General features: G+C 41.2%; 1 protein-coding gene, 1 long non-coding RNA gene and 1 pseudogene across 3 annotated transcripts; all 3 read right to left on the reverse strand.

Moving 5' to 3' along the window:
- LOC134807007 (olfactory receptor 7E24-like) overlaps positions 1 to 4,096 on the reverse strand; it is a 6,639-nt pseudogene extending 2,543 nt beyond the window's left edge.
- Positions 4,097 to 20,289: 16,193 nt separating this feature from the next.
- LONRF1 (LON peptidase N-terminal domain and ring finger 1) lies at positions 20,290 to 53,912 on the reverse strand. Of its 2 annotated transcripts, none has more exons than XM_519609.8 (12): positions 53,085 to 53,912; positions 41,550 to 41,668; positions 39,250 to 39,372; positions 36,383 to 36,532; positions 35,288 to 35,528; positions 35,089 to 35,152; positions 33,673 to 33,787; positions 30,128 to 30,249; positions 27,569 to 27,727; positions 27,296 to 27,458; positions 24,118 to 24,270; positions 20,290 to 21,645 (listed from the first exon to the last, which is right to left on the reverse strand). In XM_519609.8, exons 1-12 carry the CDS (start codon positions 53,803 to 53,805, stop codon positions 21,487 to 21,489), a joined length of 2,289 nt encoding a protein of 762 aa, XP_519609.2. In that variant the 5' UTR covers positions 53,806 to 53,912; the 3' UTR covers positions 20,290 to 21,486. The 2 variants fall into 2 exon arrangements, with proteins under 2 accessions (XP_519609.2, XP_003311659.1); XM_003311611.6 differs by having other exon boundaries at positions 35,089 to 35,185.
- Positions 49,666 to 53,077, reverse strand: LOC134810823 (uncharacterized). The gene is made up of 2 exons (XR_010159422.1): positions 50,102 to 53,077; positions 49,666 to 49,993 (listed from the first exon to the last, which is right to left on the reverse strand). It is a non-coding gene; the product is annotated as an uncharacterized LOC134810823 (long non-coding RNA).
- Positions 53,913 to 61,946: the final 8,034 nt, after the last annotated feature.

Consider the following 61,946-nt stretch of genomic DNA (forward strand, 5'->3'; position numbering starts at 1 on the left):
CTGCAGTGGAGAGGATTTCATTCCTTTTTAGGCTGAATAATACTTCATTGTGTGTGTATACCACAGTTTCTAAATTGAAACAAATTCCTAAAAAGGAAATATTTTTAACATGTCTCGGAATGTGAAACTTCAGGGATACTGTGCCCATTTTATTCTTTTCTATTTCCCATCTTATGTATATGTGAGTGTATAACAAAGCAGCAATCAATGTGTGTATAAATCTCCAACTTCAAGAAATGTAAAATGAAAATGCAAAGTGGTGGCTGGGCGTGGTCACTCACGCCTGTAATCCCAGCACTTTGGGAGGCTGAAGCGGGTGGATCACCTGAAGTCGGGAGTTGAAGACCAGCATCACCAATATGGAGAAACACTGTCTCCACTAAAAATACAAACATAAATAAAATAAATAAAAAATTAGCAAGGCATGGTAGCGCATGCCTGTAATCCCAGCTACTTGGAAGGCTGAGACAGGAGAATTGCTTGAATATGGGAGGCAGAGTCTGCAGTGAGCCGAGATCATGCCATTGCACTCCAGCATGGGCAACAAGAGTGAAACTCTGCCTCAACAAAAAAAAAGAAAAAGAAAAGAAATAGAAAATGCTAAATGGTCAGAAAAAACAGCATAATAAACATTTGTATGGTGTTGATGGACAATGCATTTGAAGATCATAGTTGAAGAAATCAGATTACAATTAACTTCTGTTCTTACTCATTGGAGCTTCATGCCTCTAAAAACTTCTTCATTGGAACAACCTCTGGTGCTTAAAAAAAAAAAAAAAAAAAAAAAAAAAAAAAAAAAACCACATACTCACACAGGTGCAAGTAAATCAGAATCTCAGGTATTGAGACCCAGGCCTCATCATTTGTAAGCTCCCCAGTTCATATGACTCAAAACCAAGATTGAGGACCAGTGACATCGATCTCTACACACAAACTGCCTAAATAGATTCTCTAGAAGCAGTTTACAAAGAAATTCCACATAAACTCTGGAAGAGGATATGAATTTCATGTACAGTATATCCTCACTTAACATCTTTGCAAGTCTCTTGGAAACCTCAACTTTAGGCAAAATTCTGTATAGTGAAACCACGGATTCCTCACCAATATTATAACCAAACAACTTTGAACACACCAATGGTGTCGGAGGACCTGCTGCACATTGTCTCCATAAAGTCAATTTTCAGGGAATTCCAAAATGAAGTGAGGACTTCGTGTGTATAAAAAGATGGTTGTGATTCCACCTGGATGACAGTGTTATTGCGCAGAAACTAAAGGAGGCTGCCTAGATATAGAGGATTCAGTCATGAGGTTTCTGCTCAACAAAGGATCCCAGAATCCTCACCCATTGCAGTTAAAGACATAACAAGAAAGCAATATTTGCATAGGAAATGTGGAAAGGAATAAAAGCCATCAAGCCACAAAAATAATGTGACTAAGGGGCAGGATTTGCAGATGTAGAGATTTAATGTGGTTGCCCTTTCTCACCCACACAAGAAAAAGGATGGAACAGATCATGAGATTCGACTGTTCTGCTGCGCAGCCTCCGCAGGGCACTTTGTATGTCCCTGTTTCTCAGGCTGTAGATGAAAAAGTTCAGCATGGGGGTGACCACAGCCTATATCACTGATGCCACGACACAATTCCTGAGGGGTAGTGCCACGGCTGAAGTCAGGTACATGCCAATGCCTGTTCCATAAAATCAGCAAAGAGCTGCCAGTTGAGAGCCATAGGTGGAGAAGGCTTTATACTTCCCATCTGATGATGACATCCTTAGAATGGAGGGGACAATTTTATAGTAAGATAAAAGGATCCCTGAAATGGGAAGAAAACCAAACATAGTACTATCAAAATATATGAATATGCTATTGATGACGCTGTCAGAACAGGCAAGGTTGAGAAGTTGAGAGGGGTCACAGACAAAATTAGAGTTTTCGACATTCTTGAATAAGGTGAATTGTAACACAGTCCAACTGTGCAGCTGGGAATCCAACAGGCTAAGGAAAAAGGACAGCAAAACTAAGAAGACAGGAAGGTGAGGATTCATGATGACCGGATAGTGCAGGGGGTGACAGATGGCCACAACTCTGTCACAGGCCATCACAGGAGCATGTCTTCTATACATGCAAAAAGGACCAAGAAAGACATCTGTGTCAGGCAGCCCGCATAAGAGATGACTCTGCTATGTGACTGCATGTCCACAGTCATCTTGGGAACCGTGGCCGAGGTGAAACCGATGTCAGCCCAGCACAGGCTGGAGAGGAAGAAGTACATGGGGGTGTGGAGGTGGGAGTCAGAGCTGACAGCCAGGATGATGAGCACGTTCCTCAGCACCGTGACCAGATACATGGACAGGGACAGCCCAGCGAGGACGGGCTGCAGTTCTTGATCCTCTCAGAGAGAGTCCCAGGAGGAGTTTTTAGACACCTGTGAGATTCCGTGGCTCTGTGTGACTTGGACACCTTGAGAAGAAAAGAGGATTGGAAAAATGAAAAGATAAAAACCAGCCTTAATGCTGTGTGCACATTTTGGATGCCAGCAATTCACAAGGAATATTTTCACACTTGAGGACCATACACCGTCAGCAATATTTCTCAGTTGTGACAAACCCCAAAATCTCAGAATTATGACTTGATTTACTTTTTTCCTCTTCAACTCTTTCTGTACATACTACTTTAGAGAAAATCCACTGAAGAATGTTAGAAGACCAAAAGGTAATACATAAGAAATCCCTGATCTCAGTAAAATACGGCCTACTCTTTTCAGAAAAAACAAAATGCAACACAAATGTTCTTCTCTCTTTAAGAAAAAGATCTCAGACTAATTGAAAGAAATTAAGAAGCAGGGAAATACACTCTATTTTATTCTGATACCGTGCTACCAATTCCTTTGATGTAGAATATCTCAAAGGATGATACAAGAGCTAGGACCGCATTCTCTAAAAACGAAATGGAACCTTAGAGTTCTTAATCGGAAGACCTTTTCCCATGCCAGTTACTTTTCACATTTATTATCATCCTGAGGTTTTCTGACATCGTTTCTGCATAAAAGTACATGCACACTCAAATATGGGAGCTGTCTTTCCAAATTAATTGAATATAGAACTCTTGGCCGAGCGCGATGGCTGACACCTGTAATCCCAGCACTTTGGGCAGCCGAGGCTGATGGATCACCTGATGTCAGGAGTTCCAGACCAGCCTGGCCAACGTGGTGGAACCCCATCTCTAGTGAAAATAAAAAAACATTAGCGGGGCGTGGTGGCAGGTAACCCTGGCTACTCGGGAGACTGAAGCAGGAGAATCCCTCAAGATATTGCTCCTGACATCAGAGTGGTCGTACACCCTGTGATATTATTTGTAATCACCCAGGGAAATACGATCCCTAATATTACAGTGGGTGCACACTCTGTGATGTTATTTGTAATGTCCTAGGAACATATTATTCCTAATATCAAAGTGGATGTACACCATGTGTGTACACTCTGTGATCTAATTCGTAATATCCCAGAGAGATATTTCTCCTCATATCACAGTGGGTGTACACTCTGTGATATTATTCGTACTATCCTAGAGAGATATTGCTCCCAGTATGACAGTGGGTGTACACCCTGTGATATGATTCATAATATCCTAGAGAGATATTACCTCTAATATCACAGTTTCTGTACACCCTGTGGTGTTATTTGTAATATCCTAGGGAGATATTATTCCAAACATCACAGTGCATGTACACCATGGGTGGACACCCTGTGATGTTATTCATAATATCCTAGGCGGATATTACCCTTAATGTCACAGTGCGTGTACACCAGGTGTATACACACTGAGATGTTACTCGTAATATCCTAGGGAGAAATTACGCCTAATGTTACAGTGGGTGTACACCATGTGTTTCTATTCTGTGATGCTATTCATAATATCTTAGAAAGTTACTAGTCCTAGTGCCACAGTGGGTGTGTACCATGTGTGTACACTCTGTGATGTTATTCGTATTATCCTAAGGAGATAGTTATAATATCACCGTGGGTGTACATCATGTCTGTACTCCCTGTGGTGTTATTGGTTACATCCTGGGTTGATATTACTCCTAATATCACCATGGGTGCACAGCATGGGTGTACATTCTGTGATGTTATTTATAATATCCTAGGGAGATATCACTCCTTATGTCATAGTGGGTGTACAGCCTTGTGATATTATTGGTAGTATACTTGGGACGTATTACTCCTGTTATCACAGTGGGTGTACACCCTGTGATAGTATTTGTAATATCCTAGGGAGATATTACTCTATACCCTGTGATATTATTTGTGACCTTTTAGGGAGCTATTTCTCCTAAAGTCAAAGTGGGTGTACACCCTGTAATATTCTTCCTAATTTCACTGTGGGTGTACACCATGAGTGATATTTTTTCTAATATCCAGTGGGGGAGAGGATGATATTGGTTCCAATATCACAGAAGGTGTACACCCCTCTGTGATATTGTTCCTAATATACAGGGAAGGAGAGGATGATATTATTCCCAATATCACTGGGGTTGTACCACCTCCCGCCGGGATATTGTTCTTAATATCCGGAGGTGGAGAGAATGATGTTACTTCCAATATCACAGGGGGTGTATACCACCCCTGTTTGTAAACACCCCCTGTGATATTGCTCCAAATGGCCTGTGAAAGAGTAAATATTACTCCCATTATCGCAGGGGGTGTTCAGCCCTGCTGATATTGTTTTCTAACATCCAGGGAAGGAGAGTATGATATTACTCCCAATATGGCAGGGGTTGTACACCTTTTTGTGTTATTGTGCCCAATATCCAGGAAAATAGAGGATGATATTACTCCCAATATCGAAGTAATTCTACAGCACCCCTGTGATATTCTTCCTTATATCCAGAAAGGAAAAGAATGATATTACTCCCAACAGCGTAGGAAATGTACACCTGCGCTATGATATCTTTCCCAGTATCCAGGAGGGGAGAGGTTCATACTGCTTCCAATATCGCAGGGTGTGTACACCCCCTCTGTGATTTGTTGCTAACATCCAGGTTTGGGGAGAACGACATTACTCCCAATATCGCAGGGGGAGTTCACCCCCCGTGACCTTGTTAGTCATTTCCTGGGTGGAGAGGATGATCTTACTCCCAATATCGCAGGGGGAGTACACACCCTTGTGAAAATCACCCTAATATCCAGAGGGAGAGAGGATGATATTACTCCCAGTACTGCAGGGGGTTTACACAGCCCTGTGATACTCTTCCTAATATCCACAGGGAAAGAGGATGATATTACTTCCAATATCACAGGAGGTTTATGCAACCCTGTGATATTGTTCCTAATATCCAGAGTGAAAGAGGATGATACGACTCGCAATATCGCAGGGGGTGTACACCCCTCCTGTACTATTGTCCTGAATACCCTGGGAGGGAGAGGATAAGGTGACATTGAATATCGCAGGGAATGTACACCCTCCCCCTCTGATACCCTTCCTAATGTCCAGGGGAAGAGAGGAAAATTTCACTCCCAATATCGCAGAGGCAGTACACCCCACCTGTGATGTTGTTCCCAATATGCAAGGGGGGACAGGATGATACTACTCTCAATATCACAGGGCTGTTCACATCCCCAGTTTCATTTTTCCTAATATGTAGGGGAGAGAAAATTATATGACAGCAAATGTCACAGAGTCTGTACATCCCTTCCTCGTATTGTTCCTAATATCCACGGGGGAAGAGGATGATATCAAATATCAAAGGGGGTGTACACACCCCGACCCTATATTGTTCTCAATATTCTTGAGGGGAGACGATGATATTACTCCAAATATCGCAGGGGTTGTTCACAAACCCCTGTGATATTGTTTCTAATATCCAGGGGGAGAAAATAATATTACTTCCAATATTGCAGGTGGCTTACCCCACCTGAAATATCGCACCGAATATCCAAAGAGGGAGAGGATGGTATTAATACCAATATCGAAGTGTGTGTACACGCCCCTTGTGATATGGTTTTTAATATCCAGGGGGCGGGAAGATGATATGAGTCCCAACATCCCAGAGGCTGTACACTACCCCTGTGATGTTGTCCCTAACTTCCAGACGGGAGAAGATGATAGCACTCCCAATATCTCAGAAGTTGTACATCCCCCGTGATATTGTTCGTCATATCCAGGGAGGCACAGGATGACATTCCATTGAATGTCGCGACAGACGTACACGCACAGTGTGATATTGTTCCTAATATCCACGAAGGGAGAGGATGATATTACTCCCAGTAAAGCAGTGGGTGTACATTATCCCTGTGTTATTGTCTCTAATATCCGGAGCCGGGGGAGGGGAATAGAGGATAACATTCCCTCAAATTTAGCAGGCGGTTTGACGCCCCTTGTGGTGTTGTTTTAAATATGCAGCGGGGAAGACTTTAATACTATTTTGGATACTCCGATTCACCTGCTCCACCTTTCCGGAACTCTGAGGCCAGGAGGCGGCATGCACTTTCCGCGTGATCCCCAATACCTTTGCCATCTTCTGTACCAAGTCAGCCACAAACGCAGGCCCGTTATCTGAGCCGATCCGTAAGGGCAGTCCAAATGTAGGAATCAGATCTGGAGGAAGCACAGGGGTTACTTTACGAGCTTTCTCAGTTCGTGTTGGATAAGCCTCCACCCACCCAGAGTAGGTACGCCCAAGAACAAGTAAATGCTTGTTACCTCCACACTTTGGCATCTCTGTGAAGTCTACCTGGAGATCTTCAAAGGGGGCTGCTCCATAAGCTTGTATGCCGGGCGGAACGGCTGGACCTTGCCTCGCATTATGCTGTTGGCAGGTAACACACCGCTGCCTCACCGTTTTGACAAGGGCTGACAAATGCGAGATGTAGAAATACCAGGCTACCAACTTTTCCAGTGACTCTTGACCTAGATGGGTGGTTTTCTGCGCAGCCAGTACAACTGCAACTCCTACCAGCTGTGGCACAGCTACTTTGCCATCTGGTAACTGAATCCATCCTTCCGCCATCACTTGTCCTTCCCTCTACCTGGAGAAAGTCCTTTTCTTCCTTAGAATAAGTAGGTCCAAGATCAGGTGCTTGAGGGAGCAGAGGGGCTGTGACTGATGCCTGGAAGGGGGCAGATGCTGCTTGTCGAGGCTCTGAGTCAGCGCGGGAGTTCCCCAAACCCACCAAGGTGGAAGCTCGCTGGTGTCCTCTGCAATGCACTACTGCCACCTTGTGGGGTTTCCATACTGCTTCTGATAATTGCAAGATTTCTTGTGGTTACTTTCTGTCTTTTCCCCCAGAGTTCAATAGGCCCTTTTCTTTCTATCATGCTCCATGCACTTGAAGGGTTAAAAAGGCATACAGAACATCAGTGTAAATGTTGACAGTCTCACCTTCACTGAGTTCTAAGGCCCAAATTAAAACAATGAGTTCAGCTTTCTGAGCTGAAGTGCCCTGGGGCAACGATCTGGCTTCAACAAGTGTCCAGGGTTACCACTGCATACCCTGCATCTCTCTCTCTTTGGGGGTTGAAGAAGCTGTTCCCATCCACCTATAGTTCCAGGTCTACTGATGCCCAAGTCTGGTCCCGGAGGTCAGGTCTGCTAGAGTTAACAGAGTCCATCACTTCTATACAATCATGCTCGACAGGGCTCTCTGATACCGGGAGCAAGGTGGCGGGGCTTAGGGTGTTACAAACTTCAATGGTTATACGGAGATTTTCACAGAGCAAACTTTTGTACTTGGTGAGTCTGGCATTCGTTAGCCAATGATGTCCTTTAGTATTCATTAAAGTCACCACAGCACGGGAGGCCTTTATGTTCAGGTTTTGCCCAAGAGTCAGCTTATGTGCTTCTTGTACTAGCAGGGCAGTTGCTGCCAAGGCCCTCCAACAGGGGGGTCATCCTTTAGAAACCCCGTCTAGTTGTTGAGAGACGTAGGCCACCGGCCTCGGCCAGGGCCCCACAGTTTGGGTTCAAAGTCCAGCTGCCATTTTTTCTCTCTCTGATGCATACAATGGAAAAGGCTTTGTCAGATCAGGTAGCCCCAGGGCTGGGGCTGACATAAGTTTTTTCTTTAACACATGAAAGGCTTGCTGTTGTTGGGATCCCCATTCAAAAAGTTCCTGGTCCCCGCCCCCTTGTGACCTCATACAAAGGTTGGCAAATACTGCAAAATTTGGGATCCACAGTCTACAAAACCCCAGGGCTCCTAAGAATTCTCTCCCTGCCTTCTGCTCTTAGGCTCTGCTAGATTGCAAATGACCTGCATTCTTTCTGATCCCAGGCTGACTTCCCCCTGTTGGATAGTAAATCCCAAGTAATGTACCTGCTGTCAGCAGATCTGAGCTTTCTTCTTGGACACTTTATACCCACAGTCCTCCAGGTGCTGGTGTAGGGCATCTGTTCCCTTGGTGCACCCGACTGCCGTGGGGTGTCCCAGCAGAAGGTCATCAACCTACTGGAGCAACACGCAGCCTAGGTCTCTGCTGGGACACTTCTGGAAGTCTCCAGCCAACACCTCCCCAAAGATGGTGGGGGAGTTCTTGAACCCTTGGGGAAGCCCGGTCCAAGTGTACTAAGTAGTGACACCTGACTCCGGAACTTCCCACTGAAAGGCAAACAGCTTCTGCCTCTCAGGGGCTAATCTGATAGGCAAGAAAGCGTCTTTCAGGTCCAAGCAGGTGAACCAGCTGTTCTCAGCTGTCAGCAACCCCAACAATGTGGACGGGTTAGGTACTGTTGGATGTAAAGTCAGTGTAGCTTGATTAAGCAAGCGCAAATCCTGTACCGGCCTGTAGTTCTTGGTCCGTGGCTTGGGAACAGGCAGGAGGGGAGTGTTCCATGGAGACTGACAAGGAACTCTAATTCCAAAAGTTCTTAGGTGCTTGAGATGGACCTGGATACCTTGAAGGTCTTCTCTGGGGACCGGGTCCTATTTTTGCCTAAACCGCTGGGCCCCAGGCTTCACTTCTATGAGTACAGGGGCTTGGTTGACTGCCAACCCTGGAGGGTTGTCTTCCGCCTGTACTCTTGGCCATCGCTTAGCCAGAGCTGGTCTTATCTCTTGGCCCAGCTCAGTGAAGAAAAGTCTCCATTCCTCCTCTCGGGAGACTGTAAGGGTCATAACGACTCCCGTTCCGGGTAACTTTAGCAGCAAAGAGCCGTGCTCTGTCAAAGAGATAGTGGCTCTCAGCTTGCTAAGCAAGTCCCTTCCCAACAAGCTCAAGGGACAGTTAGGCGTGTACAAAAACTGCTGAATGACAGTACAAGTCCGAGGCAAGCAGAAAGCTTGCTTTGCTGAAACCCCCGTGGCTGCGATGATGTCAATAGTCTTTTTGGATAAGGGGGCGACCGGGGTGGTTACTAGCGAATGTTCAGCACCAGTATCTACAAGAAAATCAGTGTCTCTACCCCCGACTGTCGTTCTGACCAGAGGCTCTTTGAGGACACTTGAGCCCAGTCTCCCTCATTCCAATAACCTTTCTGCCAGGTTGAGCAGGGCCCCTTCCTCCTTGTCCGGGGCCTCCTGCTCTGAGTCACCTTGTTTTCTTTTGAGCTGAGGGCATTTGTTCTTCCAATGTCCTATTTCTGTACAATAAGCACACTGGTTACACTGCAAACTCTGACAGCCAAGCTGAGTTTCTTTCCCAGGGCCCCCCTTCCCTTGCCTCTCTTGGGGGGCCCCTCTGATTGCTGCAGCTAACAAACAGGTCGGTGTTTCCCCGGGCCTGACATTCATTCTCTTTGCAGTTTTCCTCACGGCTACTGCACCCCTGTTTACAAACACCTGGTTAGCTATTTCTAATCATTGCGGTGTATTCATCCCTGCAAGCCCAGCCCGTTTCTGCAGTTTTCTTCTCATGTCTTCTGTGCTTTGACTGACTAAAGCCATGTGAATCATGCGCTGATTATCAGGGCTATTGGGATCAAAGGGAGTATACATACGATAGGCCTCACACAGTCTCTCGTAGAATTGTGCTGGACTTTCTTCTTTTCCCTGAATGACCTCAGAGAGCTTGTTAACGTTTGTGGCCTTCTAGCTCTCCTCTGTAATCCTTCCAAGAGAGCTTCCCTGTCTCAGTTTAGCCTTTGCATATCCCCTCTTTCATGTGGGTCCCACTGGGGGTTGGTTCCTGCTAACTGGGTCCTTAGATAGTCTCGGGGTTTTTGATAATCAGCTGGTGCATGTTCCTCTAGCCATTTAGTTGCTGCTTGGAGCACTCTCTGCCTTTCATCTCCGTGAAAGAGGAACATGATCAACTGGTGGCAATCAGCCCAGGTGAGGTTGTGGGTCTGGATAACAGCTTGGAGCAAATCAATTAGGGCTTGTGGCTTTTCGGTATAGGACAGGGTATTGTTTTTCCAGCTGAGAAGGTTGGCAGAGGTGAAGGACTGGTACACAAAAATGCGCCTCTCCACTACGTGACCATCCTCATCTATCCCAGTATACCGCTGCTCTCTCAGGGGCATTTGGATCCCCGTTTGGGGTTGTAAAGGAGCTGCCAAGGGAGGGGTTTCTCCTAAGTCCTCACTTCCTCTCTTGTCTACTCTCGGTGGCCTAGGGATATGCTTGTCTTGCGGAGGCGCGAGCACTGTGGGCTCAAGAGTGGGGAGCCTCTTTCCCTGGTAAGGGGAGGGCACCACTGGGATCACTGGTGCCATCTCCTGCAGTGCATCTTCTGATGCTTGGTGGAAGAGAACTTCAGGAGTTGATTTCCCTGGGTGGGTGGAGCAGGATCCTTCCTTAGGTATCTGTCCCTTTGCTACTAGTACTGTTGCTGCCTGCCCTCTTAGCCACTGTGGGAGGGTCTAGCACCAGCCGTCACCAAGTGTCTATGTATATGAACTGGTCTAGGTATCCTTTACCAGTTACCTTGTGCCACACCTTAGAAACAAGGGACCTGTCCAGGCTTCCTTCTGATGGCCGACCCACTTCTAATGGTGGGCAATCTATTTCTGACAAGGTTCTGAGTTCCCCTGGTGGTCTAGTGGTTGGGATTTGGCGCTCTCACTGCCGCTGCCCGCGTTCGATTCCTGATCAGGTGAACCATGAAATCAAGTAGGAGGAGCAGGGGACCAAGTCCCTCAGACAGCGGATTCAAGAAGAAAGAGGTTTTTTGTTCAGCCGGGAACGTCGGCAGACTCGCATCTTAAGAGCCCAGCTCCCCGAAGGAAGACAGAGTTCCTGGCCCGTTTAAGGGCTTACAACTCTAAGGGGTTCCACGTGAAAGGGTCGTGATGGATTGAGAGCACATGCGCTTAGAGTGGGGGTGGTTAATCTTTTCACCTCAGGCCGGCTCATCAGTGCCACCGGCTGGTCTGGCCACCGACTTCATTCCTGTTGTTTTTCAACTTTTACTTCCTCCTTCTCTTCAGAGACAGGAGACAGCAGAGAAATGGCTTCTCTCCTCAGGGCGACAGGATGATATTACTCCCAATATCGCAGGGGGCGTACACCACCCTGTGATATTTTTCCTAATATCCAGAGCAAAAGAGGATGATGTGACTCTCCATGTCGCAGGGGGTGTACACCCCTCCTGTAATATTGTTCTTCATACCCTGGGAGGGAGAGCATAAGATGACATTGAATATCGCAGGGAATGTGCACCCTCCGCCTCTGATACACTTCCTAATATCCAGCGGAAGAGAGGATAGTTTTACTCCCAATATCGCAGAGGCAGTACACCACCCCCCGCCCCGTGATATTGTTCCTAATATCCAAGAAGGGAGAGGATGATACTTCTCCCAGTCAAGGAGTGGGTGCACATTACCCCTGTGTTATTGTCTCCAGTATCCGGGGGCGGAGAGGATAACATTCCCTCAAATTTGGCAGGTGGTTTCACGCCCCTTGTGGTATTGTTTTTCATATCCAGCGGGGAAGACAACAATACTACTCTCAATATCACAAGAAATGTGCATCCCCCTATGATATTGCTACTAATATCCAGGGGTAGAGAGAATGATGTTACTCCCAATATCGTCAAAGTGTCCACCCCCTTCTTTGCTATTGTTCTTCATATATGGAAGGCAAGTATGATATGACTCTCAATATGAAAGGAGGAATACACACCCCTGTGATATTGTTGTCAGTAGGCAGTGGAGGAGAGAACGATATTACCCCCAATATCGCAGGAGGTGTACACCCCTCTGTGATCTTGTTCATAAGGTTCAACGGAAAATATGATCTTGCTGGAAATATGGTAAATACGCTGTGTGTCCACAGTGGCTGCTAACATGCAGGGAGGGAAGGGGGTTGATATTACTCTGCGCATCAGCGGAGGGTGTCCACGCCCCTGAGATGTGGCTCCTAATATCCATGGGGAAGGGGGATAGATATTACTCCCCACATCACTGGGGGTGTCTACCCCCCCGCGATGTGGCTCGTCATATCGGGGGTGGGGGGGTGATATTTCTCCCCGCATCGCGGAGGTCGCCCGCCCCCCTGCGATGTGTATTGTAATAGCAAGGGAAGGAGAGGAGGATGACATTACTCCCCGCATCGTGGCAGAGTCTATCACAGATCAGGATACTATCCACCCCCTGGGATATGGGGAGTACACCCGCTGTCATATTGGGAAAAATATCATACTCTTCCCCCCTGAATATTAGGAAAAATATCATGGAGGGGGTGTTCATCCCCTGCCATATTGTGAGTCACGTCATTTTCTCTACCCCTGGACATTAAGAACAATGTCACAGGGGTGGTGTACAACCCCTGCGAAACTGGGAGATATATTTTCCTCTCCACCTTTGGATGTGAGGGACAATATCACAGGGGAGGTCTACACCTTCTGGATTATTGGGATTAATACCGTGCTGTCCCCGCCCGGATATTAGCAACAAGATCACAGATATTAAGTGGAATGGCACGATATTACTTATCGCAATTAATAATATCACTTTTAATATCAATATTACTTATCGCAATTAATATCAATTTCAATATCAATATTACTTATCGCAATTAATAATTAATAATAATAGTAATGCAATTAATAATCTATAATATCCATTTTAATATCAATATTACTTATCGCAATTAATAATATCAATTATTAATCGATACTAATAATTATCAATATTAATAACTGATAATATAATTTTAAAAATCATACCAATAATAATAATTAATATTAGTTATACAAATGATAATAAATGATTCATATTAATGATTAATAATGCCTGATATTAATAACTGATATTGATCTTATTCATTAGAAAACAGTAATATTAGCTCCTAATAATTAATATTAATATTAATAATCTGAACACTTTATTAGCATTTATTAATATTAATATTGGTAATTCATATTCATGTGAATAATAAATGAGGAATGATGAACACGAATCTTACGCCTAATATCTCAGTGGGTGTACACCCACCTATGATATTGTTCCTAATGTCCAGGGAGGGAGAGAGCAGGATATTCCGTTCAATATCGCACTAGGTGTACACCCACCCTGTGATATTGATCCGAATATAATCTCCAGGGGGTGGAGTATGACGTTACTTCCAATATAGCCCTGGGTGTGCATCCACCCGGTGATTTTGCTCCTAATGTTCATGGAAGAAGAGAATGCTATTACTCCCAGTATGGCAGGAAGTGTACACCCCTTCTGTGACATTGTTCCTAATATCCGGAGGGGGAGAGGGTGATATTACTCGCAATATCGCAGGCTGTGTACACCCACCCTCTGATGTTGTTCCTAGTAGCCCGGAAGCGAGAGGACGATATGACTCCCCACACAGCAGGAGGCGTACACCCATCCGGGGATATTATTCCTAATATCCATTGAGAGGAGAGGCATATATTACTCCCAATATCGCAGAGGGTGTACATCCAGTCTTGATACTGTTCTTAATATTCAAAGGCAGAGAAGTTGATATTACTCCCAATATCACAGAAAGTGTACAAACCCGTGTGATATTGTTTCTACTATCCAGAAGAAGAGAAGATGATATCACCCCCCCCCCCCCCATCACAGGAGGTGTACACCCACTCTGTGATATTTTTTCCAATGTGCAGGGCAGGGGAAGATAATATTCTTCTTAATAGCACTGGGTTTGTACAGCCCCACTGTGATATGGTCCTTAATATTCCAAGGCGGAGAGGATGATCTTACTCCCAATACCGCAGAAAGTGAACACCACCCCAGTGATATGGTTCCCATGATCCAGGAGAGAAGAGGACGATATTACTTTCAATATCGCATGGAGTGGACACGCCCCCAATGATATTGTTCCTAATTTCATCGTGGGAGAGGATGATACTACACGGAATGCCCCTAGGGGTAAAAACACTCCTGTGATATTGTTCTTAATATCAAGGGGAAAGAGAATGCTATTACTCCAAAGAGTGCAGAGGATGTGCACCCGTCGGTGATATAGCTGGTAATTTCCAGAGGCGGAGAAGATATTACTGACAATAACGTGAACACGCTGTGTGACCACCGAGGATCGTCATATTCACGGGGGGAGAGGGGGTTGATAGGACTCCCCCCTTTTTCCTGGGATCTTTTGTCTACTGCCCCCCTTGGTTCACACCCTGGAACATTGTTTTCCATATTCTAGCAAGATGCCCCTACTAAAGTCACAGAGGATATACACCCTGCGATATTATTCGTCATATTGTAGGGGAATGTTAATCCTGTTGTAACACGACTCTACACACTGTGATGTTATTCCCAATATCCTAGCGGGTCATTAATAATAATGTCACAATGTGTGTACACCTTTTGATGTTATTCTTGTTCTCCTAAGCGGAGGTTACTTTTATTGTCACACGGGATATATTCCCTTTGATAGTATTCATAACATCCTAGAGGGATGTCACTGCTTATGTCACAGAGTTTGTACACCTTGTCAAATTACTCGTATTATCCTTATAAGGTGTCACTCCTCATATCAGAGAGGTGAGATTCTAGGGAATTCTAGGGGATTCTAGAGGTCGTATTCTAGGGAAATGTTACTTTTCATGTCACGGAGGGTGTACACCTTGTGAAGCTTTTCGTTATAATTTTGTGGGATGTTACCCCTGATGTCACACGGGGTGTACACAGAGTGATGTTACGTGCGATATTCTATAGAAATGTTACTCGTAATTCACAGGTCCTGTACACTCTTTCACAGTCTTCATAATAGTCTAGGAAAACATGACTGCTAATGTCACAGGGCGAGTAGACCCTGTCAGAAAATTCGTAATATCCTAGCGGGAGTTCACTCTAATTTCACAATGCGTGTACACCCTTTGGTATTATTCGTATTTCCTGAAGAGATGTTACTACTGATGTCCCAATGCAGGTACGTTCTCTGATATTATTCGCTATATCCTCGGGGGATGTTACTTCTAATGTCACACGGGGTGTACTCCCTGTGTTCTATTTCGTAATATCCTGGGGCAATTTTACTTTTAATGACACAGGGGGTGTACACATTGTGATATTATTCGTGATATTCTAGAAATACGTTACTCCTAATGTCACAGGGGTGTACACCCTTTGATAGTATTCATAATTTCCCAGGGGTCTATACTCCTATTGGCACAGAAGATAACACCCTGTGACATTCTTCATCATGTTCTAGCGAGATGATTCTCCTAATGTCACAGGGGGTGTACACCCTGTGATATTATTCTTACTATTCTAGGGGGATGTTACTCTTAATGTCACAGGTGTGCTCCTTCTGTGATATTATTGAAAATATGCTAGCAGGATATTACGACTAATGTCACAATGCCTGTACACCTTGTGATATTATTAGTAATATTCAGGGGGGATGTTACTCCTAACGTTACAGGGGTGTACACCGTGTGATATTGTTCCCAGTATTGTAGGGGGGTGTTACTCATAGTGTCACAGGGGGTGTACACCCTTTGATGTTATTTGTAGTCTTATAGAGAGATATTACTTTAAATATCACAGTGGGTGTACACACATGGGGTACACCCACTGGGATATTATTTGTAATATCTTCGAGAGATATCACTCCTAATATCACAGTGGGTGTACCCCATGTGTGTACACCCTGTGATATTATTTGTAATATCCATGGTAAACATTACTTCTAGTAACCCACAGAAGGTACACCCTGTGATAGTTTTCATAATATCATAGGGAGATATTGCTGCTAATAACACAGTGGGTGTACACCATGTGTGTACACTCTGTGACATGAGATAGCTTATATCCTAGGGAGATAGTCCTTCTAATATCAAAGTGAGTTGACACCCTGTGATATCATTCGTAATCTCCTAGAAAGATGTTGCTGCTAATATCACAGAGGGTGTGCCCCCCGTGACATTATTCTTAATATCCCAGGGAGATGTTACTCCTAATGTCACAGGCGGTGTTCACACTGTGATAATATTCGTAATATCCTAAATGGATGTTACTGCTGATGTCACCACACGTGTACATCCTCTGTATTTGTTCGTTATATCCTCGGGCGAGGTTACTCCTACTGTCACATGGGGTGTACTCCCTGTGATATTATTCCTAATATCCTAGGTGGATGTTACTCCTTGTGTCACAGGGGCTGTGCGTTTAGTGATATTATTCACAATATCCTAGAAAGATGTTACTCCTCAGGCCACAGGGGATGTACACCCTGGGATATTATTCGTACTACCCTACGGGACATTACTCCAAATGTCACAGAAGGTGTACACTCTGTGATATTTCTCATAATGTGTCAGGGAAATGTACTCCTAACGTCACAGGTCATGTGCACCATATGTGCACAGCCCTTGTGATGTTATTTGTAATGATCTCAAGGGATGTTAATCCTAATATTCCATATGCTGTTAACCATGTGTGAACACCTTTGTGGTATTCTTCCTAACATACTAGAAGGATGTAACTCCTAACATCATATGGGGTATATGCCATATGAGTTCACATTCTGTGATATTACTCATAACATCGTAGGGAGATGCTACTCCTAATTTCACAAGGTGCGTACATTATGTGTGTACTCCCCCTCTGATGTTATTCGTAATATTCTAGGGGAATGTTGCTGCTAATGTCACAGGGAGGGTACACCATGTGTATGCAACCCTGGTAATATTATTTCTAACAGCTTGAGGAGATGTTCCTCCTAATGTCACCTGGAGTGTACACAATGTGTGTACACCTTCTGTGATATTATTCGGAAATCACAGAAAAAGATTATGCCTAATGCAACAGGATGTGTACACCGTGTGCGTCAACTGCCTTTGATATTATTCGTAATATACCAGGGGGTGTGACTTTTCATGTCACAAAGGGTGTACAAAATGTCACAGGGTGGGTATGGCTTATGATATCATTCCCAATATCCAGAAGGATGTTACTCCTGCGGTCACAGGGGGTGTACACCCTTCGATAATATTTGTAGTCTTATAGGGAGATATTACTGTAAATCTCACAGTGGGTGTACACTATGTACACTGTGTTTACACTCACTGTGATATTATTTGTAATATCTCAGAGATATTACAGAGTTATAACTCTCTCTGTTATATTAGAGAGTTATATCTAAGACAGTACAAATAATACCACAGTGGGTGTACCTCATGTGTGTACACCCTGCGATATTATTGGTAATATCCATGGTAAACATGACATCTAATAGCACAGAGTGTGTACTCCCTTTGGTATTTCTCATACTTTCATAGGGAGATATTGCTTCTAATATCACAGTAGGTGTACACCATGCACATACATTCTGTGATATGATACCTTCTATCCTAGGGAGATATCTCTCCGAATATCACAGTGTGTGTACACCTTGTGATATTATCCATAATGTCCTAGAAGGATGTTACTCCTAATATGACAGAGGGTGTACACCCAGTGGTATTCTTCGTAATATCCTAGGGAGATGTTACTCCTAATGTCACACGGGGTGTACACCCATGATATTCTTCGTAATATTCTAGGGTTGATGTTACTTAAAAAGTCACAGGGGGTATACACCCTGTGATGTTGTTCGTAACATCCTAAGATGTTACCCTTAATGTCACATGGGGTGTACACCCTGTGATATTACTCGGAATATCTTATGGGGATGCTACTCCTAATGTCACAGGCTGTGTACACCCTGTGATATTATTCGGAATATCCACAGAGACGTTACTTTTGATGGCACGACTGGGTCCGCACTTTGATATTTTTTGTCATATCTTAGGGAGGTATTACTTCGAATATCACAGTGGTTGTACACCCACTGTGATGTTATTCGCAATACCCTAGGGAGATATAACTTTTAATATCACCGTAGGTTTACACACTACTACACAGTGGATCCAATAGGGGAGGGAACAGGTGGGAGCCCCACCCCCTACTGAGTTGGCAGGGCAGGAGCCCCACACTCATGGATGCAGTTGCAGCCACCCAGCTATGGCTCCAGACCTCGGCATGCCTGCACTTCTGGAAGCCCCCCTGGCCCCACAGGCTCAGAAGTGCCTGCTCCTGCTTCTCCCCTCTCCTGACACCTGCTCCAATTCTGGAGCAAAGTTGAGGCTGAACCCGGGTGCTATCTCAACCTGGCTGGATGTGTGCATGCTAGGGGTGGTGCTGACACACCAGTCCCACCACCTTGACCCCCTTTGAATTTTGGGCACCAACAAGCAGGGGTGGGAGGCGAAGGGGGCACTGAGGGCGGTTTGGCACAAGCCTGCCGGTGCCTCTTGGTAGGAACAGCCTGGTTGCTGTGGATGGCATGCTGATGGTGGCAGGATGGAAAAGGGTGGGTCCTGGTGAAACCTCACCTTCAAGCCAGGGATGGCCTGAAGCCTGGGGCCTGAGCTGCCAGTTCCAGCTGGAGTCCACTGCCTGGAGTGAGTACATATGGAGCTTTTTCCCCAGCCCACCCATGGCTGCCCATGGACCGATCAGCACACACTTCCCCTCCTGAGCCCATAAAAACCCTAGACTCAGTAAGACTCAAACAGACCCTCAGGACTACCAGCTGCAGGAAGGAGCTATCCACTGTGGGTCTCCTTGACTCTTCTGGATGACCTGCTTGTGGAAAACAGCTACCCACTTCAGGTCTCTTCTCTGCTGAGAACTGGACACTCTATGGGATGACCTGCCTGTGGAAAAGAGCTACCCACTGAGGGTCTTCTCTCCACTGAAAGCTGGACACTCATCAGGAAGACCTGCCTGCAGAAAGGAGCTACCCACTTCGGGTCTCCTGAGAGCTGTTCTATCACTCAGTGAAGCTCCTCTCTGCTTTGCTCACCTTCCAGTTGTCTGTCCACCTCATTCTTCCTGGATGCAGGGAAAGAACTCAGGACTTGCTAAATGGTGAAACTGAAAGAACTATAACACAAACAGGGCTGAAACACGTACCCCCCTTGCCCCCCAACTCACCACATTGTGGGTGACAAGAAGAGCTACAGCTATTTGGGGAGTCTAGACCTAAGGGGTGCCTAAGCCAGGGCTGTGACACCCTCTTTGGAGCTCTGTGGTTCCTGGCATCTCCAAGCTTCTGGGTGCCACAGTGTTCCCCTTGTCCAGATGTGGGTGCCTGCAGTGGAAGCCACGTGGTGCATCTGGTCCAGCTGCAACCTCGCACGAAGGTGCCCACCCCAACACAGCAGCTGGTGTGCCTGGCTGTGTGCAGTGTCTGGACCCTGCATGCACTTGCCCACACACCCCTCGCTGCTCCGTGCCTGGTTCGCTCTTGGCAGGTGGGGGATCTGGGCTGGTAGCAAAAGCCAAGCACAGCCTGCCAGGCTGAGTGGCCAGAACAAGCCCAGTGGGCATGAGCATTACTCAGGCAGAAGGCACCACCGGCCACAGACATTTCTGGCTGGCAAAGTGCCACCCCAAGGATCCTGTGACAGGAAAATCACTTGAGCCCAGGAGTTTGAGGCTGCAGCAAGTTATGATTGTGCTACTGCATTCCAGCCTTGGCCATAGAGCAAGATCCTGTCTCAAAAAAAAAAAAAAAAAGATGATTGACTGACATTTGCAAAATCCTAGCTGAGGAACTGGGGGCAGAAACAGTCCAGTCTGTGTAACCAAGAGAAGTCTCAAATGGTGAGGCATCAAAGAAAGAATTTTAGCCTTACCCTAAAGGGACATGGATTTTTAAAAGGTTGAAAAATAGTGCTTTAGGGATGGTTCCGAGGCCTAAACCCTCAATAAATTGCTTTTTTTTTTCTCAAAAAATAAAAATGGCCAAAGTTTTTGGAAACCATAGCATATATCTAATGCCACCAAACCATAAGCAAAACTCATCTGTTCTTTAACATATGCAGTTTGGTTCTTCTACTGACTTGTTTTTATAACACTGACCTACAATTTAAGAAAAAGTATTAGGAATTTAGCTTTTATTCAAAATTAAATAAGCAAAAGCAAAAATTTTAAGAAACTTTTACAAATTACTTACATAAAAGAAAGTTAATAAGGACAGTCACAAATTTGCAACAAATAATTACAAAAGTTTCTAGGGCAGCATGAATATAAACCATGTTGCAGCATGGTGATCTAACTGTGATATGAATAAGGCATAACTAACATTTGCACCGAGACCAGAATTAAAAACAAAAACAAACTTTAAAAGCTTAGTTCTATATTAAACTTCTTCTCTTTTCCCAGATCCTTAATGGGTTTATACTATGCATTTTTTTTAAAACAAACACATCATGTCAAACTATAAATTACATAAATGGGCAGTTAATGTGAAAAGCCCCCTAAAATGTACAAACTAACTGGTACTGAATTGAGTTCTCCCTTTACCTTTATGTACAATTAAATGTAAACCATATTTTCACAGTTTTGAGTGTTTTATGAATAGATGCACAGTACCATGTCAGGTTTACAATTGTTCCTGAAAACTGGCTCTAGGTTCTGCATCCAATGCCTGTCGGCCACTGTGATGCAAGTATTTACATAAATAAGAAACTGTGTCATAGTCAATGGTCAAGACAGTTCAGCAAGAGCAGTATTTCCAACAAAGAATGATCCTCAACACAATATTTTACATACTTGTGCAAATATAAGCATTAGGACAGATATATCTGAGGCAAATTCAATTTGCAAAAACTTGTATCGCTACTCTTGTAAACTTGGGCAATAAATGACCCTCGGCAAGTTCTGCTCTCTATGGCTTTTTTGTTTGTTTGTTTTAAAATTTTAAAGCCAGAGAAAATGCACACACACTACCCAACCCCCACAAGCACACAAGCACACACGCACGCACACACGCACACGCACTCTCTCACAGACATAAAGAGTTCTTATTTCATTTTAGAGTATGGTACATAGTGCAACTTCACAATGTAGAGGTTCAACACACATTCAGTGCGTGTTTTTCTGTGCAAGTTCTTAGTGGTCTCAATCCTAGTTGAAGGTATTCATTTGCAGAACCACATGATTCAGGAGGTCGAAGGAAAAAGAAAAGTTTCATTAAATTTCTGAAACCAGCACTAGATGTGCAAAGGCAGCAGACAATCTGGCCATCAATGCAGCCAGATTAGGGTAACTTTAAAGGGAGATCCAAAGAGTTAGTTACTTAGATTGGTCTCTAGAAAAATAGGTCAGTATATGCTGTATCTTGGTCAACCGTTCTTTCAAAGACTTCATTGACAAAACCGACAGCTGGTATCGTGGATCTACAGGGAGAACTGCAAGAAGCCACCAACACCATGCAGGTCCATTAGGGGCTGCCTAAAAACAATGGACAGTTTATACCATTAATAAAACAAGGATTTATGTAACAACAGTAGCAAACCACCAAAAAATTACTATTTATTGAGCACTTGTACTATGTGCCAGGTGCTATCTCCAATGTCCTTAACAATTATGCAAAGTATAAAATGGGGGAAACTGAAGCTCAGCAATGTAATGCAAATTGTCCAAGATCTCTTGGCTCATATGTGGCAGAGCCGAGATTCAAATCTAGACCTGACTCTCCACAGTCAACACGCGCTCTTTCCTCCTATTACACTAGCAAGGCTTCTCGACCTCAGGCTACTGACACTTTGAGCCAGATAATTCTTTGTTGCATGTGGCTGTCCTATGCACTAGAGCACATTCAGCAGCATCTCTGATCTCTATCCACCAGATGCCAGTAGCACCTTCCCATCCAGCTGTAACAGCCAAAAATGTCTCCAGGTAATGCCAAATATCCTGTGGGGGCAACATGCCCCTAGTTGACAGCCACTTTCTTGAGCTATAGATTTAAAGCATTAAGAAATGTTAATTGAGATTTAAAATTTCCTCAAAGTATTATGGAACCCTTGGAAAGACAGAAGAAAAAGGCCCCAGCTTCCAATGTTGTTCAAAAAAGAAACATATCTCCAGTGAAAAGGTCCTGGTAATGCTGTGAGGGCTGACTATTGGCTATTGAAACAACTAGAAATTTCCATAGAAGGACTTGTAAGCCACCTTCACTGAACCTTAAATTGCTATTTATCGGACTTAAAATATAAAGCTTCAGAATGACAAAAGGAGCTACAACATCAGTGCTCATCTCAGTAGGCCCCTCTAGAATCAGATTCGGTTTCTGTATTTGTGTATTGTCCGCTGTCAGCTAAGCATTGCTACCTCCTCATCTGCATTCCACAGACATTACAAACTGTCTCCTAAAATCCCCTCCGCCATAGGGTTCCAGGTTAGAGTTGGCCGATGAAAGGCACTCTTGTTGGGTGTGGAAGCTGGAAGAGAAGCCATTATCCCCTGAAGATTGTTGCAAAGTGTGGGCAGGAACTTTCCAGAGAGCTCCTGGAAACCCCTTTCTCCACTGCTGTAGACTGAGATAGTGGTGCGGACTTGCTGGGATTCCTAAGAATTATAGCCACTTCCCCACTAGTTCTTCAGAAGCACGCTGTTGGCTGTTTCTGATGCAGGATCTCTGGTGGCAGATTCCCTGACTTCTGTAGGTGACATCCCTGACCTTCACTCCCACAGCTCTCCCAACTACTATATGAAGTCTACATCCTACATCAAACCCTTCATTCTGGGAAAATGAAGGGTGGTTGCTTTTGCTTTCCTGCCCAAATCCTAACTCACACAACACTGCTAACAGAAAGCAGTGATAGAAGACAGGATAATAAAAGGCAAGGGTGGTGAAGGTGGTGGAAAAGTTATGCTGAATTTTTCTATAAGCTGTTTTGTTATTTAAAATTTCTTATTCAATATTGTTCTTATCAAAGCCCATTTCTATGATGTTTAATCAGATTCAAGTAATCAGTTAAAACAAATAGATGGCAACTGATAATATGCTAAACAGAATGAATACTAAATTTGGAGATGGCCTAATGTTGGTGTTTCAAGTTCAGGTGAAGGATTCAATTGGGATTCTGACAAATGTAGACCAACCCTTGAAAACGGGAATGAGGCAGTGTGCATTACAATGAGATCTATTATCTCTCCATCTTCACATATTTACTGACAGCCATTCCTTTGTAAAATCTATCACCTTCTGATCAAAAACATTTAATTCAATTCAAAATGCTACGATGCCTAAAACATAGTGCTTTAGTAACTCTATGATCAGATTTTCCAGGAGCCAGACCCTTCTTTTATGCCTCCTGCAGTTTTGCTTGCACAGAAAGTAACAGATACACATTCATTAGACTAAGCTTAAGTGTAAACCCTAAGTACCAGCAAGACTAAAAGAATAATAGTTTCATGAGAAGCGAGGTATTAAACATGAAGAGACAAAAATGAATTGAAGTGGTTGGGTCAAATGTTGGGAGATACAAAGAAAGGTGAGAAAAGATGTTTCAAATATATAGAAAATGGTAAGTCTCTCTGCTGTCAAAGAATAACAGCAACAGGCGATGGGCTCAAAGGCATGGTTAGTTGTCCCACAGTCACAGTTTCTAGATAGTAATATCCCGTTTTTAATTCCTTACCCACTCCTAAAAATCCTCTTAAGGACTTGCTCCCTCTCTGGCACTCTCTCCTACAGGCATCTCAGCTGACACGTATTTCCAGCCTCTATCTGTACGGAATGTAGTGGAGACCACTGCTCTAGAGAACTCATGATTGCAAAGATGAGGTGGGGCTGGGGCGGGGGAGGGGACAGTCAAAGAAAAAGTAGTGCAGAAAGGACAATAAGAAAACAAATGTAGAAGTGTGCAAATTTGGGTTTATAAAAAAGTGACTTTTGGAAGAACAGAAAAGCCACCATACCTGAAGGTTTTCCTCCCTCTCGGGCATTGATCCGAAGTGCTGAAGAATTTGGCTTCGAAATCTGTCTCTTAAATTCTGAAACCAGCTGCAGGCTTGAGAGTAAACCAAATCATGAAGCTCTCTGAGATTCTTAATCTCATCTTCATTCTCAACCTAGAAATACAATAGTCAGTAAGACTTCTGTGTCTAATCCCCCGTCCATATGCCATATGCCAACCGACACAAATGGAAAAAGGAATCAGAAGAACAGGGCAATACCTGTTTCAGTGCTGACGTCCCAGAGAGTATTATTCCTATGCTTTTAATACATATTTCTGTCTCATATAGGGCTGACCAGACTAAAGAAAGACAGCAAGGCCTGACCTATGCCTAACCTTGCTGACTTAGCAGTGCAATATTGCAGAACCCTACAACAGCCCCCAAGTGGGAAGAGTAAGATTGAGAGTGAGTTCTGGTTCAGAGGTCTAATTTGGAATTCCATTTGTCTTTATGGATCAATGGTTTTTGAAAGCAGTGGAACAAAAAAGTGGATGATAGTTGCTACAAAAAAAGAAAAGATAAGTAGTTAGGGTGTAGATGACATGACAGAAAGTAGTAACAGGAGGAGTCCAGGCACAGTTACATCTTTTACTAGGGAACTGGGTCAAAACACAAAAACAAACAAAAAGCTACAACAAATAAGTTAGCATATAAAGCCAGTACGTCAGAGAGTCAATTACACAATGATGAGCTTCTGCTGGCAAAGCCCAAGGCTATGGCTACCTCTGGAACCCCTCAGTGTATTCTTTAGACTACTGGGTCACCAAACTGCAAATGTAAAATTAATTGCATCAGGCTTCCAGCCTGAGATAGAAGAGTAGTCTCAGAGAACACAGGTGGGAAGATCTAAGTTTAACTCATCCATCTTATATTGATTTCTTTAATGCACACTTACATCCCACTTGCTACGTGCCAGGTCGTGCTCTGTCTCATATGCACAAACTCATCTGAAAAAATACCAGGCCTGACTCAGCCTTTCATACTTCAAGGATGACTCATTTAAAAACAACAAAGGGACTCGGAAAACATTTCGAAATATAAAAATAAGACTACAGCACACCAGAGACAAAAAAGCAAACTTTTTACTTTTGAAAGATTTGAAATGAAAACTAAAGTTTAAAGAGCATCTGTTTTTTGCATAACAATGTGAATGTACTTAATGCCACTGAAGTGTGCACTCAAAGATGGTTAAAATGGTAAATTCTATGTATATTTTACCACAATAAAAATAAACTTTTAAAAAAGGTAGAGGAGCCACACAATTGAAGAATCTTGGTCCTGAAATGACTATACATGATTCAGGCCCTTGCTAACATACATTGATAGGAGCAAGAAACAAACTTATGCCTTGTTAAATCTTTTTTTTTTTTTTTAAAGCATCTGCTTTGCACCCTCACAAAATTCAAGAAAACAAATGACAGGATCTGGTAAACAAGGAATGATAACAATTATAAGCGTCTGTGATGAAAAACGGAGCTGGCCAAAAAGCAGGCAGAGACGCTTTTAAAGTCTCTGCCTGCTTTTTGGCCAGCTCCATTTTAAAAGCAAGCTTTTAAAGTCAAGGAACTTTACTGTGATAATTTTAACAGAACTTAAAATTTCATTAGAAGTCACAGAAAACAGAATTAATATAAGAAGAGGAAAATTTGCTATATAAAACAAATTTGAGAAGGTTTTCCAGAATGGACAAGAAAATCATTATATAGATGAAGACATTATGATGAGAAAAGATTTCTAGACATTCCGAGGACCAAAGAGGACTCGTTTATAAATATCATATCTGTAATACTTTTAGAATGTGATTCTATTGCCTACATGTTTATAAGTATTAATACATATAGTCATGTAATTTAGCCATATACTCAAGTGATTTTGTCATCAAATCCAATATGTGACGACATAAATTTACACAAAACTGAAATACAGTTATTAACTTTACAAAGAAGAACCTTTAGCAAGTGATTCCATTAACCAAGTATGCCTAAGGCATAGATTATATCAATCAACTCAAAATTTCAACTCACACAATACTTTCGGCCAACTGCACAAGACAAAGTACCCCCATAGCATTTTTATAATAAGATAGGACTGCCAACGTCAGACTAATCAGGTTTACCAACAGAGAGCCAAATGGCATAGTGATAAAGCTCAGAGTCTGAGTCAGAGAGTTTGTTTTAACCATTTTTGTTACATTATCTATAGGCTCTCAGGCAAATTAATTAACACCTCTCAATTGTACTTTCCTCATCTACTATTTCATAGAGTTGTGAAAATTCTATGAGTTAATGTTTGTGAAAATACCTAATGCCAATATCCAATAAATGTTGAGGAAATGAAGGGCCTCAACAGATCAATGAACAAGTGAAGGGATAAGATCTATGTTTTTATAATGCCTTTCCAAAAGAAGTTGCCTTCAATTTGGTATTTGTAGCATCATAAGTCACTTTTCCGGTTCCTAAACTAACTGCAGTAGGTAAACTGGGTATTGCAAACATCAAAAGGGCCACAGTAACCCTATTCTAGAAAGACATCACAAAAACCCTACCCTGTTAAGATATCACCAACATGTACACTGGCAGTGCTTTCTATGTCTGCCCCAGGGTCTTCACACAGCATTCAACTCTATTTTATCATTAAGGTTATCTTAGGCACAAGAACAATCTTAATATATAAAACAATTCTTATAAGATTTGATGTGTTTACATTTACATCAAATTTCAATCTACTAATTCCATCAGCTTCAACTACTAATACATTCAATAAAACAGGGCAGAAATGTAAACCTTTCAAAACTTAGATGGGTTGGAAGTTCAACTTACTCAACCACTATTGTTAAGTACCTATCAGGTGTATACACACATGCACATGTGTACATATACACATACATTCTAGGCACTGGGCTGGTTGTTAAGCCTGCAGAAATAAAGAGAATCTATGTTCTAGTCTTCCAAGTTCTCTTAGAATGTGCAACAGTTTCAGAGCAAGATACGAAAAACGTAACTTGGAGCACATTCTCATCACAGTGGTAAGGCTGTCTGATAAGAACTGGTTCATGCACCTAGACAATAGCCTGCATGCCTGTACCAATCCCTGGAACAGGATATACGAAAGTATGCTGGCAAAGCACATTTTAAAATACCTTAACATCTTCCAGATATTCAATGTCGGCAGTGCAATATCCATCTTTCATTCCTCTTTTTAAAACCCTAAACCGCTTTCCTCCAACTGTATCAACCACAGACCTTCCATCCGGTAAGAAATGCACGTTTCTAATTTGTAACATACAACCATAATCTGCAAAACTAAAAGAAAACCTTGATTAGTAACAAAGTTGAAACATAAACATGCAAGTTCTCATCCATATTGAGAGGTCTAACATAAACACAAATATTTAGGTTCACAAAAAGCATACCTATTTTGTGTATCACTGACACACATGCCAAACTGTTTGGTTCCAGTCTGTATACTTCTTCGAATCATCAATCTATATCTTGGCTCAAATACATGGAGAGGGCAAGGCACAGTGGGGTAGGCCATAGTGCAAACAAATATTGGAACATTCTTGGTCAAGCTAAGGGAAAAACAGTTTAATTATTAGAATTCATACAAGAAAAATATTACCGAACACATACAAAAAATGAGTGAGGTTTATAACAGTAATGAACTAATGTAAAGCAAAAAAAGAATTAGTTCTAAATAAGGTGGTTTTCATTCTTGGCAAGAACAAGAATCAGCACCCCGTTCATTAAGCTCACACTGATGAATTATTAATACTAAAAATCTGCTGTGATCCTCTTATTTATAAGAGTAAACTGAATTTTAAGATACCAGATTATCTTACAGAGCTAAGTATGTTTATGAATCAAGAGAATTTATGATAAGTAATATTTTATATTAAAATCTGTTTTAAATATTTATAACATGACAATAAATACCTTTCATCCAAACACTCATAGTTACTCTTAGATAACAAGAAAAAGTGAACTCCCACAACAAAGAGCAAATAATTAAAAATTCTTAGCCATTATTTTCAAACGCAAGGATAAGAAAACATATTTTGATGAGATAACATTTTTTCCAAGTAATTAAAATGATATAACATTTTTCATTGCCAGATTGGTAGAAAGAAAGAGAAGGATAAAGGCAATGCCCAGTTCTGTCTGAGGTATGGGAAAAATGGCAGCATGGGGGCAGTCTGAAACAGCACAGGCACGCTAAAGAACATGGCTACAGACAGCAGAAACCTTACGTTGTTGGCAGGAAATGTTCATGTTCTTGGAACCAACCAGCTTATTTTCAGACATAAGCAGGCAAGTGCTATATGAATGTTCACTGTAGCAATGTGGATAGTAACCAAATTGTAGAATCATAAAGAGGAGACTAGTAAGATCAATTATGGTACATCCATAAAACGGAATACTATGTTTCCATTAAAAGATGATGTGTATGAACTGAATTAGAAGAAATGCTTATATTAATGAGAGGAGCAGGTTTTAGATACTGATCATGAATAACATGATCCCATCTTTGTTTAAAGCCTATTTATACATACTACATTCAAGTTTGGAAATATGTATGCCAAAATGCCAATAGTTGATTCCCTTTGGGTTGCAGATTATGGCTTTTTTTAAAAGCTCATTTGTATTTTTGAGTTTTTTTCAAAATGACCATCAATTACTTATATAAACATAAGGTGAAACATGTTTAAAATATGTGTTTTAAGAAACAGCCCCATTAGCAAGCAGCTGGACACCCTGTCGCTTCTCTTCTCTCCAATGCGCAGCTCTCTCTGTGTGTCTCCCTCCTCTGTCCTTTGAGTCTACCACTCTTCCGTGGGCGGGCTGGTTGTGTCACCATGTTTAAATTTTCAAAAGTAGAACTGCAGTTTTCTTAAATCTAGATGCTTCAGCACTGATCAGAAAGGTTCATAATTGTCACATCATTTTATAAACCACACAATAAAATATCAATTCTGTGAGAAGACAAATCAATATCTATTTCTATAAAGAGTGGAAATCTTTCTTCTGTGGAAGGCACCTGGCTCACTGAAGACATCTGATGGGCACATGTTGATAAAGGAGTCTACAAGCACAGCTTTTCTTAGAAAGTGACATACAAAATGTTCAATTTATATTTTGAAAATCAATGGAAACAAAAAGTTGTTAAAACAGCATATACAAATTATAATTTTGTTTTTTAGTGTGTTCAATTAAAAGAGAGTAAAAGAAATAAAGAAATTAAAAACCCATTAATAAAATTTAAAGAGACCCAAGTGACTGCACAAGAGGGAAAGACATTTAGGGAAAAGAAAGGGAGAAAAACGGGAAAGAAAAACAGAAAAGGGACAACAAGCAATGCCTGGCCCTGCCTACCCAGCTCCATCAGCTGCTGTGTTCTTTGCAGAGTGGTCTGCCTTACCGAATCCCATAGTTACCTCCGAGATTTTCACCCTCCCGACACCAACTCAGTTGTGCTCCCAGTCAGTATCTTCATTAATTGAGGATTTGGCCCTGAACACCCCTCTTGCAATTTCAGTCTCAGATCTCAAAGTTTGGAAAGCCCCCTTCCGGGCCTCCATGTGACAGAAAATCCCCTGCTAATCTAGGCTACTGACCCTCAACCTTCCTCTTGCCCTACCATGACACATGAGAGCCGCCATCACCACCAATGTCACTGTCACCAGCGCCCCCTCTCTATTTCCCATTCCACTGCCTGATGGCACTGTAGGAAATTCCTCCCCCGCCTAAAATACTGCTTTAGCCCACAGAGCTGAGTCAATAACTCCCTATAAAACATCCGGCTGTTACCAAGTGAAGTTTTATAAGATTCTGTCTGTTGAGGACCACGGAAACAGACCAATACTTCTTGACTAGACTGAGATGAACTAAAGACAGGATCCAGCTTGCGGTGAGGTTTTTCCTTACTATTAAAGGGTAGTAGTTCATAATTTTTTTTATGAGAAGAAACTTACTGTGAGAGTTCAGCAGTTTCTTCATCATATATTTTTTTTCTCTCAGACAGTTCATCAGGCAGATACTTCACTATTAATTCTTCCAACAGCTGTGTGACACAGTACCTCCTATCTGCTAGATACTAAAAGACAATATTATTTTACATTCCAGCAGTGGTTTTCCTACAGTATAAAACAGGCAACACAGTTAACTGATATATTAAAGCCTTTATTACATACTTATACCATCAATTCTGGATTAATTAGTGAGGGGAACATTACAATGGATGATGCTAAGCAAAAAAACCTGTCTGAGGCTTTGCACAAGAGCAGTAAAGATAGTTGGCTGCAACCTGAACCAAGCCCTGTACAGAAGAACTGCTTCCTGCTGTGACCACAGCTTCTCTATTAGCCGCAGAGGGCCCTGCCCCGCCGTCTTCCACAACAGAGGCCCTTTTCCACCTGACAGCTCATGGGCACTAAACTATCATTTTAACTGAGATACAAAAAGGGGATAAGGAATAAATAAAATAACACATTTGCCTTATTTAAGAAAAGCAAAACATCTGTTTTGTTCCCAATTTCAGACACAGTCTCTAGATAAATTTTCTTTCAGATTTTTCTTCCATTGTCACCCACTATTGAGTAGAGGAGCGGACCTCAACTCTGTCCTTGAGTGACCCAAGGAAGGTGCGTTTCTTGGGACACTATCACTCAGACCCTTATCAAGATAGTGCTTTTCCTGTATGATCCATCCACCCCAGCTCTATATAAAATCTTACATTTGCGCTGACCCCCAAATACTCTGAAAAAGTACTATCCTCATGCATTTTTGTGTTATTCTCTATTCCAACTTACAAAAGCCATCTCTCTCACTCCTGCTTATGCAAAACATATCTATCCTTCAAGGTCTGACTCCAATTTTACCTTTTTCACAAACTCTTCCTTAATTATTTTTTTCTCTCCCAAGAACCCATATTTTACTGTTTTTACCACATAGTAGGCATTGTAGCGTGTAGTATATGTACACAGATATATTACATCTCTGTAGTTAAACTAAAAATTGCTTAGGGTAGGGCCAGGGACATGGTCAGGGTGTATGCACAGAACTTTGTACAAAGAAAATGCCCAATACATATTTATTTCATAAAATTAGTGAGGAAAACCTCCTGGGAAACTATCACAAGATGAAGCCATCCTTGGATCTGCAGTCAGTAAAAGCAAGGGTTTTGTCATTATCCAATGAAGAGTAGATAGGGAAATGCGAGAGGTTGGGAAATTGGTGGTGGTTTTCAAAGTTTAGCATGAATCACGGCTTGTTAAAATACAGACTACTGAGCCCTACGCCAGAGTCTCTGAGCATCTGGGGTAGGGTCCAAGAATCTATGTTTCTAACAAGTTGTCAGGAGACAGATGCTGCTGGTCAGGGGAGCATGGGGAGAGGTGGCCTTGGGCAGGTAGTATATACACAGATAATAAGTGTTTATCACAAAATTAATCAAATTAGCTATCATAAAAGCAATTCCATTATCATTTTCTATTAAGTTAATAAAGATGTTTAAACATCTAGGGAAATACAGCCACTCTTACATTACTGATAAAAATCTCAATAATTGTAACATTTCTGGGGATGAGGCAATCCAACAATTGGTTTTAAGGGCTTTATAAATATATGGCTTTTGATCCAATAATTCACCTCCCAAAAATTTAACCTAAGGAAATGGTTATTGCCTTACTTAAGAAAAGCAAAACATCTGTTTTGTTCCCAATTTCAGACACAGTCTGCAGATAATTTTTCTTTCAAATTTTTCTTCCATTGTCACCCACTACTGAGTAGAGGAGCAGACCTCAACTCTGTCCTTGAGTGACAGATATATAATATCTGTCATAATATCTTCGATTACATAAAGATGCATAAAATCATTCATTTTAAATGATGTTGGCAAAAGCATAGTATATTAAAAAGAGAACAAGAAACCTTATATATCCAACAACAAAGCAATGTTAAATCACTGGACTATTATGCTGCTATAAAAACCATGTATCTAAAATAGATGGAAATGGAAAAATGAGCAAAATAAAATGACAAGTAGGAAAAATGTAAAACTGAACAGCATACCAATTTTTTTTTAAAGTATATGTATTTTGAATTTACAAATTATACTATGCAGGGTATCTTCAAAGTTGGAAACAGGATATTGCTAAATAGTATGTTAGTTATACTTTCAAAAAATATGCTTAGTATATATTTTTCAATCTCCAGACATTTTTTAAAGAGGGAATATCCCTAATCAAAGCAATAGATCTAATATTATGCCAAAAACCGCAATTACTTTTGCACCAACCTAACAGTTAATCTGGAAAAACAAGCATCATAGTTATCCTGGGGGGTATTTAAATAAAGTCTGGAAAAATAGCATGTTTACAGTACTTCATCTAAAAACATTGAGCATATTAGCTAAAAATGTAACTAACAAACTCTTTTAATAAATTTATCTGATGTTTCCTGACTTTGAGAAAATTCTAAATATGCTTTTGTTTTACATATCAGCTTGTTATATATGTAAGACACATATCAAATATAATAACACACACGCTATTATGACATCCGTACTGAGTTGTTTTCTATACAGGAAATACTGTATGTATATTCATAACGGTTTTATGAATTTTTCAATTCATATTTGGAAGATACTTTTTTTTAAGCAATCCTGTCAATCATCAGAGACAGAATCACTTTCCCCAATCAATGCTACAAACTGCAATTGCCTCTCAGAATCGTAGGCTTTAGCCTGACAGTAGGTGATCTGCAGTCACTCAAGCATGATTAAGAGGGTGCTCTCTTCTCATCAATTAGAGAAGACATCCACTGAGATCTAGCTACTTTCCTATCACAGGTTATTAGCACTGATCACTGACTCTACAAGAAGGGGAATAGGAAGCTGTACCTCCCTCTCTTCTTTCCAATCTACCACTTTTCTAGAGCTGCATTGCCCAATGTCGCAGCCATTAGTCACATGTGCCTACTTAAATTTAAGTTAATAAAATGTAAATATAGTTCCTCAGTCACACTAGCCATATTTAAAAGCTTAATAGGCAAACATGGCTAATGGCTAATATATCAGACAGCAAAGATATGGAACATTTGCATCAATGCAGAAAATTCTATTGAACAAAGTTGTTCTAGATGTTAAGGAAGCTGAAACAGTCCTCACATCTGGCTTATTATTGAGGGTTGGAGGCAGGGCAATAGGGTTTCCCCAATATAGTCATCACCAAAATTGAACTTATCCCTGACCAGATAACTAACCATACCCACTTTTGTTTAAAAAAAAAAATTAAGTACAAGGGGGATGGTCTTCAGCATCTGTCTTCTCTCCCCCATCCTCTTCAAACTCACTTTTCTCCAGCATTAGCATATGGGTAATAAAACATTATCCTTGTTAGTCACTCAGAATATAGAATGTAATTCTGAACGTGATCATCACTATTTCTATGGCTGAACAGAAACTAAACCATGCTGCCAAACTTAAGACCAACAAACAGACACATATACAAATATTTACCTCTTTTAAGCTTTCTTTGCAAAGAGGACAATATGGTGCATGATCTAAACAACGCTCAAGACAATTCTTACAGAACGAATGTCCGCAAGGGGTTGTTACTGGCTCAAAAAACAACCTGAAATCAACCAAGATACATGTTAGTTTTCACATTAAACTATCCACTGAAAAGGTTGTACTACTTTAGAACCATAACACTAATCTCTATTTAAAGGAGGAAGAAGGAGGGCCCAGCAGGCAGGAGAGGAGGGAAGGGGCAGTGGTAAGTGTAGCCATACCCTCCAGAATGTTTTAAAAGTTCTCCATCAACAAAGGCCTCCTGCCAAAGGCCTAGAGCCAAGGGCCTAGAGCTGTCCTGACTAACGCAACAGCCCCTGGACACTATGGCTACTAATCACTTGAAATGTGGCTAGTACAAGCTGATATGTGCAGTGAATGTAAAATACATACCAGATTTCAAAGACTTTCTGCAAAATAAATAATGTAAAATACATCATTAAAAATCATTAGTTAGCTTTTGTATAGCCTTTAGATTCCCATTTTAATATCAACTTAAAAATGATTCCTTAATAGGTTTATAAGAGCCTTATGATATAAAACTCATAAAAAGAATGATCTAATAAATAATGCAGTTGAATCCTAATGTTAGGCTTAATACTAAATGTATTATTCAAACATTACAGAAGAACTAGTTTTACTTATTTTCTGAAACATGATAGTTTTGAATTTGCTAGAAATAGATTTAGAGGTACTTTAGGGACTGTTTAGTATAATCCCCTCACTTCACAGATGAAGAAACCAAGGCTCAGAATTAAGACTTGCTCAGGAATGTAACTGCTACCAGCCTAGTGTGACCAGCACTAGGCCTCCTGACCCCGTATGAATCTTTTGATCCTACACAATTCATGTAAATGAGAAATGTTATTTCAAAACATTTAGTCTTATAGAATTATAGCATTCTGAATAATGGAAATCCTTATCCTTATGTTACTTTAAAAAGACTTCATGGTTAATATACATTAATAAGATAGGATCATACACATAAAATACTAATTAGAATTCATACCCAAATTTAAAACCATGGAGATAGGTAAGTTTCAATAATAATATCACCTATAACTTTCTTAGTACTTTACAATTTCCCAGATTCCTTTTACACTGAAGCCATGTGATTCTCACAACAATGAGGTGTAGGCCACGCAAAGCTTGACCCCACTTTCTAAATTAGGAAACCTGAGGTTCAGAGATTCAGTTATTTGCCCAAGGCATGAAAGGTAAACCCAGGACTAAAATTCATGTCTTTTGATTTTTATTCCAGCACTGTGTTACTTTACATTGTCTATTATTACCTTTATCTACACGGTATTTTATGTACACTAACATAAAATATTCATCTTCTATAAAGTTTTATATGCTTACCTCATGCAGAGAGAACACTCGAAATCTGAGACATCGATTAATTCTTCTGGAATATCACCATAAGCTAAGGAAAACATACAGACTTCATTGGGAGTTTCTATTAAAACAAAGACATGGGGTTTTCTTCCTTAGGAAAAACTTTAAAGACTATTCTGACTAAATAAATTTATTTTATATAAGTGTAGAGCAAAATTTTTACCTCCTTGTTTTTTCAGCTTATTTCTTCCATCTTCATTTACAATCACATCCTGTTCTAAAAGAGACAACTTTCTTTTCAGCAGAACACCTTTTTCTTGAACTGACAGAACAGGTTCTGAGGACACTCTTTTTAAACAGTCCTCTCTGGCAGGCATTTCTGTTGAATTTATAGACTGTGCTGACTGAGCACGGTTTAAGCTTCCTTTGACAGGCTCTGAAGTGACCTCTGGTATTTCTTCACTCTACAAAAATACAATAAACAAAGGTAACTGTATTTCTTTACTATCCTTTATTCCTCTCACCAAGAATCAAACTGAAATGAAATTTCAATGCCTTATAATGCTCATTTTAATGTTCATTTAATAGCACTAACTTGATTCCAACACTGTGACAAGTAAATGATTTTTGCCAGCACAGTTGGCCCTCCGTATCCACAGGCTCTGCATCCGTGGGTTCATCCAACTGGGGATAGAAAATATTCTAAAAAAAAGCCTGAACATATATCGACTTTTTTCTCGTCATTATTCCCTAGACAATACAGTATAACAACTATTTACATAGTATTTACATTGTATTAGGTATTATAAGTAACCTAGAGATGATTTAAGTATACAGGAGGATGTGCATAAGTTATATGCAAATACTGTGCCATTTTATTAATATATCAGGGACTTGAGCATCCTTGGATTTGGTATCTGTGAGAGGTCCTGGAACCAATCTCCCACAGATACAAGGGATGACTGTACTTACACAGCCCTAGAAATCAAGGTGACTTATGTTAAAATGAGGTTTAAAAGTAGTTATGCTGTAACACAGCTGTTACTACCCTGAGGAAACATAAATGCAATGTTCTATACATATTTTTAAAGAACTAAAAGTTTTCTTTCACGTGACCTAAAATTGTGATTCATTAGCAAATATTTTACATAAAAGATTTTAGTGTAAAATAAAGGCTATGGAAAAAATTCTACTAAGATAACTAACCAGGTTAAAAGTACTTAAGTAGGTGCTAGTACTTGAAACTAGGAAAGTGAAGCTCTTAACTCGTAAAGAAATGGATACGCTAAACTCATGATAACCTTGTCTCACCCCGTACCTGCTTTGGGCTAGGTTCATTGAGAGACTGAGACTCTTCCATCACTGAAGGAAAATCAAAAGGTCTGTTTTTAGTACATGGTAATGAACTCCAGGAAGATTCCTTCAGGCCTTCTTTTAAGTTTTCAGGTAATAATAAATCACATAAAATCTGTAAGAGAAATATTAAAAGTAGTAGAAAATATAAAATATTTGGTTAATTTTGTATAAATTTACCTAATAAAGAATAATTTGAAAGTTTGCAGCAGACATTTTTTTAATGAGCAGGAGGGGAACAAGGTAAGCAACACTGTAAGTTCAAAAGTCTTGCAAAATTAGGTGTGCCTCATGGGGTCAAATCACCCGCAAACAAATGATTCAAAACTTTGAAAGGAAAGCATGCGACTAGTAAGACTCAGGATAAAGGCCGATCTTTCAACACAAAGACTATAAAAAGATCTTAAAAGACATATTAAATATTTATCTCTGAATCTTAGTGAGCCCTATGCTATCAAAATAGTTCATAGTTCACCTCAATGTATATTTACGAAGTTGGCCTTGGGGCACTTATGTGAACTAAACTTGGACTTCTAACTACAAAACTACAAAATTCCCTGTACTTACACTCAATTTAATTTCTCACTGAATAACTAACCTGTGTGGGCAGTTACTGCTGCCCAATACTTGGTTAGGAGCACCCCATGGCAGCTTCCCTATAATAGCGAGGAAATAAGCTGGGAGACAGCTGGAGAATCAAATTTCTGGGTGCTTATCTCAGGAATATGCCTAAAACTCCAACAGAAACAGGTTAAGATAGGGGAAGAACATGGCTAGAATAAAATGAAAGGGATTCTGATATTTTTGGTGGTCAAACAATCTGTATTTATAGGTACAGCACATATTAAAGTCTAAATTGGAGGTTCGGTTTTTCAGCTGTTATCTTTCAAATACACAAAAATCAAAATAAATCACAAATCATTCATGGAAATATAAACAATGTAGATAAAAGCACGTATCTTTGGTAGGTGCTCAAATACTCCATTTAATAAGCAAACATTTAAAAATCTGTATATACACATTTACATTTCCTCTGTTTTAAAAAATACATTAAACACACATCCACCCTAGAACCCAGCAATTCCACTGCTAAGTTTTTGCCAAAGGGATGTAAAAACATATGTCCACAAAATGACTTGTACAAGAATACTCATAGCAGCTTAGTTTATATCAGGAAAAAATACTGGAAACAATCCAAATGAAAATCACTACTAACTGAAAACCACAAATTCCATTATGTTCATATAATGGAATACTTAAAAAACAATAAAAAATGACTAGATGTATCTAAAAAATATGTTCAGCAAAAAAAAAAAAAAAACCCAGACACAAAACAGTATATATTGTATGATTCCATTCCAATGAAGTTCTAGAATAAGCAACACTACTCTACAGTGACAAAAATCTGAACAGTAGTTGCCTCTAGGAGCAGGGGATGGAGGATTTACTGGAAAGGAGATGAAGGTACTTTCTAGGGTGATGGAAATATTCTCTGTTTTGATTGGGATGCTGTTACACAGGTACATACATTTTTCAAAACTCACTGAAGTGTAAAATCCATGCATTTTATTATATGTAAATTATACCACAACTTAGAAAAAGTATATTGGAGAAAAACAAAACATTGTAAAGCATTATTTGTTTTGCATCTACCTGATCCTATTAACCAGCAAACAAATAGTTACAGAAATAGAAGGATGTCTGGCAGCATGCAAAATGCAGAAACACATGCTCTTAAAATTAAAGTTTGCAGTCTTACCAAGAAGATAACACTAATGAACATGGAACAGTCAGAAAACAGACAATAGTAAACATTTTCTTCTTAAATCAGTGGGCTAGAATGTATATGCAAACAAACCTCATAGAGGCTATACCAATGCCAGCTGGATTCTTAAGGGGGCTGAGATCTGAGAATAATCTCAAAGTTCTCATGCTTCAGGGTACAAAAACATCTCCTGGGATGCTTCTTAAATGACTGCTCCAATTTTAGAGATTCTGAATCAAAGACTTGTAGTTGGTGGGCCCAGGACTCTTTAGGTTTAACATGATCCCCACATGACTCTGACAAAAAGCCACACTCTAAGAAACACTGATAAATAATGTGGCATGTTTTGAGTATGTGCAGGAGAGCATCATGACTGGGACCCTGAATTTGTATTAGCACAGATTTTCTCAAAGAATTTTTCGAAGATATTCTGTGAATAAGTCTTGCAAGAGCTGAGTGCTATTTTATTTCATGCTGGCCTATCAAAAGCTATGAAACATTCTGGAGAAACCTAATTAACTTGGCTTAACCCAATGCTTCCCAAAGTCACTTCATCAGACAGCTCCCTTCCTTCCTCCATCTCCTATTTTTAAAAATTAATTACTAACACACCACAAATAGAACAAAGTATGGAAAGTGACATACGGAGTATTGAAAAAAATAAGGCAAAACAAGTGGACTGAGCAATACTATTGGCAATCCTGCGGAGTAAGCAAAGGTTAGACCTGAAGTAAAAGGCAAAAGGCAGGTCAGTAAGGCTTCTGAGCAGGAACATCGTGATAGTAATGCTTAATTAAGGACCATCAGTCTGGCTCAGATTGAACAAACTATTAGAATACTAACCAAAAAAAATGCATTGAAATATCTGTGAATGAAATGTTTCGATTTCACTAAGAACTCAATATAATACGTACATGAAACTGAAAACCACTCAAATTATCATATTTGTTCCTAAGTTAGATTTATTTACTACTTATGTTCCTATTCCAACTTTTATTAGCTTTTTTTTTAAAACCTGTCTGTCTCTTAGCCCTACCATGAACTGTAATTGTTGGTAAACTGATTACCTTTTGTACTTGCAGCTTTGCAGGTGCAAAATCTTCATCAAGGGCTAAGCACTGAAGAAAGAGTTGTAAGGCATCACCTAAAAAACCGGCATCGCAGAGTACTTTTCCTTTCCTGAAGTAGACCTTCAATAAAAGCACATATATCAAACCTTTGTGGTAAGAATTGCTTTTTAAAAAATCATTATCAAGTAAAGAAAAACAATAGTCTGCTCAGCAGTGCTGATTTTGGGCCGGGTGCGGTAGCTCACGCCTGTAATCCCAGCACTTTGGGAGGCTGACAAAGGTGGATCACTTGAGTTCAGGAGTTCGAGACCAGTCTGGTCAACATGGTGAAACCCTGCCTCTACTAAAAATACAAACATTAGCCAGGCGTGGTGGCATGCACCTGTAATACCAGCTACCTGGGAGGCTAAGGCACGAAAATCACTTGAACATGGGAGGTGGAGGTTGCAGTGAGCTGAGATCACACCAATGCACTCCAGCCTGGGTGACGGAGTAAGACTCTGTCTCAAACAAACAAAAAAAGGAAATGCACATTTTGAAATTCTGAATAATTGAGGCCAAAGCATTTTAAAGGCATACCTACACACCACCCTGGAGAAGCACTAACTGGGGAACTGAGGCCCAGACAATGACTTTTTCACCAAAGTTCCACACCAAGTCAGAGCTTGGCAGGATCAGAAATACCATGTCCCCACACTTTAAGGAAATTACTGATTTAAATATTATTGATTTAATAAGAACTGTTTGAGGGAAAAGGAAATTATACGTAAAATTATACTGACTTTAAGAATCCATCAAAATTAAAGAAATATTAAAATGTGAAAAAAATTTTGTCTTAGATTTAGGGCAGTATGGTAAATTTCTTCCAAGTTATTAGGAATGTATAATTGCCCATGCAATTTTTTAAGACAGTACTTATAGACATGACACTTTTCATAAATCCCTTATTTTGTCTTTCACTTTTCTCCTTCATAATGTGAGTTCAGCAAACTCTATGACAAAAATTAGAGTCCTACTAATTATCACTGATAAACCCAAAATTCAGTCTGTGGGTTGGTCCACCAACAAAGTATCAACTGGTAAGCTTTAAACGTTCCTTGCTTATGTGATTAGAATGAAAGAGATTCTTAGTATTAAATAATATCAGAGGAGCCTAAAGAACGTTCTAGCCAAACAGTTTTTTAGCTACCACTTTAATGGCTGAAGAAAACCCTTCTGATTACATCACTTCTGTGGCAAATCCAAAAGATTCCTTTTCAATAGTTTTAAAGCCATGCACACTGACCACTGCCCTCTTATTCTGAATACATTTGCTTTGTACTAACCAGTCATGCCATCATGAGATTTCGTATCATTTCTCTAATTAATTTATACTTTTTAGAGCAGTCTTACTACATTGTCCTCAAAGACACAGTTTTGAATGGAGGGAAAAAGTCACTTAAAAGAGTAACTTATATCTTAAAGAACACATTTGGACTAATTTGCCTTGACAATTTGATAAAAAGGAGAATCTGTAAACTGACTGTATGTTATACACATTCCTAAGTCTTTTTAAAAGCCACATGGGCAAGGCAACTTCCTTTGTCCCTATCTTCTGAATTAAATCACTGCCTAATCATCTAGTTACCATATAATACCTCAAAAAGTTTCCAACTTTAAGAACCTATTCTCTTTCCATTAATAAATCTCATTCAATGAAGTCCAGTTTGTATCCATCTTCACAATATGGCAAGTTGTATTTCTTTGCAGACATTTTGTATAATAAAGTCTTTTTTTTTCCTGTACCATGAATTGTTTGTTCCTTACTTATGAAAGAAAAGTCTCTTATAATTTAAAAAATTGTGAGATGATACTCATCCACTCAAAATATTGAACCTAGATTTTTTTTGAGACAGGGTCTGACACCAAGGCTGGAATGCAGTGGCACTTCAGTGGCACAACCTCAATCTCCAGGGCTCCAGTGACCTTCCCACTTCAGCCTCTCGAGTAGTTGGGACTACAGGAACAAACAACCATGCCAGGCTCATTTTTGTGTTTTTTGTAGAGATGGGGTTTCAACATGTTGCCCAAGCTGGTCTCAAACTCCTGGGCTCAAGCAATCCGTCCAACTCAGCGTCCCAAAGTGCTAGGATTATGGAAATGAGCCATTGCACCTAGGTGAACCTATATTTCTAGAGCACTAGGTATTTTATTTGGAGTCAACCATCTACTTTGTTAAAATTCCTAACTGTGAATGAATGCATGTCCCTTATAGTTAAAATTTTACAATTTATGCAAACATAAAACAGTAATTTTACCTCAGGCCAATCTGGAAGTTGAAAAAGAACTGCATTTAAATCTTCTATGGCTGCTTTAAACTCCTGGAGACCAGCATATGATTCTGCTCTGTAAATTTTTACAATCAAGTCACTGGGCTCTGAAATAAATATTTTATAAGGATATGTTTATTTTAAAAAGATTATTACATAATCTACAAAATATGATCATACCAGATTAAGAAATGACTTAGTGATTCCAGGGTTAATAATCACCAAACTAAAGTCTATAAGCCAAAGGCAGTATAGGCACAACCCATTTTACGTGTTGAATCTTATCTAGAAGTTGTATCAAATCATTGTAAGTGGATCATTTTAGTGGAGGAAACTGTTTTCCAGAATATTGTAAATACTTTTATAATATGAATAATCACTCCTAAGAAAAATTTTTTTAACAAAGGGTAGTCTATAAAGATTTTAAAGACATATTTCTTAGATGTTTAGATTTGCCTTTTTATAGTAAATCTTATATTTTTACCCTACTTTCTAAATCCTCATTTATAAAAATAGCCATACGTGTAACTATTACATATGGAATTCCCACAGTGACAAGGGACTGATAAAGGCTCAATCTTATGAGCATACACAGTAGTCTTGATTCTGGAGGAAATGGGTTAATAAGAGTCAGCTTTTAAGAGATCGAATTTTAATTCCTGCCATTAGCAAAAACAGTACTGGCCCAATTCAAAATATATTTAATTTAAAATACTCCTGAGAAAAAACGCTTTGTGATTCATTTCACTATCATCCACATCTGTACTTAAGAAGCCAAATTATTATCCTATGGCATTCAGAATTTCAGACACTCAGCTGGTTCACTGATATTACTGCAATCAATTACTACAGGTACAAAGATTCTAAAACTGATGTCCAAGCAAGAAATTAATTTATAATATAGCAACAAATGACATTAACTTGACTCTTATTTTAAAGCTATCTTTGAGATCTTTAAAAGCATAAAGTATTCATTGTAAGATGGGCATAAAGGCCTTAATGCCTCTAAATAAAATTTAATAAAATTTATCAATAGCTGCCGGGTTTACTCTAGTTTTTAGATGACTGCTTTTCTATTGAAAACTCTCACTTGAGCAATTAATTTAGGAAGGCCTCTTTCAGTTGCTGGTGCCTGAGAACGGGGATTACAATGTTCCCAGAATTTTATATCAACGAAAACATTTAAAGAATAAAATTAATATTTTATAAAAATATGTTTTACTTGTTAAAAAAAGACATGTCTAGAATATTGTGTCTTGTGCTTCTTAAAGCAATGAAAAATTATCTCTGAACAAAATGCATAAGAATTAAAAGTTCAATATGATTAATCAATCAAGAATTAAGAGTTCCTAGCACAAACCTAGACCCTGTAGGTATTCAAAAATGTTTTACATTATTCCTGTTTTTGAGGAGCTTATAATCTAGCTAGAAAATTTTACTGTCAAACAGCATCATGCAATACTGACTTGTCAAGTACAACTGGAGGTGAGAAAACAGAGCAGCGTATGGCAAAATAGTCTAAGAACAAGTAGTAAAAGCATCAGCATCAAAAACTCCAGGCTATAAAAGACTAGGCTCAGAAAGTGCAGTTTTCCACCCACAGCTGGGGTGCTTCCAATAGCATCCTTGAGACAGACTCCGCTCTAGTACCTCCAGCGAGGAGTTCACTACTGCAATAAGCAGCCCATTCTTGGATTTTTATTTTTTTTAATTTCCATTTTTTCTTATACATCAAGTTCTCACTCCTTTATATTTGATGACATGCACGTTCAGAACTGCTGAATATTTCCCCTTTTATCCATGCCTTCACTGCTCAATCACCTTTATACAGTTTCTTTACAGCAGCAGTGAAAGAAGTGACTCAGAAGACCCGTCTTTGAAAAAACAAACTATAAAATGTATCCACTCTGATCAAAGCAAAAAAAGACATATTCCTTCCCCTCTCCACACAGAAAAATTCAGGATATTGAGATCTCCCTAAAGGAGGTCCTAAAAAGTCAGTATATGTTGGGGTAAGAAGAGAAGATGCATGCCCTAAGTAGAGATAAAAAGAGCCAGATTTTAAAACTCTTTGTTCCCTAACTCCTTGTATGTAATGCTCTTATTGAGAATTTCCAATGTTAACGGATTATTTTGAATGATTATTTTTTTGAAAAAAAAAAAAAAAAAAAAAAAAACCAACCCCATCAGGTGAGTTCAAACTTCCAATACTTTTAAAAAAAGATTAGGACCATCACACTTACTGATCTCAAATTCTTAAGCGCCAAGTGCGCTAAATGAGCCCCTTTGAAAAGCATACACAAGGTCTGCCTTCCACGTAAACTTTCAGGAAAGACAACAAAATGGCTATCAGTCCTGACTGTATCATTAACTTAAGTTTGAAAGAGTCAACAAGTATTTACTGTATGCTCTCTACGTGACCTTGAGGACATTACAGACGAGTCACCTCACTGCACACGCCATCAGGGAAGATGCTGGTGCTCACTCCATTACTGCAGGTATCTGTATTGCCCAGCAAGTGCCTGGCATATTATGTACTTTCCATTTTTGAAATCAACAAAATTTCAAAAGTTGTCAAAATTTTGACAACATTGACAAAATCCAAAGACAACATGGTTTGGGTTAATTGTATTGAATATGACTGTGGTACTTAACTCTGTGACCTTATTCTAAATCACTTAATATCTCTGGTCTTGTACCCGTATCTACCAGAAGCAGGGACAGACGTGCTAGTTGTCATGATTTAATTAACTCCCTGATCTTTATCTTTAGTCCTGATTTTTCACTCTAACTTCAGATTCATCAAATTTCCAACTGCCTGCCATAATTTTTCTAAACTCAGCATTCTTCACCAAAAAAGCATTTTTCATTGTATTCTCTATTATTGACACCACTAACTTCCCAAATCAGAATCAACTTTGTAAATGTCACCTCCTATGATATTCCTCAAATCTCCCCTTTTCCAATCCTATCTCTAGTAACCCTGGGTTAGGCTCCCCAAATCTCTCTCTAATACTATTGCAATAGCTTGCTCACTGCTCTCCCTGCCTTCAGTTCTACTCTACCTACATCCTTACCATTCACAAGGTAAAACAGGTATTATTTAGTACAAGTTCCTCCATGCCTGGCTCCTGCCCATCTCTCCAGCCTTAATTATCATTATGAACCTTCCCACTCACTCAAAGTCCCAACCATACCTAACTACCCACACTGCCCCATGCACACCATTCTATTTCATGCCTCCTTCCTGTGCTGAGCTCCCCCTTATCATACCATTCTTTATCTTGATAACTTTTTATCATCCAGCAAGACAGCTCACCAGTCTCCTCCCAAGATGCTTTGCTTTGGGTCTTCCTCCACAATTTATGATAACCACTAAGAGCACGATCTGGCTCTTCCACTCACTCACTGTGACTTGGGGTAAATTATAAGTAATCTCTGTACTTTAATTTCCTTAGCTTTAATATTCCTGGGCTTTTAAAACATTATTAACACCACTATGTGCTGTTCTAAATGATTTACAATCTTCAGCACAATTCTACATGGATCTAGGATTGTCCACATTTTTATAGAAAACAGTGAAGAGTAATATGCAGCTTGCCCATGATCATACAGCTAGTAATTGGTGGATTCGAGATTCTAACTCAGGAAGCCAGCTCCAGAGTTCTAGCTGTTTACCTCCATGCTATTAATATGTTGGTAACAGTCTCTACCCCAAGGCTTACTCTAGAGAGTAAGTTAATGGGTGCATAGTACTTAGAACAGGGCTTGGTACATTGAAAGCATGGCATGTTTGCTATTATGATTCTGTGCCTTCATCGTATATATACATTATTTATTAAAGTAATTTAATTCAAAGATGTTTGAACTCCCTCCGTTATTTCCTGCCTTTTATCCTCAGATCCTGGCTTTGATAAATGTTTCCTGAATTAGAGAAAATTCATTAAAATTTGATTCCTTAAGCTCAATTCATGTTCCCATTTTCTCCTTTTATACCCAGTATTATTTGTAAGTCATTCGGCAAGTAAAAAGATTTAAATAAGACTCTGCTCCACCATCTGAGGAATCTAGTCTTCGGCTGTCCAAAGCATTTATTTCATGGGTTGAAGAGAGAGTTTTCTATTCTAGAGTCATGGTTTTCTATCTTTGTTCCAATCATTAGAGATCCATGGTTAGTAACAGGTCTTAAAGTTGTTTCTTTAGTTCACCTTCAAGAAAGTTTTTTTCAAATCACAAAAGCTTAAAAAATGTTTACTCATACAATTTGAAAAATATAGAAATAAGAGGTAAAAACTATCTCTTTCCCATCACAAAGAAATAGCCAGTGTTGGTATTAACAAAAGAAAAAATTAGCACAAATTTAAGGTTCGAATTGACTTTTATTTGTGATTCTAGAAATGGGCAACAGCTCATTCTATAAAATGGGTCTTCTAATGAGCTAAGCAGAGGAGGTTAGCCTCCTAGGCAGAAAAGGTTTAAAGAAAGCAGAAATAAGGGACAAAAAGTAGATTGGTTGTTTTAAAGTTGAAAACTTTCTTTACAGGTTAAAACAGAGAGGACTGTCTTATTTCACTAACTCAGGTTGACTGAAATCTCTTTTTTTTTTTTTTAGAAAACTGGCTCATTTCAGTTCAAATTCAAAGTTCAGTTTGATTATGTGGCACTCAGCACAAAGGCCTCCATTCTAATTCTGTCTGGTCTGCTGGTGCCTAGTGCAGGTCAGTCTAAAACAAACGGCCTCCCATACATTTTTGTTCTTTATGTGTAAAGTATATTTTTAACATGTAGTTTTATAAAATATACTATATATGCTGTTTATAATCTGCTTTTTTTTCCATGTAATACTAGTCCACATGATTTTTAATAGTTGCAAAATATCCTACTATATATACAACCTATTTAAAAATTTCCTACTCTGCAATTAAGTTACTTCCAACTTTTGGCAGTATAAAAAGTATAACAAACGTCTATCTTTATGTACCTGCTTGCCTTTTTAGTTATTTGCTATACAGTATGTAGAAAGTTATTTATTGCTTGTACTTTATTTATTTGAGAAAAGATCTAAGATCTCACTCTGTAGCCCAGGCTGGAGTGCAGTGGCATTATCATGGCTCACCGCAGCCTCGACCTCCTATGCTCAATAGATACTCCAGCCTCAGTAGCTGGGACTCCAGGTGCATGTCTCCACACCTGGCTAACTTTTAAATTTTTTGTACAGATACGGTACCACTATGTTGCCCAGGCTGGTCTCAAACTCTTGGGCTCAAGTGGTCCTCCCTCCTTGGCCTCCCAAAGTTTTGGCATTATATGCATGAGCCACCATGCTGGGCCTAGAAAGTTATAAAGATATACAACATTTCCAACACATTCTGCCAACCCTTCTTTTATAAAGACTTTATTTTATACTCCCACAAGCTGTGTTTTTTTCTCTTTGCTAGAAATACATAAATTAAAAATAGCATCGTAATTTTAACAACCTCCATTTCTTCATTAAGTTTGACCTTTAAAACTTTGTGTTTATTCAGTATTTGGGCTGTGTATAAAGTTCTCTATTCATATTCCTTTTCTCATTTTTCTGAGTGTCTTTTTCTGAGATTTATATATCAAGCTATCAAAATTTTCAAAGGCTAACCAGAATATCAATTTTTTTTTTTTTTTTTTTTGCTTCTATTGCTTCATTATGTTCAGTACAGTATGACTTGGTTACCAGGGTTGAGCTCAAAGCTGCCAAGTGATAAGCTGTTGATCACTGATTAAGAATGTTCAGGAGTAGGAGTTTGGGATAGTAAGATCATTAACACTAGATTCAGAAATTGGGTTCAGATCCCCTTTTGGTAGTTTAACTCTTTGAACTCTCCTGACCTATAATATGCTTACCTCTAAAACACCTACATTTTATAACTGCTGTGAGGATTGAATAAGATAATGCATGTTAAACAGTTAACACCAAACCTAAGACATACATGCTCCATCTATAATAATTGTTGATAACATTCCAAAATATCTCAAAACAAAGTGATGAAGATATTAGATTAACCCTTGATACAAGATACAGAAGAGTATTTTCTACCTTGTCTTTTACCCACATAAATGGTAGCCTAGATAAGAAACATCTTTAGGGATCAGGAGAGCAGACTGGACAACAGACAGCACAAAGGTGAGTCAAGGGGATGGGAAGCAAAAGACCTTACCAAAGGGAAAGAAAAAACCAAACAGAAGCTTCCATCTTGCATTTTAGAGTTCCCTGAAGTCATTCAACTTCAATAATAAAACAATTCCAATTTTGAGAAATACCTTTGGAAAGAGGCAGAACACTATACAAATTCATTTAAAATTTTACTCGAGATTTTCCAAGCCTCTTAGAAATATTCCAACAAACAGAAAAATGATTCTGAATAAACAAAAAGTTAATATATAAATAACTAGAAATCTAAGATAATTCAGTTTTGGTAAATTCTGCATTTGATGAATGAAAAACAGTTAAAAAACAAATTATTCATTTGAAATGGGACACTTGAATCAGTTTTTTTATCATTTATATCAATAGCCATTACAGTTGATCTTTTTACTAACCCTGAGGCACTAAGAAAAAAACATCCTTAAAGTACCTTATGAATCAAAGAAAATAATTAGAGATATAGTCTTGGTTAAGTAGAAGCCAATTAAGCAGTAAACCCCATTTTCTAGGGATTTTCAATTTGCTGCAATTACAAAAGAAACAAAAAATACAAACTCTACAAGGACAGGGACTTTATTTTACTCCTTTTTATATTTCTAGCACCTAAAACAATGCCTGGTATATAGTAGCTACTCAATAAAAATTTGTTGAATAGTAAGAATATTTTAGATTTATGTTTTGCGTGCTAATTTTTAAATAAACTTTGTGTTTTGAATCAATATGCACATATTTGGGTTCTGCTTTCAGTTTTAACTTGGTCACTTACTTCCCTTAAGAAAGTCACCTAAAATTCTTGCAACTTTTCTTAAATCTGTGAATTAGGGATATTAATACTTGCCCTCCTATCTCACATGAGTTTGTGTATGGATCAATTACGATAATAGAAATGAAAATAATTGTGAACTATAATCACCATACAGACATCAGTGTTTACTGTTTCAAGTCCTCTGCACAATAAGTAAGGACATAAATAAGTTAACAAGAGCCTCCCTTTACCCGAGGGGGATACGTTCCAAGACCCCCACGGATGCCTGCAACTTCAGATAGTACCAAGCCCTATATATACTGTGATACCTGTGATAAACTTTAATTTATAAATTAGGTGTAGTAAGACATTAGCAACAATAACTGATGATAAAATAGAACAATATAACAATATGCTGTGAAAAAAGGTACATGAAAGTGGTCTCTCAAAATATTTTATCATACTGTACCATGTGGGTAACTGAAACCACAAATAAGGGGAAACTACTGTATTGTTTAAATTCAAATTTCTTCATTTTAACCTAGTTGAGTTACTAAAGATAATAAAAACCCTCTACATTTTCTTTAAGTGTATTCAGTATTTACCTATAATTTGATCTTCTGATAGCTAAAGCTTTTAAGTATCTATAGTTTATTGATGAATGCTAAACTGCTAGTTAACATGTGTAAACTAAAATCGGGATGTAATCGTTACTCTCTACCAAGTGATAGAACAGAACAGGATGTAAAATTGCAAGGTTTAGATTCCACTTTCAGCAAAATCCCCTTCTAGCCGTAACACACTTCTACATTTTAAAAATATTGAATTAATATTTACTGGGCATTTACTCTGTGTCAGGCACTATTTAAAGCACTTAGCATGTTTTGACTCATTTGATTCTCACAACACCCTATGAGGTAGAGACTATTCTCATTTTTCAGATAAGGAAACCAAAACACAGATAGGTTAGGCAACGTGCACAAGGTCGGAGAGAGGCGAGGGCTGCGTCAGGATTGGAACCCAGGTGTCAGCTTCCAGCATGCAGAGCTTTAATCACTAAGCCACACTGCATGTCTATCCATAGGTGCCTCACTTTCCCTCTGAGGATAATATTACAGTACTCCATAGAATTCTCTGTGAAGATCAAATGATATTAATATAAATAATGTAAAAATACTGGGTAACAGTCAAGGATCATATTTTTATTTTTATGTTTTTTTTTTTTTTTTTTTTTTGAGACTGAGTCTTGCTCTGTTGCCCAGGCTGGAGTGCAGTGGTGTGGTCTCAGCTCACTGCAACCTCCACTTTCCGGGTTCAAGCAATTCTGCCTCAGCCTCTGGAGTAGCGGGAACTACAGGCAAGCACCACCACGCCTGGGTAATTTTTTGTATTTCTAGTAGATACGGGGTTCCACCATGTTGGCCAGGCTGGTCTCGAACTCCTGGCCTCACGTGATCCGCCCGCCTCGGTCTCCCAAAGTCCTGGGATTACAGGTTTGAGCCACCATGCCTGGTCAAGGATTACAGAATTAATATTAAAGACAAAATTTTCCTTACCCAAATATTTTAAAACAAAATATCACCCCCCCACCTTACAACCTTTATTTTTCTTTTTAACCTGTACAAACTGTAAATTATACTGTTCTGTTGTCTTCCTCTGGGGGAGAGGTGAACACATGAAGGAGATAAGTCAGTGTAAAAAAACATTAAACACAAAAGGCAGGCAGGATGGCTTAGTGGGATCATTTCAATAGGCTCAAGCACAGAGATTCAGTGCAGGAAAAACTTTACATAATATCCTTGAATACTAAAAAGACAGAAAGTTATGAAACATCTGAGAGTTAATACCAAAAGATCAATGGTTTAAATGTTATCTAAATATATTTCAATTCAACAGAAACTTATGTAATCTAAATGGGAAACTTCTGATTTTGGCAAAGGTTTTCAAGCTTTCTTTTGCTGCTGGCAGAGATAAGTTTGGATGTGTGTGGGCTAACTGCAGACTAGATTTTTTCTAGTTAATAGTATTTACTTGTTTCATTATAAGAATTATACGAAGAAATTATAGTGAAGATCTTTTTTCATTATCAACAATAATGACAAGATCATTAATAACTACAACCGTACAGTTATATAAATACATGTCAAATGCCTAGCTTGCCAATTCCAAAGAAGTTAAAGCCTAAGGATTGTACAAACAGCTTATGACTGTACTAGTTAACATTTTGATTTACACCCATAAATTGTGAGACACTTATAAATCGGCCCTTTACCAACTCTAATTTGTTAGCTCTGAGATTTTTTTCCTGTTACTTCACATTAAGAATTCAAAAGATTAAAAAACTTATCCTCATTAGTGCCATTCAGACATTTTCAAGCATGGAATTAATGATTCTTGAAAGAACTAAAAATGAGGAAAAAATAAGCTAATGCAGTGAAAGTCAGAAGACTTGGGTTCTATTCCTGCAAAAGTAGAATGAAGTTGCTAAGTGGGCAAAATCCTCATGTGCAATCTATGCAACTTGAAAAAAGGAGAGATTACATCTTTCAGAGCCTTTTCCTGTTAAACATAATATCCTCGATCCAAGAACCAGAATCTCTGTTAACTAAAATATTATTGGTCACAGAATGTTAAGCTAGACCTCAATTAGCAAAAGTGCTCACTGTTCTTCCATGGACCAGGACCTGGATTCTTGTGAAACCCCTAATTCAAAGTCAGATCAGTAAATCAGTAGTACTGTCCATAAGGTTCAGCCTCAGTGACCAAAAAAACTTCCTTGGATATGTATACTAAACATGTGCTATAAGGCAGGATGAACCCTAGACCAACGTTTAGGAGAAGCGGAAGATACAGCACTGCCTCTCTACCAGTTAACAGTGTGACGGTGTGCATGTCTTCACTGCCTGGCATCTGCTTCCTCGCTTTAAAAATCACACCATGGTCAGTTACTAGGTGGTCTGTACAACTGAGTCCAGTTTCTCTTCTCTTTATTCACCCAGAGAGGCAGAGTCATGTGTATCAGAATTCCGTATTCCAAATACTTTTCTTTTGTTCTGAGCCTATCTTTCTATTTTATACCTGCCTACTCCTCACTAAGGCACTGAAAGAATACAAAAATCTCCGGGGTTTGTGCTTCGAACTCTAAAGATACTAAACAACGCCAGATCTTGACATTAGTTCAATATGACTAAGCACTTGGGACAAAACATGACCCGAAAGATGATCCTTTCAGTTACACAGTCTATAAATTTACCTGTAATACCTAAAGTCAGTTGCTATTCTAGATGTCTGTTTTCTGGGGGATTATTCCCCTATCATTTCATGCCAATGGATAGACACTAAGATCTTCAAATACGCGTAACACAAGGTTTATCAACAGTGGCACTTGGGGCCTGATAATTCTTTGTTGTGGGAATCCTGCTGTGCCTAGCAGGATGTCTGAGCAGCACCCCAGCCTCTCCCACTAGATGTCGGTACCAGCACCACCCCCACAAGAGGTGGCAACCAAAAATCTCTCCAGATATTGTTCTAAATAATGCCCCGAGAGAGGAGAGATAAAATCCCCCTGGTAGAGAACTACTGATTTATATAGAACAACTCTTCCTTTTACATAAGAGAAGCTTGAAACTGCCCCCTTTCAGCGCCTAAAACCACCTTAAGAAGAAAGTGCTAACCTAGGTTAGGAGGCCGAGGCTGCTTCTTGGAGACTAAAAAATGCACTCAAGACCTACAAGGCCTTTCCCCACAGCCTGATCCTAAGTGGAAAGGTCAGGAGAAGCGTGGCAGAGAACTATGGATCAGGGAGCCCCTCTCATCTTTACCATAAGCTAGGTGCACTGCAAAGTACATAGGAAATAAGCATGATCTGAAACAGGCCAGCTGAAACTTTCAAGAGGAACCAGTTCAGGCATTTCCAGGTAGCAAGGGACCACCCGGGGCAGCTGCGCCCCAAGCCCCAAGCCCGGCGGCCTGCAGGGCCTCCCGGGGCCGGGCGCCCGCGCGGAGCTCCCGCCACGCCCACCGGACGTCACCCGTTACACAACGCCCCCCGCCCCCAGCTTATGCAATTCTGCCCTCCCGCGGTTCCCAATTGTCCCGGTGACTTTTGTGGGTGAGGAAGGGAGACGCCGCCTGCCCGGCCTAGTTGCCCTCGCGGGGGATTCTCTCCCCGCCCCGGCAGTCGTTTCCCCGCGGCGGGCCCGGCCCGAGAGCCAATTCCCGGAAAGCGCGCGGCAGGAAGCGAGCGGCCGCTCGGGATAGCCCAGCTACCACCCATCCCGCGCCGGGGCGGCCTCGGTCCAGGTCACCCACTCCGCGCCGGGAGCGCGCGCCCGACAGCCAGGCCGCGGCCGAGGGAACCCCGCGCCGAGCGCCCCTCCCCGCGCCGCGTCACAGTCGGCTCCCAGGGCGATCCCCATTATGACCGAAGCACCCCGGGGCGCCGCCCCCTCCCACACCCCCCAGCACCCCGAGACCCGACACGCCAGCGGCCCCGGGGAAGCAGAGGAGACTCTCGGGGCGCAGACAAGCTCCGGGTCCCCGGCCCTCGGGGCCAGGAGGGTGCGGTCGGCCCGGCCCCGCCGCATCCCCGGGCGGTCACCTGCTCGCAGCGCCTCGCAGGCGGCGGCCAGGGCCTCCCGGTAGCGCCCCTGGTGCAGTAGCTCCCCGAGCCTGCCGGCCGCCCGGGCCCGCTCGCGCTGGCCCGGAAACCACTTCTCGGCCAGGTGGTTGAGGACGACGCTGGTTCTGAAGTCTGAAGCGGCGATGGCGGCGGCCAGAGGCGGCGGCCGCGGGGCGGTCCCTTCAGCATCAGTGGCACTGGCGGTGGCGGGCGGCAGCCGGTCCCGGCAGAGGCGGCAGCGGGCGCGGAGTTCCCTCCGCAGGCAGCGGCGGCAGTAGCTGTGGCCACAGGGCACGGTCACCGGCTCGCTCAGGAAGCCCCGGCAGCCCAGGCATCTGAGGAGCCCGCCGACGCCGCCGTCAGCGCCTGCAACCGGGGCCGCGCTCCAGCCCAGCCCGTGGCGGAGCCGGTAGTTGAACACCAGGCAGTCCACCAGGGCGCCCAGGCACTCGGGCCTGGCCGGGGCCCCGCGGCGCAGCGCCGCCGCGAACGCCTCCAGCGCGCCCTTCAGGTGGCCGCCCAGCGCCAGCAGCTCCCCGCGGCGGAGCAGCAGCTCCCAGCGCTCCGACTCCGCGGCCGCGCGCTCCAGCCGATGGCCGCTGCCGCCGCCCACTTCCCAGAACCGGCCTCGGCCCTGCGGCGCTGGGGCCATCTCCCGACTCCCTCCTGGGGAGCTCCTCGCCACCGCCGGAGAGGACATGGCCCGCGGAGGGCTGCGCCGCCGCCGCCCGCCGCCACGGTCCCGGAGCCTCCCGGGCGCGCGGCTCCGCACGCGGCCCGCGAGCAGGGGGGCGTGGCGCGCGGACACGGCGGGGATGCGCGCGCCCGGGAAGCCCCGAGGGCGGGGCCTGGCGAGGGCGGGGCCGGGCTCGGCGACGGCGCCCGGGACTCCCCCACGCCGCCCGCGGCCGCGCTCCCGAGGAGCCAAGCGCTGGGCCCCGCCCCTTCCGAGCCCCCTCCGGGTGGGGGACGCAGGTCGGATGATTCCTCCGTCGGAGATCTAATTGGCTTCTCCGGAAAGGAGGGCTCGGCTCGTGACGAAACAAAGCCCGAAGGACCCCGGAGCTTCAGTCCCCGCTTGCCTGTCTGCCAACGCCGCCACCTGCGGTGGCCCTCGCCCCTGCCGGGGGTTGGGGGACGCTCCCCTGCCGCGCGGGTCTCAGGGTCACCACCCCTCCCCCGACGCCCCCGCCCAGGCCGGACCTGCCCCAACTCCTGGCGGGCGGGGGTCTCCCGGCGTGGCCTCGCGCTTGTGCGGGTCTGCATTTTCATAGCTCTACGCCCAGGTTCCAGGTGGGCGCGCCCAAGCAGGGGGCCTGGGAGCGCACCTTCGGCAGATGACTGGGACTCTTCGGTTCTAGAGGACTCAACTTTAAATATGAACAAAACCACGTTCCTGGGGCGACTCCCTCCAGAGGGCAAGGAGTTTTTCCTGGTGCCAGGTGACTGCTTGCCCGTCTTGCTTAAAACTCATCGTGGGCCCACCTCGAGGGAGAAAGCCCACAGCTTCCTCAGGTGTCTCCACACCTCAAGCACTGCCTTACAGCTGGTTAAGGTCTATATTTGGCAGTTTTAAAAGAAAACACCAAGAAACATGTGTTTCACATGGCGGTCACCGTATTACTACAACCCAAGCTGGCTCTGCAGTTTTGCCGACAGAAGAAAATGATCGGGTTGATATATAATGGGTGCTATTTCCCTTAAACTTCACAGCAGCAAGTTTAAAGCTCTCAGCTGAAAATACAGATTTGATGATAGGGTATTAGATAGCTAATGTTGGAAGTCACTTAGGACTTTTAGTCCTTTTTCAAATGATTGGAAACACAGGGAAAGTTATTTGTCAAAAATCACACAGCTAATACAGATTTTAAGATCACGTCTATTCCACTATTACTACGTTAGACTAATATGTAATATTTAATAAAATATGTAATATTTCATAGAAATATATGAGATTTTCAAAGTAAAAGAAGTTGCTAATTGGAAAGTTCACCTGAGCATGCTATGTTTGAAATTGGTAAACGTTTAATATTTCTCTTTATAAGGAACAGGCAATTAAGGCTAAAAAATGTTTTGAGTTCATGTGTTTTCACTACACAATCAACAAGTCGTGTAACGTCAGAAAAGATAGAGTTATATTACCCTAAAGAGAATGAATAAAAAAGAGGTGCCTGAGAAAAAGCCAAGCCTCCTGTTCCAACAGGATGCAGACAGAAACAAGTTCATTTATCATTCACATTGCACCTGAAGCAAATTGCAGCTAGATCCAAGGAGCACCTCCTAAGCATTTGGCGTGGGAAGCATTGGGATTAAGTCATGAGCATAACCTTAAATCCAATCCTAACCCCCTAAATTACTACCTTAACAAGCAGAACAGTGACTTTCAGCTGATGTCCACATACTCCCTTGAGACTTGAAATCACAAATAGTATAACAAATATCCATGTGTACACGCACATTCATTTTTGTAACGCATCCTTGTTCTTAATGGCAACTTGCAAAATTTACAATAGTAAATATTTAATCAATGTGTTCATGTTTATTACAAGGAGCATAGTAAATTAATAAACACTCATAAACTTCTTTTCAAATATAAAGTCAGGTTCTATTATGGGATTTCTGCCAAAAGTACAATATGTGGTTCAGAAAATAATGTGAAGTATTATTTGTCCTTTGGAGTTCCTTTCCCTAATAAATATGACAACCACATCTGATTCTGATGTGAAATAAAATGGCACAATTATGATAATGTGCGGGAGAAAAAAATGGGACCGTAGGAGGAATCTTACCGTGTTCTCCTTGGCATTTGTGAATGGTTATAATTCATGTTTGCTGGTTTATACATTTACATAACTTGTTCTCATTTATGTAACTTATTTATGTAAGAGGCTGTACTGCCGCTGTGGCCTTTGTGTGCTGCATAACTTCCCTTTGAATCAGGAAGTCTAGGCAAAGCAGTCACTGGCACTGTCACAGGTCACCCTTCCATCATTCTCTGCCATCCAAAAGTTGCACAATAATGTGACTGCTTGTTTAAATTCAAAGGCGAGAAAAATTAGTGTCCTTCTTCGTTCATTTCCTAAAATTTAGACAGGTCTCTGAGTCACCCAGCAGGCTGTGATGGAGAAGAGGGAATCCTGCTAAGCTGCCCCTGGCTAGGAGAAGTATAATGGAGTGAAGAGCCCTCCTTTTCCTTCCGCATTACTTGCTCGTGTCATTCTTTGCTAACAAAGTAGTAAAATCATGAGATTTGTATTCTGTTTCGGTTTTTGAGTGTTGTCTTCTAAAATAGATCAGTTATGTAAGAGAGTCAGAAGAAAAGCGTATCTGTTTCCTAATTTGGAAAATGCTTATCACCATCATTGCCTGCTTATCCCTGCCTCCCACTGCCACACCATAAGACTTTTCCTGATATAGTTTGGTAAACTCCTATTTAAGAGTAACATAACACAGTGCTTTTCTTATATACAACTCAGCTGAAGATGTGTATTTGAACCTCTTTTTTTTTTTTTTTTTGCTGTGGGTGAATTTACCATTTGTTTCTTTACATTCTTATTAAAAAAGAAACTGAGTTTGTCAGTCCAAGCAAAATATGTCCCATTCCTGATTCATTTCAGTTGATAATGTTCTATTCAAAGAGAGTAAACTATAATGTTTTATATAAACAGTACCTACCCAATAGATTTTTTTTTTTTTTTGACACAATCTAGCTTTGTCACCCAGGCTGCAGTGCATAGTGAGTATATAGCTCACTGCAGCCTTGACCTCCTGGGCTCAAGCAATCTCCCACCTCAGCCTCTCCGAGTAGCTGGGACTACAGACGCATGCCTCTCTGCTCAGCAAATTTTTTTTTTTTTAACTTGTTGTAGAGGCGGGCCCCATTATGTTGCCCAGGCTGGTCTCAAACTCCGGGCCTCAAGCAATTCCCCTGCCTCAACCTCCTAATGGGCTGGGATTAGAGGCATAAACCACCACGCCTGGTCCCCAATAGCATTTTTGTACAGAATACACAGATGGAGGGGTCTCTAGAGACCACCTTTTCATACCCCTCTCTCTCTCTCTCTCTCTCTCTCTCTCTCTCTCTCTTTCATATATATATATGAAAATTGGGATCTGAGAAGCTGCTAGTTTCATAGAAGTCATACCAGCGAGGGAATCCAGACACCTGGTGCTGACTGTATTTATGCCTCTATGCCAGGGAAGAAGTCACCTGGGTTCCCTAGGCCTCATTTGCTATTTGTAGAAAGAGGGAACTGCAACTACCTCTAAGGTGCCTTCTGCCTCTGGAGCCAAGCCCCAGGGCTTGGTTTGAACACAGTAAGAGGAGGCAGAGCATCTCCCAGACTGAGGAACACAGCAATGTGATACCTGCTGAAAATGTAACAGCAGATGAGGGCTGAGAATAGAAGAGAAGGGTATCAAGAACACATTTTGTTGGTACATACCCATCCCTGTTTAGAGAGGGGGAACCAGTCTCTGAGACCTGAACACCTGCAGTCACCGTACAGGGATCCCCTATTGCACTCACACCTCCTTGCCCCTACTGTAAAACTGTGGGAAGCTGAAAGAAAGCCGGGGGTGGGGGGGCCGAGGGAGAGCTGATTATATAACTTGGGCATTTGTGCGAAAGTTTATATAAGATGCTAAAAATACCATATATGATTGCTATAATAGCGTTCCAAATGAAAAGCCCTAATGAGGACAACCTGAGTAGGTTAAATAGAGCTGATACGAAGTGTAAGTCTAAAGCCAATTGCCTGCAAGGACTACCATCTAACCAAGTACCGTTTACTGCTCATTCTTTGTTATCCTTACAGGGTGCACAAAGTGCGCAAGGGCCACTACCCTTACAAAGGGTGCTATGCTTCATTCTTCATTTCTAATACTCTGAAGAATCTAGAAATACTAAGTGTGTGACCCATGGCCTATTTTGCTGGTAGTCAAATTGATTAAATGAATACATTTTCCTGTATCAAGCTGTTTAAAAAGTAGACATAGGAATAAACCCCATATATTATTTAACAAATTCTAAGAATTTAATACATATGAATCCCCCTGGTACTTTCCATCCTCCTTCCTTGCTGCCCCCCCACCACACATCCCCCCACCTTTCGTACTTATCATCTGACGTATTTCATACATATTACTTGTCTCCACCCTCCAGAATGTAAGCTCCTTGAGATTTGGGATTTCTGTACATCTTGTTCACTGTCATGTCTCTAGCACCTAGGCACCAAGAAGACACTAGAAAATCATTGCTAAATGAGCCCACCCACAAAGATATCGTACTATTTTTCATTCTTGTTAGTAATAAAAATCTGGTGGGGCACGGTGGCTTGTGTCTGTAATCCCAGCACTTTAAGAGGCCAAGGTGGGTGGATCACCTGAGGTCAGGAGTTGGAGACCAGCCTGGCCAACATGGTGAAACCCCATCTCTACTAAAAATACACAAAAATTAGCTGGGTGTGATGGCACACTCCTGTAGTCTCACCTACTCTAGAGGATGAAGCATGAGAGTCACTTGAACCTGGGAGGCAGAGATTGCAGTGAGCCAAAACTGTGCCATTGCACTCCAGCCTGGGTGACAGAGACTCTGTCTCGAAAACAACAACAAAAATCCACTTACCATTAATACATTGGGGCAATTTATTTTCTTTATTTCTCCTCTGTTATGGATTGAAGGTTTTTGTCCTCACAAAAATTCATACGTTGAAATCTGATCCCCCGAGTGATGATATTAGAAGGTGGAGCCTGGTTGGAAGTAATCAGGTCATTAAGGTGGAGCCCTCGTGAATGTGATTAGTGCCCTTATAAGAAGAGGCCAGACAGCTAGCTCAGTCTCTTTCCATCAAGTGAGGATACAACAAGAAGTAAGCAGTCTGCAACCCAGAAGAGAGCCCTCGCCAGAATCTTACCATGCTGGCACCCTGATCTCAGATTTCTACCCTTCAGAACTTTGAGGAATAAATTTGTTGTTTGTAAGCCACCCAGTCCATGGTATTAGGTTGGTGCAGAAGTAAGTGCAGTTTTTGCCATTACTTTTAATCACAACTGCATCAACCTAATACTTTGTCACAGCAGCCCAAGCTGACTAAGACGTCCTGTCTTTCTCTGATACTTCCCATTCGGTGTGTCAGACAGTCCTCTTGACCACTCTTACCCCTTCTCCCCCACCACCACCCTGGCCCAAGACAGTTGTATCTCTTGTTTTATTTATTTTTATTATTATTATTTTTTGAGACAGAGTCTTGCTCTGTCACCTGGAGTGCAGTGGCACAATCTCAGCTCACTGCAACCTCTGCTTCCTGGGTCCATGCAGCTCTCTTGCCTCAGCCTCCCAAGTAGCTGGAATTATAGGTGCCTGCCACCACACCTGGCTAATTTTTGTATTTTTAGTAGAGACGGGGTTTTGCCATGTTGGCCAGGCTGGTCTCGAACTCTTGACTTCAAGTGATCTGCCTGCCTTGGCCTCCCATATGCTAGGATGACAGGTGTGAGCCACTGTGCCCAGCCCACATCTCTCGTTTTAAAATTAAGACAAGTTTGGGTATTCTTTAGGTAAGAGAAATAATTTTACACGTGGAAACAGATATAAAGAAAGTTATATTCGGTAAACTATATATACCATATATGTCAATCAAGAAAGCAAAGAAATAAAGCATTAATAATTTGAATATAGACTCCAGCACGTTGTTAGCACTAGTGTTTTAAAGTGCTTCCTAAACTCCTGGGAATATCAGCAAAGTCTGAAGATTTTAGATTTGGTGGGATGCCTATATGGGTCAAAAGATCTCAGTTATTCCTGACTCCTCTCTTTCGCTCACCTGGCATCTGATCTGCCAGAAAATCCTTTTGGGTCCACCTTCAGAGAATATCCAAAATACGACCCCTTCTCATCTCTCCCTGGCCACCACCCTCCCTGAAGACACCAGCATCTTTCTCCTGGATCCATGCATCAGCCTTCTAAGCAGCCTTTGCTTTGATCATTGCACCCCTTCTTTCCTCTACAATAAAAGAGTCATCATCTCAAAACTTCAACTAGGTGCTCTTCGATACACAGCATCTGCTTCCCATTGCGCTCAGAAGAAAATCCGAAGTCCCAACTGTGACCTGGAAGTCGGCAATTAAATGTGCCCTCACCCTGCAACCTCACCTCTGGCTGAAAGCCCCAGTCTTCACTAGTGTCCAGGCACGCTGGCCTCTCCTGGGCCTTTGTCTTTTCTGTTCTCCTTGCCTGAAACGCTCTTCTGATACACAGCCCCAAGCCTCCTTCCTTCCTTCCTTTAGACTTTTATGCAATGCCACCCACTCTATGGTGACTTGCCTGGTCTCCCTATCTCCTTTTCCTGTCTTTTTATCTTTAGCATCTATCCCTAATATACTGTATATTTAATTTATACTATATATTTGGTTTTGCACATTTTGTATATTTGATATTATTTATTATTTGTCTTCTCCAAATAATATAAATTTCACAAGGGATTTTAACTTCTTTGTTCACTGCTGAATATTTGATGCTTGGGACACATAATTGATCCTCAATTTAAAAAACGGTTGTATGAACAAATGAGAAAAGGGCTGTGGTGCTACACACAGAAACGTGTTTGTTTTGATGCTCAGCACCTGACTGTAATGGTTGTGGTCACTTGTGCCACAACTAGAAGGGAGAGTGAAGCCCGTGGAATTAAGGATGTGGTCTGGAAGCTCTAACATGGTTTCCTAGGACAGGATCTAACAAAATGTTAATTATTTGTAAGAGAGATAGGTAGAAATAAAGTTGTAATATCCAGCTTCTTGAAAAAAAAATCACTAGCTCTAGTGACCAACACTAAGTGACTTTACTGCTTTGGAAAGTTCCTGAAGATAGTGGCAATCAGGTAAATCCCCCATGCCCGTCAAATATAGAGGAGCCCCTGCCACTGTTCTCCTCCCATGTGGTTTTGTTTTAGACAGTCCTAGGATTATACAGAGGGTTGGGCTGTCACCTAGTTTAGAGGGCGAAGGCATGCAGTGCAACTTTACCTGGTACATTTTCAGCTCCTGTGTTATTTTTAAAACTCTGAGTTATGCCGAGCACAGTGGCTTACACCTATAATCCCAGCACTTTGGGAGGCCATGGTGGGTGGATCACAAGGTCAGGAGTTCGAGATCTGCCTGACCAACACGGTGAAACCCTGTCTCTACTAAAAATACAAAACATAGCCGGGCATGGTGGCATGTGCCTGTAATCCCAGCTACTCAGGAGGCTGAGGCAGGAGAACTGTTTGAACCCGGGAGGCAGAGGTTGCAGGGAGCTGAAATTGTGCCACTGCACTTCAGCCTGGACGAAAGAGTGAGACTCCGTCTCAAAAAAAAAAAAAAAAAAAATCTGAGTTATTAGGTAAATTGTAAAAGGATTCAGGATTGCAGTTCATAAACTAATGAGTGACATGGATAAGATAAATACATCTATCATTTTGTTTAAAAGACTGGAGTAAGTTAATTGGGTGGGGAGGATGTTTGGTGAAGGAAGTCAAGCATGTTAAGTAGAAAAACACCTGTGACTAGGTTAGACTAGATGATCTGTATTCCAATATGGCCTACAAGTTCAGTGTCAAACAAGGAGACATGATGACTTCAGATGATGGAAGAGTTCATGACCAGGGGATGAAATTGTTTAGATCACAGTCAAGACCAGGAAGAAATGGCAGAACAACCAACCAGGTTAGCAGCTTAGAAAGTCAAGAGAAAAAAAAAGGAAAAGCAAGATGTAAAATACATCAAGTCAATGTGCATTACAGATGAGTTTTAGTCAGTGTCTAGTACATGTTTTAGGACAGGTCTTAACTGTCCTAAAACAGT

Source organism: Pan troglodytes, chromosome 7 (genome assembly GCF_028858775.2).
Source record: "Pan troglodytes isolate AG18354 chromosome 7, NHGRI_mPanTro3-v2.0_pri, whole genome shotgun sequence".
Classification (NCBI taxonomy): Eukaryota; Metazoa; Chordata; class Mammalia; order Primates; family Hominidae; genus Pan; species Pan troglodytes.

Coding starts and splice junctions, on each gene's coding strand:
- LONRF1 (XM_003311611.6), bottom strand. CDS start 53,805: ATGTCCTCTCCGGCGGTGGCGAGGAGCTCCCCAGGAGGGAGTCGGGAG. Junction 36,533..39,249: donor CAAAGCTGCAAGTACAAAAG/GTAATCAGTTTA, acceptor TTTCTCTTACAG/ATTTTATGTGATTTATTATT. Junction 35,529..36,382: donor ATGAACCTAGCCCAAAGCAG/GTACGGGGTGAG, acceptor GTATTTTTGTAG/AGTGAAGAAATACCAGAGGT.